This window comes from Theropithecus gelada, chromosome 10 (assembly GCF_003255815.1).
Source record: "Theropithecus gelada isolate Dixy chromosome 10, Tgel_1.0, whole genome shotgun sequence".
In the NCBI taxonomy this organism is placed as follows: Eukaryota; Metazoa; Chordata; class Mammalia; order Primates; family Cercopithecidae; genus Theropithecus; species Theropithecus gelada.
Window position 1 is genome coordinate 40,027,370 of NC_037678.1, and position 69,919 is coordinate 40,097,288.

General features: G+C 59.2%; 1 protein-coding gene across 1 annotated transcript; it reads right to left on the bottom strand.

The window, feature by feature from the left end:
• Positions 1 to 31,402: 31,402 nt before the first annotated feature.
• MIR1-1HG (MIR1-1 host gene) lies at positions 31,403 to 51,970 on the bottom strand (the record flags this gene model as incomplete). Its single annotated transcript, XM_025398126.1, has 5 exons — positions 31,403 to 31,708; positions 37,427 to 37,538; positions 48,762 to 48,962; positions 51,391 to 51,556; positions 51,934 to 51,970. Coding segments are annotated over 5 exons (588 nt in total), but the record flags the coding sequence as incomplete, so codon positions are not given.
• Between the last annotated feature and the right edge of the window lie 17,949 nt (positions 51,971 to 69,919).

The window sequence follows — 69,919 nt, forward strand, 5'->3', positions numbered from 1 at the left end:
AGTGTCGATTACCACAAAGAGGTTACCATAAAAATCGATGAAAAGAAACAAAATGGTATTAAACTCTAGCCAAATATCGCTGCCTGTGGAGTGTTCCCGGCCTCAGACCTGCCTTAGACCGCACCAGGCATTCTTTGGGATTCCTGCATAGGCACCATTGGAAATGTAAATCCAGAGCAAACATTTCAGGTACATTCATGCAAACACAGGCCCTCAGTCCTGTCCTCAAAGGCAAACCCTGGTGCCCAAGCTCCCCAAGAGGCTCCTAGGAGCGCCAGGAAGCCTTCACCCAGGCCACACCTGTGCGAGCTGCTGGAAGGGTCCTGCCGCAGGCCATCAAGGTGGTCTGCAGGACTGGCCCAACTCCAGGCCCCACATGGTGGGGTCCATCTGCGCCAGTTTTCGGGAGCCGACTCTGTCGTTAGTCTTGCCCTAGAGGACTCAGGGGGTCAGCTACAGAGCACAGCAGTGTCTTGGAACAAGGGCAGCCTGATTATGTGCCCTGGAACATACTGAACTCAATAAGTTCTATCCCGGCAGGGCATTTTTTCTTTCTTTTCTTTTTTTTTTTTTCTTTTTTGAGAGGAAATAATTAAAAGAAAAAGAAAGCAAGAACCCCTGGCTCCCCTGTGGCCTTGCAGGGCTGCGCTGCTGCCTGTCAGGGCGGCTTCAGGAGGCTCGGAACAGATGCTGCATGTTTATTGGCCACTTACTGTTCTCTGACATCATCTTTAGAGGCACCCCAAAGAGCTGAAAGGTGACAGCCTGTATTTCTGCCTCCCTCTCTATGGACATTGTCACTTGGAGGAAAACCGATCTGAAGATCAGAAGAGAAGTATAGAGAGAAGAGAGAGATACGTCAGGTCGAGGGACAGGTTGACGGCCAACCCAGAAACAGCGTGGGATCCTGATGCCTCCGCCTGGGGGGTCCAGCCTGGAACACACATCATTCCCGGCTCTGACCAGGAATGGTATCCAAAAAATGACCTCACTTAGCTATTACTACTTGATTAGGAGGATACTTAAAATCCTGATAATATTTTTGTGGTTGCTTCCATTCGTGGTCATATTTCATTTCCATTTTCTATCAATTTGGTATGTGTCTTAGCTGACGCATTTGAAACTGCCTGTCCTTCCTTGACTTACAAAAAAGAAATGGCCATTTCAGCCTCATGATAATGGACAAGTCTCAGAAATAATGAAAACATCGTTTAATTGTTTCATTCTTTCAAAGTCTTAGACTGTGACCATGCAGGGGAGGCTCTAGAGAAAGTTTCTAACAATGATTTAAGTTATGACTACACTGCTTTGCTTGAGAAAGAGGATTTTGCTGAAGCCTGAAGGCGATCAGGCTGCAGGCAAAACGTGGCTTGAAGTTCTCAGCTACAGAGTGGCACGTTTCAATCTGTTAAATGCTAAGTTCAGGTGAGGAGTTAGGATCATGGTGCGACCCAGATGTGGGCTGGCGGCTGGCACACAGCTTAGCGAACAAGAGAAGCACAAGGCCGGAGTGGCCTTAGGAAAAACTCAGCCCAGGGTTGTCCAAATGTCTGCGATGGAGGAGTTACATGGGGGAATTAAGATTGTCAGGTTAGGGAAGGGCACAGGTGGCTGGGAGTCTCTTAGGTAGCAAAATTCCATGGATGATAGAAAGCATATTCTCTCTTGGAAATCGTCAGCCCATGTCCCTCCCTGTCGGGAGCCCCTTTGGAGCAGGGTGTGGCTGGAGGGCCCAGCTTGCTGGCCATGCCTCGGGCATGGCATTGCTTTTCCCGGGCTTCTGCTTCCTGCTCTTCCCGGTGATCTGTGTCCTGCGGGGCACACAGCAAGCCCTCCGTGGGACGAAGATCTTCGTCTTCTATCCATGCTGCTTTTCTCGCCTGCGACGTGACCTGAGGCACTGGCCCCGCTGAGCTGGGCCCTTGGCCAGTGCTGTACAAACACCATCCACCATCTTGTGACAGCAGCCTAGCAATTGAGCAACAGAGGTCTCCCACTGTCCTCCCTCCTGCCGTCCTCCCTCTGCATCTCCCAGAGCAGGACGACTCCAGGGAGACAGACTCAATTCAATCTTTGTCTGTTTCAGAGAATCTGTCACCGTTAAAAGTGGCCACCAGGGAATCTGATTCCATTGCACCAGGTCTCAGGTCTCAGGCGTTCTTCCAAAATGCTGGTGGATGGTGGCCTCTCGCCCTGGGATTATAGATGCCCAAATCAACCATATGTGAATAATACTGCATTTAACCTGCCGACAAAGGGTGGCCTTCTTGATGGTGGTGAAGGAAGTTTTGACCCAGGAGAACAGAGACCGTCATTCACAAGCACTAGGGTCCGGCGAAAGCACAGGCTTCAGCATCTGGACAGGCAGCTACATTATGGTATCATGTTCTCTTTAGAAGCCACCAACTAACTCCTGTGTGTTCAGAGCCTGCTGTTAGAGATTAGGTTTGGGGTAGAAAAAATTGGAATCTGGACTTCCCTGACTGGCCAGACGGCCCTGAGCTCTGACACATGATTTGAGGACACCTGGAGTGCCCTGAGTTCCAGGGGACACATATCAGCCAAGTGGGGAAAAGGCCACTGAATGCCGGTGGCTCCGTGGCAGAGGCACATGGAGCTGCAGGAAGAGACGTGCTGCCCCCAGCACCGAAGAGCACCAGCCCTGTCCACACCCGGGGCCTTGGCTGCCCACAGCCTCTCTAGAAGGGTCATCTGAATTTCACTGGTGATCTACTTGTGAGGTCTTCTACATACACTCTTACAAAGGGTAAACGTCTGCCAGCCCGAGGGCATCTGGAACTGCCTCGGTCTGCCTGGCTCCTGTGCCTGCCCACAGGTCTGGGGGTGGAGCTGTTCACAGGGCTCACTTGGCTGGGACCTCACATTCTGGAAGGGCCTCGCATTAGGTAAGTGATAACCTTAGCTTCCAATACAACCGTACATGCAGTCCCGGACCCGCCGAGGCACGGACCCGTCAGGTCTTCCACTCTCATCCTGGCCCACCCAGCATGACTAGCAAGATTATATTGCATCGAGGGTGTTTACGGTAAAAGCATTAAATGCATTCATTTGCATTGTCGGCAATTGTTTGCAGCCTTCTTTGAGCATTCATTCCCTCATGTTTCATTTGCTGGGACTTTGGCAAATGGAAGTGGGCAGTCCCTGTCCCCACCTCCAGGGCCCTGCCTTGGCACCTTCCCCACCAAGCTGACACCTCTGTGAGCCTCAGAGAAGCTAGGAGCTTTGGAGCTTTGTCCAAGGACATGGGCACCCCACTGTAGCCTCACTCACTTGGGGGTGAAAGGAAGGTGACCTGCCGGGCCCTTTCAAAGTTTGCTGACAATGTGCAGAGCTCCCTGGCTGTGTGTGCAGAGCTCCCTGACCATGTGCAGGGTTCCGTGGCTGTGTGCAGAGCTCCCTGACAGTGTGCAGAGCTCCCTGGCCGTGTGTGCAGAGCTCCCTGGCCATGTGCAGGGTTCCCTGGCCGTGTGCAGATCTCCCTGGCCGTGTGCAGATCTCCCTGGCCGTGTGCAGGGTTCCCTGGCCGTGTGCAGATCTCCCTGGCCGTGTGCAGGGTTCCCTGGCCGTGTGCAGATCTCCCTGGCCGTGTGCAGGGCTCCCTGGCCGTGTGCAGAGCTCCCTGGATGTGTGCAGATCTCCCTGGCCGTGTGCAGGGCTCCCTGGCCGTGTGTAGGGCTCCCTGGCCGTGTGCAGAGCTCACTGGCCGTGTGCAGAGCTCACTGGATGTGTGCAGAGTTCCCTGACCGTGTGCAGAGCTCCCTGGCCGTGTGCAGAGCTCCCTGGCCGTGTGCAGAGCTGATTGGATGTGTGCAGAGCTCCCTGGCTGTGTGCAGAGCTCGCTGGCCGTGTGCAGAGCTCCCTGGATGTGTGCAGAGCTCCCTGGATGTGTGCAGAGCTCCCTGGCCATGTGCAGAGCTCGCTGACCGTGTGCAGAGCTCCCTGACCATGTGCAGAGCTCCCTGGATGTGTGCAGAGCTCCCTGGCTGTGTGCAGAGCTCGCTGGCCATGTGCAGAGCTCCCTGGATGTGTGCAGAGCTCGCTGACCGTGTGCAGAGCTCCCTGGCCGTGTGCAGAGCTCCCTGACCGTGTGCAGAGCTCGCTGACCGTGTGCAGAGCTCCCTGACCGTGTGCAGAGCTCCCTGGCCGTGTGCAGGGCTCCCTGGATGTGTGCAGAGCTCCCTGGCTGTGTGCAGAGCTCGCTGGCCATGTGCAGAGCTCCCTGGATGTGTGCAGAGCTCCCTGGCCATGTGCAGGGCTCCCTGGATGTGTGCAGAGCTCCCTGGCTGTGTGCAGAGCTCGCTGGCCATGTGCAGAGCTCCCTGGATGTGTGCAGAGCTCCCTGGCCGTGTGCAGAGCTCCCTGGATGTGTGCAGAGCTCGCTGGCCATGTGCAGAGCTCCCTGGATGTGTGCAGAGCTCCCTGGCTGTGTGCAGAGATCCGTGGCCATGTGCAGAGCTCATTATTGGGGGAAGTCAGGTGATAGAACCCAGAGACACAAAAATAGGGATGCCCACAGGTCCCTGAGATTCCTTCCTGAGTGGTGTCTGCTGTCCCTGGGGTCCTGTGACCCTGGAATTACCATGACCATGCCCATCTTGTACCGACATGCTCTGCCCTGGAACATGCTGCCCAGGGGCTGGGTGAACTGTCAAAGCTAGTGAGCAATATTTAAGCCTACACAGGGGCAAGGAATCTTCCAGAACTTTCTGTGATTAGGTGCCATGCAGTCTGCATCCTGCAGGCAAGCCGGGCCCTTTCCCATGTAGGGGACTCACAGATTTTCCATTTTCCCCGTCACAGGGTAGAAATGGGATTTTCTGGCTCACTGAGAGGCCTGGATGTTCTACTTAAACCCCAGGAACGTGGAGCTCCAGAGGAGATTAGACAAGCCAGCTCAATTTCCTGACCCAGATGGTTTGTTCCATCTGCAGGAAGGGGGTGGCTCCTGCTTACAGGGCCCAGGGCTGAGTCGGCCGGTGCGCGCTGCACCTCCCTGGGGTGCCTTCCTGGCCTGTCTCATCCCCCAGCCCCTCCTCTGGCTGGCGCTGGAGCCGGGCCTGCTGGGCTCCTTTGTGACGTCACAGAGGCTTGATTCCCCCAGATATGCTTCCCACAAATCCTTCCAGATGCTCTGGCCAAGTGGCTGAGGTTGTCAGAAAACCTGGGCACTACCAGTGTCTGTGGCCACCTCTCCCTGCCCGCACCACCCTCTCCTCCGCCGCCGCCCTCCTGGGCAGACTCCCACTCCGGTCCCTGAAGAGGCAGCCACATCCCCCTTTCCTTCCCAGGCTAATCCTGTTCCCTGCCATTCTATCCAAGCCCCTACCCCAGGTCCCACGTCCTAAAATGCCGTGAACTCAGTCCGTTCGCCCCATTTGCTCTGCTCCACCGAGGCACCCCTGGGAGAGCAGCTTCCTCTGGGAACACGAGTGTCCCCTGCTCCTCAAGTCCTCACCCCACCATCACCTGCTCCTCCTCAGCAGCCTTCAGGGTAGGCCTAGCCCCGACCACACCCTGGCTTCTGTGGCCATCTGTATCCTGCACAGCCCCAGGACATGTCTGCAGCAAGGCATCCAAGTTCTGGGCTCAGAGAATCCCACAGCCCAGCCCCTCCTCAGGTCCAGCCCCATCTGCAGCCTCCCCCGTACTGCCTGGAGGCGCCCTCCTCTTCCCCCACGGGCTGCGGGCTTCAGGCTGCGGGCTTTGGGCTGTGGGCTGCGGGTGGGCTGTGGGCTCTCTCTCCTTCTGCCTCTCTCTTTCTGTCTGCCTCCTCTATTTGTCCCAGGAATTTTATTTATTGTAAAAACCACATTACAACAATATTAAAGGAAATTTTTAAAGGGAAAAATTTGCCGAAGGCCCAAGGACATGAGTCCAGCAGCGACTTTCCTATTTTCCATATTTTCTTCTGGCCTTGCCCAACGATAGCCACATTTATGATGCCAGCTCCAGGGACGGACTCGCCTCTGCTCTGTGCGCTCTGCATTTTCCACAGTGCTGCAGCCTCCCCACCAGCCTCACACTGAGGGCCACGGCCACACCTCTGTGTGGGCACACGCCTTGCAGCCATCTTCCCTGTTTCATCCACACAGGCTGACATGTTCATGCCGTTCCTTGTCCTGGAGAACTGTCTCAGAGGTCCCCAGAGGGAGCTGGCAAAGGTGAAATCAGCAAGGATGGGGTGTGGGGTAAGCTGCCAGGGTCTTTTGGGAGAATAACCTGACATTGCCTGTCACCAGATAGAACTCACGCAACCCTACCTCAGCAAACTGCAGACAGCCTGGAGTCTGCCTGTGGGGAGCTGTCGAGTGAGTGACAGGGTGGGAGTGGTGGGCATTATTGAGGGAGAAACATCTCAGCCTCGCTGCCATCCCAGAGAGCGGGCTGCACAGCAGCTTAGGGCCCTGAAACCGGGGCGCTCTTTCAGGGAGGGGCGCACCAGCAGACTGCCCAGTGGGGAGGGCGGGACACAGGGCAGTGGGACAAGGTGCCACCTTCTGAACGCTCCTCACTTGGTCCACTCAGCACCTATTTCTTGGTCTTAAGAAATTCACTGGGAGACAGCGGTATTTCTTTGGATGGGCCTGTCCTAAGGCAGGGTGCGTTCCTCCCGAGTGGGTGCCAGCTCCCTGGGTGGCCCCTCACACCCAGCAGGAATCACCACAATCACAGCCCAGGGCACACCTGCCCCGAGCCAGGCCCCACCACACCAGGCATCTCCCAGGGTGGTCCGTCAGGGGCTGGGAAGACGGCACCTCCAACCCGCCGGTGCCTTCCACCCTGCTCTCCGTCTCTGTCTCTGTCCTCCGCCCTGCTCTCCGTCTCTGTCTCTGTCCCCCGCCCCTCCTCCACATGACCAGAGGTGTCACCATACAACACACAGCTCAGACCCTTCCTCTCTGCCACCCCCTAGACACGACACTCCCGACCCCCGTCCAGGTTTCCCCTTGGCCAGCATGCCCCTGGGCTCCCCTGCTCAGTCCAGGAGGCTCATGCCCCCAGCACCCCTGCTACCACCAGCAGGAGGACGCCACTGAACCCCGGGACCTGGAGCCCCCAGAGAAGCTGCCCCACCCCACCCAACCCCGTGGCCCTGGGCAGGGCCTCTGGATGGGGCTAGGGTCCCAGGAGAGGGAGGCTCCCGGCAGGCAGGGCAGGCTAGGCCAGGTGACACGGGACGATCTCTGGGAGAGAATAAGGGGGTATGCTGGGAGCTTCAGGGAGACCGTCGTGGTGCCGGGGGCTGGGGGCCTTGGCTGGGCCTGGCTATTCTCAGCCAACTTCCCTTTCTCCTGGGCTGGTTCCGAGTGTCAGACTGGGGCACTTGGCATTTGGTGGTGCCCCAGCCTTGCCTCTGCCCCCCTCCCTTAGAGGACCCCATTCCCCAGGCCTGGAAGCCCCTCCGGCATCTGAGGAGCTGCAAGGATCTTGGTTTATTCTCGCCCTCCTGTACTGATGGCACATCCTCCGGCTGCTGCATGCACAGAGCTGCGAGGGTGGCTCGGTGCTGGGAGGAACGCACGTTCTCTGAAAGAGAGGCCCCTTTCAGCCTCTCTCAGGCCTGAATTTGGGAAGACTGCGGCCAGTAGGGACAGCCGCCCCCCGGCACAGTCCCCGACTCTTGCCTTCTGGGAACTTCAGGTTTCAAATTTTAATTAATTCATTTTTTTTAAATCAACAAATAAAAATGCTCCATAAAGTGTTCAACACGGTTTCCGGCGTACGTATGCTCTGTGAAACGGCCCGATGAAGCAATTAGCACAGTCATCCCTCACATACTTACATTTTTTTGTGGTGAGAACATTTAAAATCCACTCTTTCCAGTTTTTAAGTGTATATTAATAGCTGTAATCACCACGTTGTACATCAGACCTCCAGAACTTTCTCATCTTAGAACTGAAACTTTGTGCTCCGGCCAGAGTCTCTGCTGCCCCCTCCAGCCCCTGGAAAACACCCTTCTGCTCTCTGTTTTGTGAGTTCAACCTGAATTTTAGAGTCCACGTGTGAGAACATGTAGTGTCTGTCTGTGCCTGGCTCATTTCACTTGGCATAATGTCCTCCAGGGTCATCCAGGTTGTTGCCAATGACTGAATCTCATTCTTTTTTTGTTTTTTGAGATGGAGTCTTGCTCTGTTGCCCAGGCACCATCACAGCTCACTGCAACCTCCGGCTCCCGGGTTCAAGCGATTCTCCTGACTCAGCCTCTGAGTAGCTGGGATTACAGGCATGCGCCACCACGCCTGGCTAATTTTTGTATCTTTAGTAGAGACGGGGTTTCACCATGTTGGCTGGCCTCGAACTCCTGTTGGCTGGTCTCGAACTCCTGACCTCAGGTGATCCGCCCACCTTGGCCTCCCAAAGTGCTGGGGTTACAGGCATGAGCCACCGTGCCCTGCCTGAATCTCATTCATTTTTAGGGCTGAGTAGTACTCCACTGTGTATCTACACCACGCGTGTAAAATCCACTCCTCTGCCGTTGGATACTTCCATATCTCGGCTGTTGTGGGCAGTGTGGCAATGAACATGGGGGAGCTGGTGTCTCCCCAGGGTGCAGAGTCCACTTCCCTTGGGTGTATCCCCAGCAGAGAGATTGCTAGATCCTAGAACAGTTGTATTTTTAATTTTTGATGAACTTCCACAGTGTTTTCCATAATGACTGTACTGATTTACATTTCCAGCAGCAGTGCACAAGGGTTCCTTTCTCCGCATCCTCCCCAACGCTGGCTGGCTTCTGTGTTTTCGTAATTGCCCTCCTAACAGGTGTGAGGCAATAGCCCATTTGGTTTTGATTTGCATTTCCCTGATGAGTGCTGATGGGACACTTTTGTCGTATGCCTGTTGCCCATTATCCTGTCTTCTTTGGAGAAATCTCTGTGGAGGTCATTGACCTGTTTTAAAATTGAGTTCCTTGTTTTCTTGCTGGTGAGTCGTGTGAGTCCCACATGTACCTGGATGTCCATTCCTTATCAGATGTGAGACTGGAAACATTTCCTCCCGCCTGGAGGAAATATTTGTTTTCCTCTGCTGCTTTCCCTTGCTGTGCTGAAGCTGTTTAATCTGATGTACTCGTGGGTGTCTGTGTTTGTGCTGCCTTTGTTTTGATGTCATATTTCCAGGGATTTCTTAAAAGTGCACCTGCACTCACTATTGGTGGGAACGCGTGATGGTGCGGCCACTGTGGAAACCAGTAGGGCTGTTTCTCAAAAAATTAAAAATAAAATTCTACTTCTGGGTATATACCTCCCAAAATTGAAAACAGGGACGTGAAGAGATATTCGTCCGTCCCTGTTTGTAGCAGCCATGTTCACAATCACCAAAGGTGGACACAACGCGGTGTCTCCTGACGGACGCATGGTCCATTCACACAAGGGGATATCACTCAATCTGAAAACTGAAGGAAGCTCTGACACCTGCTACAACATGGATAGACCCTGGGGACATACTGCTCGGTGAAGTAAGCCAGTCACAAAGGGACAAGTACCGCATAATTCTACGTATAGGAGGTCCCTAGTCAAGTTCACTGAGCCAGACAATAGGATGGGGGTTGTCAGACGCTGGGGAGAGGAAAAGGGGGAGTTATTGTTTACTGAGTATGGAGTTTTGGGTGTGCAAGCTGGAAAGTGATCTGGAAATGGATGGTGGTGATGAATTCACATTGTGAATGTGCTCGGTGCCGCTGAATATATCCTTCAACATGGCAAAGGCAGTGATGGCTGCAGCGTGTGGAGCGTCTAGAGCAGCCGCTGCCATCATGCCAGCTGCAGCAGGAAGGTGCCAGCAGTGGTGGCAGGAGTGGCTGCAGGAGCAGCAATGGCGGTGATGGGACCCCCGTGCCCCACATCCCCGAGGCAGCTGACTGCACCACTCCCACCCTCACACAGCCGGGCAGGACCCACTCCCAGGCCCAGGGCCTCCACCACGGCCTCAACCTCACTCCCCACTGTGTCTTGGGAGCCCCTGAGCACTTGGCAGAAGGCACAGCGGGACTGTGGGGCCGCACCCGAGTGTGTCGGGTTCATTTGTGCAAAGGTGGTTGAGGCCACCTCACCACCTGCACTTCGCCCACCGCCACTGCAGGGAAGACACGGAGAGGAGGCAGGCAGTCCGCACCCCTAGGAGCCTCCCCACCCCCAAGCCGGCTGCCCCCGGGAGCCACCACAATGGGGCTGAGCCAAGTCACAGGCTGGCAGGAAAGCAGCATGGTTGGACATGGCGGGGTGGGCAGAGAGGGGTCCTGAGGCAGAGCTGGCCCCCAGGATGGTGCCACACTCCACAGAGGCGGCAGGAGCTCCCCAGGCACAACTGCAGCCGCCCAAACCACAGCTGCAACCCGGGCACCCCCATGCTCTGGGAGCGGGGAGCAGGCAAGAGCCCCGCCCTCCCGGCCACAGCTACAGCCGCCCAAGCCATGGCTGTGGATCCAGGCATCTCTGCACTCTCCGGAGCCCAGGAAGGCCCCCCAGTCCCCACAGGCCCGGAAGTGCTTCCCACTGCCTGACTTCCCCCTGTCAGCACCTGCCTGATCAGGGAGGAACGCTGAGGCTGGGCACTTTTCCAACCCGGCCAGTTGTGTGCACATTTGGGGCAGCGCTCACATGCCAGCCCCCTGCCACCTCAGCCCCCTCCAGACTTTGGGCACCAATGAGCATGTGAGAGCAGTCGAGGGGGGCACTGAGGGCAGCTTGGTGCTGACCTGCAGGTGCCCCTTGGCACAAACAGCCTGGGTGCCATGAACGGCAGCAAACAGGCTCCTTGGTGGAAAGGGGTGAGTCCCTGGTGAAGACACACCTTCAAGCCAGGGACGGCCTGAAACCTGGGGGCTGGGCTGCTGGTCCCATGGACCAGAGTGGGAACTTGTGGTAGGGGCCCATCCATGGCCGCCCACGGACCAATCGGCACGCACTTCCTCCCCTGTGAGGCCCATAAAAAGTCCCGGACTCAGCCAGACCAGAAGAGATGATGGCACCACCAGCTGCAGAGAGGAGCTGCCCACGACAGGTCTCCTCTGAGCTGTTCTAACACTCAGCAAAGCTTCTTCTTTTTTTTTTTTTTTTTTTTTTTTGAGACGGAGTCTCACTGTGTCTCCCAGGCTGGAGCGCAGTGGCGCGATCTCGGCTCACTGCAAGCTCCGCCCCCCAGGTTCCCGCCATTCTCCCGCCTCAGCCTCCGGAGTAGCTGGGACTACAGGCGCCCGCTACCGCGCCCGGCTAGGTTTTTGTATTTTTTTAGTAGAGACGGGGTTTCACCATGTTAGCCAGGATAGTCTCGATCTCCTGACCTTGTGATCCACCCGCCTCGGCCTCCCAAAGTGCTGGGATTACAGGCTTGAGCCACCGCGCCCGGCCGCAAAGCTTCTTCTTATCTTGCTTACCCTCCACTTGTCTGCATACCTCATTCTTCCTGGTCGCAGGACAGGAACTTGAGACCCACCAAATGGCAGGGCTGAAAGAGCCGTAACACAGAACGCCCCTGCTCACCACGTTGAGGGTGACAAGAAGGAGAGAAGAGAGAAGGAGAGAAGAGCTGTGGCCTTTCGGGGAGCCCAGACCTAGGAGCTCCCAGAGCTAGGGCTGAGACAGCCTCTTTAGGCCTCTGCAGTTCCTGGTAGCTCCAAGCTTCCGGGCACCACTGCGTTCCCCAGTGTCAGCCATGGAAGCTGCTTATGGTCTGCCTGGACCAGTTGCAGCCTCACAGGGAGCCAGTGCCCATGCTAGTGTGTGGAGCTGCCCACCCTGCCGCAGCTGGCATGGCTGGCTGTGAGCAGTGGTCGGATCCCACGGTCACTCACACACCCTTTGCCGCTCCATGCCTGGCTTGCCCTCAGCAGGCGTGGGATCCAGGCTGGTAGCATGAGCCGAGTGCAGCCTGCCAGGCCGAGTGAGTGGAACAAGCCCAGCAGGCCCCAGCAAAACTCAGGCAAAGTCGCCAGCAGCCACAGAGGCTCCTAGCTGGCAAAGCGACGCCCCAGGATCCAGTAACAGTAGGAACTTTGATGTGATGTATTTTTAAAAAAACATTTTATAGTTTTAAAAAATGTGCCTAAAGACAGGGCCCCTCCACACTGCTGGTGGGAGGCAGAAGGTGCTGTGTGTGGAAGTGTGGCAGCTTCCTCCCAAGTGGAACACGCAGCTGCTGTAGGATCCAGCAAACCTGCTCCAAGAAAAGCAAGACTTTACGTCCACACGAAGCCCGAACACAAATGTGTCCAGAGGGTTTATTCGGAACAGCCCCACACTGGAAACAACCACACGCCCTTTGCCCGGGGATGGGTGGAGAAGCAGGAGCACCCGCACAACACAGCAAGACCCTGGTGCTCTGTCACTCACTTTGCTTACACATTTATGTATTTATTTAGAGATGGAGTCTCACTCTGTCGCCCGGGCTGGAGTACAGCGGTGTGATCTCTCCTCTCTGCAACCTCTGCCTCCCGGGTTCAAGTGATTCTCCTGTCTCAGCCTCCCAAGTATCTGGGACTACAGGCACGCGCCACCACGCCTGGCTAATTTTTGTATTTTTAGTAGAGATGGGATTTCACCGTATTGGTCAGGCTGGTCTGGAACTCCTGACCTTAGGTGATCCACCTGCCTCAGCCTCCCAAAGTGCTGGGATTACAGGCGTGAGTCACTGTGCCTGGCCTTACACCTTAATTTAAATACCCTGTATATACATATATATTACTTTATATAATACCCTGGTTTTATATATATAAATAATACCCTATATATATACACACACACACACATATGTAAGTATATTTGTGTGTGTGTGCATATATATACCTTACTTTAAAAATGATTCATAAAAACCGCCGGCAATGGGCACTTGCTTTGTGTGGCACAGGCTGAGGCAGTGTGTGCAGCTGCTAAGAGCACAGGCTTGGGATTAGCAGACTTGGATGGGATTATTGACTTTGAGAGATACCTGCTGTGTGACCTTGGGCAATCGTATTAATTTCTCTGAGCCTCGGGATTTTCATCTCTAAAATGAAGTTAATAAGAACCTCAAGCTCATAGGGCTGTTGGGAGCACCGATGCCACCACACATAGAAAGGGCTCTGCCCGGCAGACTCCGGGCTGGGTAACCATAGTGATTCATTCACTCCACAAAGTGCATCGAGCCCTGCAGGGGACTGGGTTCTGGCCTCCAGGAATGTGGCTCTCCCAGGGCACTCCGGGAAGATGGATCAGAAAGATAAACACGCAAATAAACAAGCCAACTTTAAGTAGTGACGAGACATACAGGGAAATCTCACAGACCTACCTGGCCAGGGTGGGGTGGGTAGCACAGGCCTCTCCCAGGGGATGGCATGTAGGCAAAGACCCCAGTCATCAGTGGACAACTGGCCAAAGTATGCCCTAGGAGGGGGCAGCAAAAGCACAAGCCCTGGAGGCAGGCACGGAGGCCACTGGAGTGGCCAGAACGGAGCAAGGAAGGGCTGGGGGGCCCTGGGGGAGTTCCTGATCCCGCTGATCCCGCTACTGCGGAGCTACCGCTGATCCCGCTACTGCGGATCTCGCTAGGGGGGTCAAGTAGCCGAGAGGTTGTCTGTGCCTGGATCTTGGCCCTGGCCGGATGGCAGGTTTTACGCTTGGCTGAGTGAGGCAGGGGCCACTTCCTGGGCCTGGCTGACCCAGCTCCTAGTGGCAAATTATTCACGGTTGCATCAGATCAGGGAAATGGAAAAACCCCAAGAGTGCTAATAAACATTGTCATCGTAACCCTCATTGTTTATATCTCTAAACGACCTGAGAGGTGTTAACTCCTGCAGTCGTTTGGATATGTCCCCCCAAACGCTTGTGCTGGAAACTTAGGCCGTGAGGCTGGAGTGAATGGATTAATGCCATTATCTTGGGAGTGGGTTCCTTATAAAAGGACGAGTTCGGCCTCCTCCTGCTTTCTCTCTCCTGCCCTCTCTTCCGACTTCCCCCATGGGGGGATGCAGCAAGAGGGCCCTCACCAGACGCCAGACCTCAATCCTAGATTTTCCAGCCTCCAGAAGTGTGAGTCAATGCACTTCTGTTCTTTATAAATTATACAGTCTGTGGTATTCTGTTATAGCAGCACAAAACAAATGTGGACAATCCCCTCTGAACAGGCCTCATTCCCAGTGATAGAGGCACTATCTGGGGGTGTGCCTGCCTCCTGGGTCTTGGCTTGCCACTGCTAGGGAGTGAGCTTGGAGTATCAAAGCCTGTTTACCCTGAGCCAAGACCCTCTCTTGCTTTGTAGGCAAACTATGATGATGATAGTGTTGATGCTGGCAACGACGGTGATGGTGGTGGTGGTGGTGATGGTGTTGATTGTATTGAGGATGGTGGTGGTAATGATGGTGGTGATGGTGATGGTTGTAATGAGGGTGGTGGTGGTGGTAATGGTGGTGGTGATGGTTGAGGTGATGATGGTTGCGATGAGGATGATGATGATGATGATAGGGTTGGTGATGATGGTTGAGATGATGGTGATTGTGGTGGTGGTGATGGTTGAGATGATAGTGGTGGTAATGATGGTTGTGATGAGGATGATGATAATGATGATGATGATGGGTTGGTGATGATGGTTGAGATGATGATGGTTGTGATGATTGAGATGATGGTGGTGGTGATGATGGTCGTGATGAGGATGACGATGATGATGAGGAGGAGGATGGGGTTGGTGATGATGGTTGAGATGATAATGGTTGTGATGGTGGTGATGGTTGAGATGATGGTGGTGATGATGGTTGTGATGAGGATGATGATGGGGTTGGTGATGGTGATGATGGTCGAGATGAGATGGTTGTGGTAGTGGTGATGGTTGTCATGAGGATGGTGGTGGTGATGATGACCATGGTGACAGTAATAGTTGAAATGATGAGATTGGTGGTGGTAGTGATGATGGTGGTAGTGACGGTGATAAGAGTTATGGTGATGGTGACAATGACAATGATGTATAAAGGTCTTCCTCGTGCCAGTCCTCCTCCCAACACATGGTAAAGAGCTTGAACTTTATCTAAAGAGCAACAGAGAATCGCAGAGATTTTAACTGCATGTGACATAATTTGATGTGTGTTCTTAGGTCTTGTGGCATGGAGAAGGACTGATGGAGACAGGAGACCAGGTAAGAGGTGATGGGCAGGAGGGGTGGCGAGGAGGCCACAGACTTGAGAAAAGTTTTGGAGATAGGGCTCAGGACTCACTCTTAGGCCAGAGGTGGCAAATGAGGGAAAGAGGCCATTCTCGAGGTGAGGAGGACAGGTGGCGCACGGAGAGCCAACTGGGGAAAAGCTGAAGAATTCCTGAGTTAGGCAGGGAAACTCTGAGACACCTGCTGGGTGCCAGAGGCAATAGTGGGTTGGCAGCTGGACATGGAGCTCTGGGTTTGGGGGACAGTTAGACTTAGAGGTGAGAAATCCAGGGTCATCTGTGGAGATGAGGTGGCATTTATCTAGACCAAGGCTGGTGCCCTCTGGGTGAGACTGCTGGTGAAAGTGAGCGTGAGCTGGAAGAGCAGGAGGGGGATGGGATGTTGGCACATTGCTTGTGCCCTGGGGCTTCCAGGAATGCCCAGGGAGCTTGAGGAGAGGCTACTGACCTCTCCCTGGTGCCCCTCTGTGTGGGAGGTCAGTCCAGAGGTCAACACATGCTCAATGTCAGGAGGGAGCCCCGGGTCCTGCCAACCCCACAGGCAGCCTGGGAGGCTGCACCCCGGGTGGTCCAGCGGGTGAGACAAGAGTGCGGGGGCGCCTCCTGCCCTGTGTTGGGACTGAGGTGGGGAAGGCCAGCTGGGTCTGGGAGCAGGCACAGCAGGTGGGACCAGTGGCACCACAGGGCAGGACTGCTCAGGAAGACGCTTGCCAGGTAGCACCTCGAGGGCACCTGTCCCTGCCCTTCCTCTGGTTTTTCTCCTCAGAGCCTCAGCTTCCTAGCTCTGAAGGCAGCGGGACTGAACCGTGACCCAGAACCCCAGTAAGTAAGACACATATGAGCAGAACCACTGTGGTGCACACCCCTGCCGCCCCCTTCCCCAGGCCCACAGACCCGCCCCAGGCACTGCAGGGCCAGTCTGGGATCCCCAAGGACTTGCACGTCCAGTGTGAGGCCTTGGTGGGCCCTGAGGTGTCTGGAACTGGAGGGAAGGTGCTGTGAAGGGAAAGGCACCCAGAGGGGGCTCCAGGGAAAGAATGGGCTGCCCTGTCGTTCACAGTGCCACTCACTCTATCTTCCGTCGGCTTCTCACTCTGAACCAAGCAGCCCCTGTGGGACCCTAGCATAGCTCCACCGTGCCCTTACTCATGCCCCGTTCCAGCTGAGATGCCCACAAGGGGCTGCCGGGTCTGTAGGACATGGGGTCCGCCCAAATCAATGCTCCACCTGCCTCCGGAGGGTGAGACTTCCTGGGGAGCCCGAGGCTGCTCTACTTCATGGAGCCCTGTCTTTCTTGTCTCTTCCGACGTCCCGCGCCACAACCCATATCCGGGCCCAGGTGCCCCTGGCAATGTGGGCACCCGCCCTGCTGAGGCTGGGGGCCACTCCCCTCTCCGCTGCTTGGCATGGCTCTCCCAGGCTGAACACACCCTCAGCAGGGCTGGGCCCAGTGGTCGCCTGGCACGGCAGCTCACTCAGCCTGCAGCACGGTGCCCGCCACCCTCCTGGCCCCCTTGGCTGTGTGCTGTTTTGTCTTGGTTTATGCAGCATTATCTTACAAGCTAAGGAATGCAAGGTTTGGAATTTCGTGGGGCTTGGTGTGATGCGACTGTGATGATGAAGGAACACACTCCTTGGCCGCACGGAGGACAGGGGAGAGCTGCCTCTGGCCTACGCCCACTCGCCCATCCTCGTGCAGTGGCCCTGCTTGACTCAGCGTGCGGAGGCCCAGGCCGCCTGGCTACAGCCTTGTGCTGCTTCCTCCTCCACATCCCAGGGCGTCACTGTGAATGGAAAAACCGGGTTCATCCCTGGGCCTTGGATTCACGTGTTTTTTGCCGTCCTTTGTGGGGAGGAAAGCAAAGGCTGGGGCCTCTGTGTGCCTGAACCCGGAGCCTGTGCCTCGGCGCGCGCTCACCTGCCTGGTCTGGTCACTGCGGGGACTCGGGTGACTCTCGGGCGCACAGGCTGCTGTTGTTCCCCGGACCCCGGTGCTCCTTGCAAAGACTCACTGAGTGGACAGTCCTTGTTCCTCCCTCGGGTGGGACGGGCGTGCCCTTCCTCTCTGACTAGATTAGGGATTTGCTCTGTCCTTTTAAGCACCGAGTTCCGGCACAGTCTGCTCTTTCGGTAAAACTGGCAGAAGTGCGGTCGGATGGTCGTTTCCCTTTTTTGATGATGTCATCTTTGGATAATAAAGAGCTTCCCCTAAAAATATCTAAATACGGAAGTACCTGGAAGCTGCTTAGGAGACAGGCTGGGTTCCTGGTTCTGGGCCTCATCCTGGCTCTGAGGTGTGTCCGTCAACACAGACAGATCAGGCCCCACTGCAGCCAGGGCCCCGGTCCCTCGTCGGTGCACGGGCTCCGCAGGCACCACCTGGAGGCTGCAGGTGTTGCTCCCAGGGCCAGGGTGCACTGCACACTGGGTCCCAGGGGTCTCTACCAGAGGTGGCACACGGCCCTTCCAGCCACTTTCCATGTGCCCAAGCGGCCACGTGTGCCCCACTGCCCCGGGGGAAGTCAAATCCCGCCCCTTGCCCTCAAGGAAGAGCAGGAATATAGGATCAGCGTGGGCAGTTTTTGTCTTGGTTTGGGTCTGGTTTCATTTCAGGGGAAGCCACACTCCCACGCATCTCCACAGTGGCTGGAGTCCTGCGACCTCAGGGCCGAGACGAGACCCGGGCAGGCTCATCACAGCTTCCCAGGTGCTCCTGCCAAGGTCAGCGGGGAGCGGGTGGCCTCCTGCAGCCCCTACCCCTCTGGCCAGGGTCCTGAGTCCTCGGCCTTCCCCGAACGTCCTGTCCCTCATGGCTGCTGGTGGGGCGTGGCCAGACACACCCCCGATCGGCCGGTGGGAGGGGCCCCGACCACGGCTGCCACGGCCCCGCCCCTGAGGCTGAGTGAAGTCATGCTCTGGGCGGTTGTGACTTCTGGTCGGGTAGAAACGTTTCTGGTTGAGCTGTCAGTGGCTGAAGGTCCTTCCTGCCCCTGGAGAGGAAAATTTCAACCCTGGAAAATTACCAGGGCAGGCAGCCAGGGCGGTTTCTACCCCGGGGCGGTGGTTTGAGAGTGAAGTTTCCTGGGCTGGTCTCAGCCTGCAGAAGAAGCGCTGACTCCCGGGAACTCTGACAGGCACGATTCTCCTGGTTCTCTGGGGGCCAGGAAAGCTGTCCAAGGCTTTCCCAACGTGGGCAGGAACCAGTCATTGTCACAGGGAAGCATAGCCTTTGGGACAGGTGCAGGCTGTAAGCTGTGTGTTCAGAAGGCATGTGGACTCCTTCCAGCAAGCACAGCCTCACCCACCTGACTCACGCCTTCATGGCGCCAGCTCCCCTCCCCCAGCCCCTTTAGGGAAACTTTTCAGAGCACCCGGAAGCCAGGCAAATACCAAGGGAAGTTTAAATACCCATTAAATCATTAAAGCAGAAAACGCATCTCCTCCTTTGTCCCACCCTCCTCTTCACGCACACCTCCTGTCTGTGGGTGGAGGGCACCTGACCCCCTCCGGGTTCCTCTGCCACTGCTGGGAGTCCCAGGCCTGTGCCACGCATGCCAGCACACACCTCAGGCTCCACGGGCCCCGGGAAGGCTCCGAAGTGCTCCAAAGGAGACACAATTTGGAAGCCATGCCCAGCTCCTCTCTGAGTGAACCACAGAAAACCTCACTGATGGAACCAAAAGCACCCCGGGCAGCCAGCCTGATGGCTGTGGAGGACGGTGTGTGCATCTGCGGCCTTGGAGGTCCCAGCTCAATCAGGTCAGGCTGCTCTGCCCGCCTGCTGGGGCTGACGGGCCTGCCATAGGCCCTGGAGCCACAGTCACCTCCAAGGCTTGTGAGCATCACACGGCAGGCACCACTGAGGCTGCCTCCCTGGTGACCGAGTGGCGTCCGTGGGAGGTGACTGCACAGAAGGCAGCACCGGCCTGCCTGGCACCCATGTGGCCCCAGTCCGACCAGTTGGGCCAGTGCAAGCGCCAGCACCCAGGCAGCACTGGGCCTCAGCTTGTTCACCTGTAAAGCAGGGGACGCCAGGGCTGTGAGGAGCAGGGAGACTAAGCTATAGAGAGCCCAGAGCAGCGCGAGCAGTGGGCCAGGGCTGGCTCCAGGCCGGACTCCCACCGTGGCTCCTAAGTTAGAAATGTGCAGGAGACCATGTCCTTTCCTGCTGGGAACCTCCCGCGGCTCCTGGGGCCTCAGAGTGAGACCTGCACTCCTTTTGTCGAAGGCCGGGTGAGTTTCGGGGACTGCAGTAATAGCCCCAGTGAAGGGCCGACAGCTCACAGGTCACCTTACAGTTCTGGAGGCAGAGGACTGAACTGGGGCACCAGGAGTCAACAGGAATGAGCTCCTTCTGGAGGATTTAAGGGAAAATCCATGTCCCTGTCTTTCCCACCGGCATTTCCTTGGCTCAAGCCCTTCCTCGCAGCCTCGGACCTCTACTCCCCTCCTCTGCCTCCGACCCTCCTGCCTCCTTCCTAGGTGGCCCTGGTGATTACATTGGGCTCACCTGGATAATCCAGGCTCCCCTCCCATTCCAAGGTTCTGAACTCCTTTGCCAAGTAAGGTGACAGTCACAGACTTGGGGGATTAGGACATGGTTGTCATGGGGGCCACCATCCAACCTGCCTGGAGGGCGTTCCCACTCTGAGGACCTCCTCCCATGCGTGGTCTCCCCCGATGCTGGCCTTTGCCCCCGCGGTGTCTGCTGCCCCCAGCTTTCCCTTCACCTCAGCCCCGCTGTCCTCCCCACTCTCGGGGTCCTGGCTCCAGGTCCTTTCCCCAGAGGCCAGCCTGGCTGCCGGGACTGCTCCCCTGAGCTCCTGGTCACTGCAGTGTCTGCTGGCCTACAATCCATGCTTTCCCCATAGACCGAAGTGGCACCCAGGCAAGACAGCCCCCCTCATCCCCAAGGAGTCCCGGAGTTGGGACATGTGTGCCGTGGACCCCAGACCTGCCCAGAGCCAGACCGGCGCCTCTTCCTGCCTCCAGCCCCTGGGTCACGGCTGCCCTGAGTTGTCCAGGCTGGAGTGAGCTCCACGTCTTGGCCGTGCTCGGGAGCAGGGCACTCAAAGCTTTTGTCGCAGTTTCCTGTCTGTGGATTCATTCTTTCTTCTGGTTTCTGGAGCTTTGACTTCATCATAGCCCTGGGATGCAGTGGAGCCAGATAGGGTCCTTCCCGATGCCACAGATACCGAGAGTAAGACAGCCACAGAGGCACAGCCACACAGGTGTGGTCACAGCCATCATGGTGTGTGTTCGGGAGCATTTGGCTGTCACAGGCCCTGACCTCGGCAGGGCCAGGGGCTTCCTGGGAACACGACTCTGAGCCGAGATCTGAGGGTGAGCAGGCCCTGTCCAGTCGAGGGAGGGCTGGACATGGCGAGCGGCCGGGCAAGGGTACCGTGGCAGGAAGGAGCTGGACACACACAGAGGAATGCCAGAGGACAGTAGAGGGCATTGGGTGGGGGAAGCGGACCGTGTGGGTGATGGCAGACTGGCCGGTGGGGATCGGGGTGCACAGGACCTGCCAGGCCACAACCCCAGGGTAGCGGAAGCGTGGGAGGGGCGGGGGAGGCGTGGGGGAGGCGGGGGAGGGGTGGGAGGGGCGTGGGAGGCGTGGGGGGGCGGGGGAGGGGCGTGGGGGGCGTGGGAGGCATGGGCGGGGCGTGGGCGGGGCGTGGGAGGGGTGGGGAGGCGTGGGAGGGGCGTGGGGGCGTGGGAGGGGCGGGGGAGGGGTGGGGGAGGGGCGGGGGAGCCGTGGGAGGGGTGGGGCACAGGGTCTGCCTCTTGCACTTGAGTGTTCTACCCCCACCCCCAGGCGATGCTGGCTTTGGCATGGGTCCTCCACGCAGCAGGCAGGGCTTGCACAGGGGTGTGGGGCTCNCCCCCCCACCTCCCTGCTCCACAGCAAACCTGCCTGTCACGTTCCCACCCCCACAAGGTGTGGAACCTCGAGGACAGGTGCTGCCTCAGGGACACAGAGCCATGCCGCGCACCACCTCACGGTGCCCACACAGCCTGAGTGAGGCACAGGGTTGCCGGGCAGGGGCTCCGCTGGCACTGGGATGAGCTGACGCTGCCCCAAGGGCCCTCCCCCTGTGGCAGGACTGGCGTGAACCTGGCTCTGTGCGGAAGCCCCCCGTGAGGATGGGCTTGGCAGAAGCAGCCCCCTCCCCATGTTGATGGCATTAGCCTGAGGCTTCATTTCGTGGAAATCTCTGCCAAGGGCTGTGGATAAAAGTGAGGTTAAAAGAGATAGACAGAGACAGGAGAAGCCTCTCCTCTCTAAATGAGCCCAAGTCCTCCACGGTCCCTTCTTTCCCCCGCAAACCTCAGTCATGAGACAAAGGTTGGCAGGGCCCACACCACCGCGGGGTCTTGTCGAGATGCCTGGGAGATGTGCTCAGAGGCAAGAGGCCCAGTTCGTGGAAGCTGCCAAAATGGAATAAAAGCAGCTCCAAAGACTTTTCTTCTCCAACTCAGCTCGAGGCCAAATCACACCACCCAGGGGAGCCCCTGAAGGTTGAGGACATGAGGGTATGCAGTAAGCAGGGGGCTCCGAGGGTGTCCCAGCGTGTGTGCATGGGGGACAGGACCCTGCAGATGTCCCGGAAAGGGACCGAGGCCATGTGCTCGGGGCCTCCCAATAAACACCCAGACAGAGGGAGACAGAGACAGAGGGAGAGGGAGACAGAGACAGAGAGAGACAGAGGGAGAGGGAGACAGAGACAGACAGAGACAGAGAGACAGAGAAAGAGGGAGACAGAGACAGAGAGAGAGGGAGACAGAGATCGAGACAGAGAGACAGAGACAGAGGAAGACAGAGACAGAGGGAGAGGGAGACAGAGATGGACAGAGACAGAGAGACAGGGACAGAGGCACAGGGAGACAGAAACAGGGAAACAGGGAGACAGAGACAGGGAGAGACAGAGACAGGGAGACAGAGACAGAGGGAAGCAGAGACTTCAGGAAGAAGTGATAGGAAGAGGAAGGAAGGGAAGAGAGCACAGCGGGGGGTCAGAGGTCTGAGGGCACTTGGAGGCCCAGGTCCAGCCTCTCCAACTGTCAGGTGGAGGCTGGCTGCCTGGTGGCTGTGTGCTGGTTCTGGAATCTTCTGCCTGAGTTTGAAGCCCAGCTTAGCCATTTCATGGCTATGTGACCTCGGAAGTCACGAAAGTTGCCGGAGCCTCAATATCCTACCCTGTACAATGGGCTAGTAACAGTGACCCGCACGGAAGGATCCCCACGGAGGTGGAGTCTCACACACCAGGCTCCGGGCCACAGGCCGTGATGCTGCCACTCCCCTGGGCCCTCTCCCACTGGGCTGTCGCCGTGCACTCTGAAAGACACCCCTGCAGACCTTCACGTGTGCAGCAAGCCCATGGCCCGCCCCGGCAGGAGGCCACGGGTCAGGCTGTGGAGCAGCGGTCTTGCCTGAGCTGCCCGAACCCCGCCTCGTGGACCTGCCCCACTCTCCTGTCCCCCGGGAGGCCCTCGGTGCTAACAGGCACCAGACACCAGGGGAGGTGCTGGAGAGACTTTTCAGGGCAGGTTGGGTGGAGATTCTTCTGGGTTTCTGAGAAAAAATTAATTCTGCCAAGCTCCCTTGTGAGCTCTGCAGCAGGAGACCGTGCTGACACCCCCTTGGATGACTGCAGCCAGGGGGTGCAGTGCCAGGCTTCCTAGGGGTGCTGAATCCACCTGGCTCGATGCAGCCCTCAGGCTGTGGTGTTGGGGCTGAGAGCAACGCTCAGGAACGCAGCAGTGTCTAGAATTTATTCCAGCACTTTCCAAGGAAAGAAATTAAGCAAAATCCTTAGGGGGCAGTAATAATAGCAGCTACTCTGGGTGCCTGCTTTTGCCAAGTGCTGTGTGCCTGCCTATCCCAGCTTCCCTGCAAGGTGACAGGGCTGCCGCATCCATTCTGCAGATGACAAAACCAAGGCAGAGCCCAGAGCACCAAAAGAACAGCTCAGGGCCTGTTGCTGGGAGAAGAGGACCAGCCTGAGCTGCAGCCCCTTTCTTGGGCTGCCACTGCCAGCGGCCCAGAGCTTTCCTGTGCTCTGTCTCCATGGGGACACCTCTGTACACAGCCTGCAGCTGCCTGTCTGCTCAGGTAGACGCCTGGCTGGGCCGAGCTCTCAGACTCCCTCCTGGACACACGCGGGGTGGAGGCGGGGCCTACATCAGGTGCCATGGGTTGCTCAGGGCCTGCAGGCCTGAGGCATATTCCTTGGCGAGTTGCATGTCACCCGGGTCCCCAGGGACCGGGCACCAGCCCCAGCCCTGCTGCCCCCCAGCTGCCCTTGGGCGAGTTGCTGTCCCTTGCTCCCCGAAAGCAGGACAATGCCACCTCCCGGGAGGACGTGTGTGAGCAGCAGTGATGTAGCCACAGGGTGATCATTAGCATGTTGTTGTTAATTATTAACATATCAATACAATTAATATGATGCTGCATTAATAATTCATGTGTGGGAGCTCTAGTCTGTGGAGGGCATATTAGAAGCCTGGCAGCCCTGTTTTCAGACCAGGGAGTTCCCGAATACACAGAGTCCCTATGTTAACACCCTCATTCCAAATTGCACCCGGGACCATTAGCGAGTCAACAGTTTAATGAACTTGCTGAGGCGCATGACTTAATTGCCCTCATCCTCTAGCTCCAGGCTCTTCAGATGTAACTGATTCTGTCCTCGTGTGGCCAGAGACTCAGTTCCTATGGACTCAGAAACACAGAGGGGAGAGCCTTCCTGACCCCCAGCCGGGGTCTAGGGTCTCCTGGAAGCTTGCCATGCTGGGGTGCACCCACAGGATCGTCCCCATACTTTGATCCAGCCCAGGGCTCACTGAGGGGCCAGGAGTCAGCTGGGGCTGGGAGTGAGCTGCGGCTGCAGGGAGCTGTCCACAAGCAGGGTCCTGGAAGGACCTCATGGCCACTGTATTCTTGCTACTCTGCTTCGTAAAAATGGTGTGTGCACTCTACCTGGTGTGGGCCATGCTTCCTGGGCAGGTTTCCCACAGGTGCAGAAGGTAAATGTTGTGCCCAGGGTCCCACATAAACCAGTACCCAGGCCTGAGACAGACCGGCTGCCTTCCCGGCCTGAACCGTCTTTGGGGGTCCTGTCCAGTCTCTTCCCAAACCGAGAGCTCTTTGCACAGGATGAGAAGGACTTTCTATGTAGGGAACAGCCAGGAAGGAGAGGCAGCTATGGTGCTTGAAGCATCACAGAGGCTGACCCGGGCGCACTCAGGAGGCCTCTGCCACATGTCGGGATCGGCACTCCTCCAGCATCTCAAGGGCAGGCACTCCTCCGGCACCCCCTGCCCCAGACTCCCTGCCCCACAACTACCCACGCCAGGCTGGGGGAAGAGCAGAGGTGGGGACTAGGGGACTGCAGCCAGCCTCTGCCCAGGCCGCATGTGCAGGTGGCGAATGTTGATGTCTTTCAACTGCATGGCTCCACCTGACCCTCCCATGAGGCAGTGACAGCAGGTTTGAGACATTGGCGGCTTCTCCAAGGCCCCACGCCAGGATTTTGCTGAAGGGCTTCAGACCTGAGACCCGCCGCCTGTGGCCTTCAGCTAAGGGTGTGGTGGGGGCTCACAGCGCTGTCCTGGACTCAGTTTTATCTGGTGCGCGCCATGAAAGGGCTGTCCCACATTTAAACTGGGTTCTGTGAAGGGGTGTGATCTGACGTGGCACCCCCGGCCCACCTCTCACGGAGCTCACCTCCCTGCGGCTAATGGAGTGGGTGCGGGGGCGACGGGCTGCAGCGCCCACAGCATGAGCTCATCCAACTGGGCTAATTCACAACAGAGAATGCCTGCTCTCCCAGGCTGACAGCAGTGTCTGACAAATGAGAAAATAAGACGCTTCCTAGGAGCCATTTACTCCCGCTCTTGGTTCCGGGAATGAAAAGAACTCTGAGGCGCTGCTGGGCTTTGCTGCTACTGCTGTGCGTTGTGTCCTCAAGTCACAGCTTTGCTCTCCTGAAAGACCCCACACATCCAGAAAGCACCACCCCGGGCCCCGTCAGGATGTCCCTGCGTGCACAAGAGAGAGAGTGAGAGAAGATGCCAAACCTGAAGCTGCAATTCGGCTCGTTCTCAATGAGGCTTTGGTTGTGGATGTGATGGATTGATGCGTGACAGACGCACTTCGCAAAAAAGAAGCCATGAGCAGAGGTGCCTTATCCACAGAGCGCCACGTGCAGCCTCGCGTCCAAAAGATGCAGACAGTTTCCTCACTGCTGCGTCCACCTGCTGGTGTGAAAGGCACGGAAACGCTCCACCCAGAAATTCCATGTGGGACTGGGTCTCCCCGCCCCACCCCACCAAGTGCTTTTCCGGCGGGGAGAACTGAGGAACGGGGTTCCCATGGCGGGAAAAGCCTTGGATTTGTCAGTGAAACAACATTTTTATGAAATCACATTTGCCATTTGCTTTTCTCTCAGATTTTGAGTTGGAGCTCCCTTTGTCTCTCTCATTGTCCCTGGCCGTCTCCCAAGAAGCTTATTGACGAAGCTTCACTCAGGTACGGAGGCCCTGGAGGGCCCCTCCCCCATGCCCCTGCCCACGAGTCACAGGAGGCACACCCCCCGGCCCCCCACCTGGGTTCAGTCTCCACTGAATGCAGCCTTTCTCCCAGGGGTCTCTCTCGCTGTGTCCACAACGCAATCCTGGAAAATGTACAAACTCGACTGTGCAGAAGTCAAATCCCAGATGCTCACCCAGCTTGATGAGGAAACGTGTATTACAGCTGCTATAAAGATCCGCCCTCTTTGGGAAAGTGTCCCCAAATGTCTCAGCCCGTGGTCCACGGCGCCACGCCTGCCTCACATGCCTGTCCCCCAGGCAGCTCGGGCAGCACCAGCCTCACCTCCGAGGCATTCACAGCACCTGCTTTCTGTCGCCGGTATCAGCACTCCCGTGTTTCTGTTTTCACTTTTAGAAGTAAACTAAGGTTAGAGCACAGGAAAGCAGCTCACCACCCACTACTACTGTATCGAGATGGTGGGGCCGTGGGAGTTGGCCCAGCAGGTGGGAGGGCAGCGCAGGGTGGGCGCTGGATGCATGCAGGGCCTGGCGTCAGCACACTGCAGTGGCAACGGTGCAGAGTGGCCTCGCTCTGCCTGCCCAGCATCCCTCGTCCTTTCATTATCAGGTCACTCGTTTCAATTTGGGGAGCCTGCGTAGTTCTAGGGGATGGCTTCCTCCCACCCCAAGTGGTCAAGTGACCCAAGCCTGGCCAGCGAGTGTCCATCTTGGGACCTTTGCTGGGTTTCTTGAAATGAATCTCTCTCACGCTTGCTCTTTTGGTGTCTTGTTCCCTCTGTCTCTCTCTTTCTCTCTGTCTCTTTCCCTCCTCTCTGTCTCTCTCTTTTTCTCACTCTGTATCTTTCTCTCTGTGTGTCTCTCACACTCTGTGTCTCTGTCTCTCTCTGTATCTTTGTCTCCCCCTCCCTGTCTCTCTCTCTCTCCCTCTCTCCCTCTCTGTCCCACCCAATTAGATATATAAGCCTGAAATCTCAGCGTCCACCTGTGCTCCACCTGCAGACAGCCTGCCAGGAGTAAAGCCAGCCCCAGGGAAGGTGGAGCTGAGCTACGGAGAAAGATTTCTGATGACATGGTTTGGGTTCTGGATCCAGCCCTATTTTCAGACCTCTTGGCCACATAAGCAAGTTGATTCGTCTTCTGAGTTGACTTTCTATCCCCAGCCAACCCAGCATGGCGGGAGTGACAGCAACCAGCCCCATGTGGCTCCTGCAGCCCAGCCTCTGCCCACTGCACCCTGTGGATGCTGAGACTCTTGAATGCCCATCAGCAGGTCAATGGTGTCATCACAGAATGGAGTCCTTCTCTGCAATGAAAAGGAACAAAACCTACAGAAACACACAACAGTGCAGATGAGTCTTAAAATGACGTTGAAAGACACCAGGCACACAGCCCACATGCTGCATGATTCCATTTAGAAAGTTCCAGCTGAAGCAGATCTGATCCATGCTGGCCAGTCCATGATTGCTGGGCCAGAGGAGGGGGATGACTGCCAAGGTGTATGAGGGAAGTTTTTGAACTGATGGAATGTTCCAGATCTTGATTGTGATGGTGGTTACATGAGTGTAAAACTCAACATTTGTTAAATAAAACTCGACAAACTTTACACTTAAAATCTGTGCATTTTTTTTGGTATGTAAATTATACAACCACCAAGCTGACCCTGAGAGAGCATGCAGGACGTGGAGTTCACCTGATGAGACACCCCTGGCCTGAGACAGGATGATCTGAGCTGCAAAGACGATAATAATTGCAGTGGATTGAGACCTACCAAACACATTTCGGTTCATGAATGCATAATGATACATATTTCTTTTAAATTCAAAGGCAGTCACCATTTATGAACTGACCTGATTACAAAAATAAGCGTGTAGACCTGAGTTCACTCTGCTAGAAAGCCTGCTGGTCTGGTCTTCCCAGCTGCCAGCACCCCACCTTCTACAAAACGAGTGGGCGTTTTCTTCATTTCACCTGGTGAGGAGAACTTCAGCCCACAGGAGGTAGTTTGCTTCTTTGAAGCGTTTTCCAGCAGCGTAGATCTGGTGAATCAGACCCTCCACACAGACGATGCCGTATTGACCGGGAGCTCCAGCAGTGGAAGAGCACTCTTCAAGGCGGCCCGCTTCCTTTTGGTGTTGCTGGAGCCATGCCCGGAGACCTGCTCCTCTACCGACTTCGTGTTCAGGCCCCCCACACAGTGCGGTGTCTGCTTCCACCGTCCCCCGCACGTTCACTGAAGCCTTGCTGAGATGAACAGAGGTGCCCTTGAAGACACAGTAAAGGTGAACAAGCTGCAGGCCCACACCGGGGACCCCTCTGCTCCCGATGGCCAGGCCAGTCTGGGCTCCCAGGTACATACAAGTTGCCTCTGTCCTAGTGCCGCAGCGACTCGGATCCCAGCTCTGGGCTCTGTATTCCTTGCGGTCGTGCAAAGCTTTCTCATAACTCAGCTTCCCCCTTGGCTTTCAAAGCATCTTTTTGGTAAAAACTCCTGTCTCAGGCACCTGATCTTCAGTTCTGTGAAATCCTTCACCGCTCCATAAAGGGCTTCTGGTGCAGCAAGAACCTTCTCTTCCCTTCTATGCCGTCCACAGTTCCCCCTGGAAAGGGGCATGCGTGCACAGTGGTATTGACCAAGCCAGCTCTCAGGAGGGCTTTGGGGACCCGGTGCATTTTCCTGAAGGCAGCGACTGTGGGAGAAGATTTGTGCCCTTATCCTGCTTCCTCTGGACAGTGGCACTGGGGATAAGACCGCTTGGAGGAGAAGAGTTTCCATAAAAGTATCCCAACAAATAAGTGAAAAAGAACTTCCAGACTCAGGACGTCACCATCTTGCAACCTCGATGGGTTAATGACTTGAGGCACAGAGCAAGCCTGGCCACCATTCCAGGAGCGCACAGCCCTGACCTGTGTCCTCCTAATGGGGGGACACAACAGAACCTGGGGTCCTGCTGCAGTGATGCAGCCTGAGTGGGAGGAGTCTCTGGGTCCAGCCACCAGCGCACAAGAATCTCAGAGGACAGAGGAACAGGCAGAACTGCACCAAGAGGGTGCCACCAGCAATCCTGATGCAGGACACACCTCAGGCCAAATGACCTGGTCCTTCAGCAGATATATTATAAAAAAAAAAAAAGAGTGACAGGAGGGACCTAAAGACTGAAACAGACTTGAAACATTTTTAAAATCAAGCTGTTATAAAAAGTTAGGCAAAGCCGGCAGGGTGTCATGGCTCACACCTGGAATCCCAGCACTTTGGGAAGCCAAGGTGGGTGGATCACCTGAGGCTGGGAGTTCAAGACCAGCCTGGTCAACATGGTGAACCCTGTCTCTACTAAAAATACACAAATTAGCCAGGTGTGCTGGCCCACGCCTGTAATCCCAGCTACTCGGGAGGCTGAGGCATGAGGATCACTTGAACCTGGGAGGTGGAGGTTCCAGTAAGCTGGGATTACACCACTGCACTCCAGCCTGGGTGATGGACTGACAGTCTATCTCAAAAAAAAAAAAAAAATTAGGCAAAGCTACATCATAGTATTTAGAGGGGAAAAAAACACAAGGAAGTGATTCCTACAAACGAAGGGCACTGGTTCCTTTTGGGCGGGGGCGAGGCCGTAGAGGCATCTGGAGGAGACGGTGCAAGTCCAGGTTTTGGCATGGAGCTGTTCCACAGGGTAACTGATGAAGCCGTGTGTCTGCTTTGAGGGGCACCCTCCATACTTGCATATTATTTTAAAATAAAACGGTTTTTATAAAATCATCCAGAGTGTGGCTCCTGCCCCAGAGCCGGGACGCTCAGCACAGGGGCCTCTGGGGCAGGGGTTACCAGCCAGGCACAGCATTTCCACACCCTGGCTGGGATACGGCCTCCTCTCCTCACTGGCGGGGTGACTTGCGTGTGGCCACCTGTGCCTCAGTCTCCACATCTGCAGAGTGGAGAAAACAGCAGGACCTGCCCGTCTGGCTGCTCGGGGAAGGGCAGACTTCAGGTGAACTTGGAGCCATGGCTGGCTCGCATTGCTGCTGGTTCGTGGAACAAATGGGGCAGGTTTGGGTCTGACCTGTCCCCACACCCCCAGCTCCCAGCACAGTGTGGCTGGGCGCAGACACCCAGCGGGCATCAGTGGTATGGACGTCACTCAACTCGGCCCTGCCAGCATGCTGAGTGCAGCCCGGTCTCCACATTGTTGTAAACAAATGACAATCAAGATGAGCTCAAAAGACAAAGGAAGATGCTCCCTGCACCCCCCAGGAGGGCTCTTCTTCACTTTAGGGAGACCCCAAATTCCCAGTCCCTGCCTTCTCATGGGCCCTGCCTTCTCATAGGCCCCGCCTTCTCATAGGCCCCGCCTTCTCATAAGAAGAGCTGTCTTCCCACAGGCCCCGCCTCCCCACAAGCCCCACCTCCCACCTCCCCACAAGCCCCACCTCCCCACAGGCCCTGCCTTCTCACAGGCCCCGCCTCCCCACAAGCCCCACCTCCCCACAGGCCCCGCCTCCCCACAAGCCCCACCTCCCCACAGGCCTCACCTCCTCACAGGCCCCGCCTCCCCACAGGCCCCACCTCCTCACAGGCCCCGCCTCCCCACAGGCCCCACCTCCCCACAGGCCCCACCTTCTCACAGGCCCCACCTCCCCCACAGACCCCACCTCCCCACAGACCCCATCTCCCGGCAGGCCCCACCCCACCTCCTGTCTACAGGAACTTCCACAGGGTCTCACTGAGGTGCCAGGGCAGAGGGGTGGTGAGAGGCCATGGCTTTGGGGAGGGGAATATAGAGGGAGGGGGAGAGGAAGGGGGAAGTACAGGGTTCACCTGGGAAAGCCCAAACAAGCCCCCATGTGACTGCGTCATTCTGAGCTTCTCGGGGAAGCTCCCTCAACCACCTCCCACCCTTCCCCCTGCCCCACCTCAGGGACCCAACCCTCTCCCTCACTCAGCCTCCCTTGTCTGCCTCAGCTCGCACCCAGCCCCTTCTCCAAACTACCTGCATCCGCTGCCAGAACCCTCTGTTGGCCCCTAATCCTACTGACGGGCGGTCTCACCTGCCGTAAGGCATTAGGCGTCTGCGCGATTGTGTGGTGGGGGGATGGGAACGTGTGTGCATGTGAGTGTGTGCTCATGTGTGCCTATGTGTGTGTGTTGTGCATGTGTGGGTGTGTGCATACGTATGTGTGTGCACAGTGTGTGCCTGTGTGTATACATGTGTGCTCATGTACACATACATGAGTGTCTGCATTGCTTTGTGTATCTGTGAGAAAGTGTGCATACATGTGCATATATGTGTGTATGCAGGTGTGTGCCTGCATGTCTGTGTGTGGGAATGTACAGGTAAGTGCATGTGTAAGCATGTGTGCGGGTGTGCACGTGTGTGCCTGTGTGTGCATTGTGCATGTGTGCATTGGGTACGTGTGCCTGTGTGAGAATGTGCATGTGCCTCTGTGTGTGTTTGCACAAGTGTGGGTGTGCGTGCATGTGAGCCTGTGCCCATGTATGGGGTGTGTATGTGCTTGTGTGTGTTTCCCCGGCTGTAAGCGCTGGGCATTGGACTGAACCAGAGGGGCACTGATGAGAAGGAGAAGCACATGCTGACGCTGCTGACTCTCGGTGGGATGACCGCTGTCATTCTGAAGTCTTTGTCTGACAATGGAGGGATCTCCTCCAGAACGCACTGGGGAGCTGGGGAGGATAAACAAGGTCTGCAACAGAATGCACAATGCATCTTTATTAAGGGTGGGCCTGGATGCCCGTTCAGGGGCCACTGGTGGCACAGGTGCCAGGTGAAGCCCCTTCAGCCACAGCGGAGGAGGTGTTCCCAGCTGCATAGACTGGCACCACCTCCAGCCTGGTTAGGACAGATGCACTGAACTTCCCCAACAGCTGTTGTCCTTCACACACTGGGGCACTGTGGGGCTGGGGCTGGGAGAATGTCTCAGCATTGTCAAAGAGAAGAATTGTCTTTCAAATGAGCATTTTCCTTTTCTTTGTGAGTAATGGACATTTCAGGGCTGACCTATAGGAAAGAAACACCCAGGGTGGGAGCCAGGACCAGACTTCAGTCCTAGAGCACCAGCCCCACCCCCCGCACGCTGGGACGAGTGGACACGACGTGGGGAAGCAGGAGACGGAGTGGCCAGGGTGGGAGAAGGGTCTCTTTTCTAAGGGCTCAAGATCCAGGACTGAAACACACAAACCCAGGTTGTCGGCCCAGGGGTCCTGGGGAAGGCGTGTGGGTGTTCCCACCGGAGGCAGCACAGCAGGAATCTGGAATCCTTGGTGCAACACAGATCATTGCTCCTTGTCTTCAAGAGTTTCCAAAGCTTCCAGATCACAGCTTATTCCTGAAACTTAGGAGGCTGCACTGGCCCTTCTGCCTGGGACCCCACCTCCTGTGCAGGCCCCCTCAGAGGCTTGTCTGCACCCTGCACCCATTCTCTGGCTTCCTCCACAAATACACCTGGAGGAAGTCCCAGGCCAGGCACACGGGAGCAAGAGGCTGGGAGGGACAACCGCAACAAGCAACCCCGCAGCCCAGCGCTCGGAGGCCCGTGTGCCCTGCTGCAGACCAGAGGCTGCCCGGTCAGCAGGACCTGAGGAGGGACAGGGCGCTGGGGTGGGAGACGGTCAGCGCCTGAGCAAGCTACTGAAAAGAGGGAAGCAGGGACCTGCAGAGGGACGGGAGCCACGGCAGGAGCGGCAGGTGTGGTGGGCACGGCGGGGGCAGCAGGTGTGGTGGGCACAGGGGGTGCGGTGGGTGCAGCAGGTGTGGTGGGCGCAGGGGGTGCGGTGGGTGCAGCAGGTGCGGTGTGTGACCCACAGGAGGCTGCTCAGGGCTTCGCCTCCATCCCATGCTCAGGAGGAAGGAAGTCAGGACGTTTTTGGTGGTGCCACGGGACCGCACGCCTGTCAGAGCCAGCAGAATTTGGAGAACGTTGTGCCCAGGGCTCAGCACAGGAGCGTTTGTGGACAGCAGTGAGGTTGCTCACGCTGGTCATGGATGGCGCGTTGGCACTGCATTGACCCCAGGACCTCGGGCAGAAAGGTGGACAGAGCCACTGATGATACAGGAGGGGGCCCCAGGCACTGCTCTGCAGAAACGGCTGTTTATCAGCCCAGTGGCCGCTGCCTTAGTGTGTGTGGTGGGAGGTGGGAAGGGGATAAACTGAGCTACATACGGAATAAAAAGACTGGAAGGAAGTGCCTGGCATCTCACCAGGGGCTGCCGGGGGTGGTAGAATTTAACTTTCTTTCTGCTTGTTTGTGGTCAACACCACTTTCTCCCAGAATGAGGAGATGCACACACAGAGATGACGTCACTTCATCCCATGACATCGGGGAAACTGCACACACCTCTCACCCTCCACCCGAGGCTGCAGGGAGAGGGGAGACTCCACAAGGACCCACTGCAGCCAACAGGGTCCCGAGTGTGATGGCGGCTGCTAGAGTATGGCGGAGAGAGACCCACTGCTGAGAGGCCCAGGGGCTTCCCGGAAGGAGCTGGTCCACTGAGGGGTAGGGAGCAGAGGGAGGGGACCTGAGCAAGGTGTACACAGGGCAGGTGCGGAGCCGGCAGGCATCAAGGGGACCAGGTTGGTGTGGCTTGTTCATAAGACTCACCAAATGCACTCGGTAAAAATTCAGGTTCCCAGGCCCTTGCTCTGGAGGCTCTGACTGGGGTAGGGGTGGGATACGGGGCCTGGAATCTGCATTTCTAATGAGCTCTTGGACTTTTCTTACAGTGATACAGGACCCAGGACCTGCAGATTCTCGGCTGAGGTTGGGATGGGCCAAATCCTGTCACCTTTGCACCTGGCAGGGAGAGGCTTTCCCACAGCACTGGACCCTCAGACCCATCCTCTCGCTCACCGAGCTGGCAATGTCCACTGCTCACTCAGATCCACATTCTCACCCCTCCCAGGGAGATGAAAAGACAGATGGCAGAGCCCCAGGAGACATAAAGCCCCTTCCCCAGCATTGGCCCCCCTTCCGCTGCCCCCTCTCCCCTTGAGCCCCCTAAGGCAAGATGCTGCACGGACCCCCACGCAGCTAACACACAGCAAAGCATGGAGACCAGGTGCAGGGGCTGCAGGCAGCAGCCCTCCAAACTCAGGGTCCCAAACTCAGCCTGGCCAAGTCCAGCCAAGGGCTGCTCATTCCTGAGTGGAAGACACAGCCCTGGGGCAGACAGGGATGTGCTCCCATCCTGCTCCAGGCTCGCCCAGGGCTGGCTGTGTGACTGTGGTGAGCTCCTCGCCCTCTCTGATGCCCAGGCACTCTGTAGCATGCCCAGCCTGGCAGAGATGGCTCCTGTGCACCCCAACCCGGGGTTGCTAGGATCCTGGGATCCGAAACTGCGGTCCTCCAGTGGGCTGTGTCCCTGTCCCTGACCCCACTTCCTTGACCCTGGGGAGTAGCCTTGGCTTGGCTGGGCCCTGTTCCCAGTGGACACCTGCTCCAGAGATGGGCACCTGCTGGGGGCAAGTTCAGCCCAAAGCCACAAGGCTGCAGGGGGTGCAGGATGAGACATGAGATAGCCCCACCCCAAACCTGGAGGCTCCAGGCTCTGCCCTGCCCCAGCTGCCTCCTCCTGGTTTTTCTCTCCTGCTGGGCAGGCTGGGGCTGTTCATACTGGTCCCACCGCTGTGAACACTAGGGCTGCACTGGGGCCTCCACCTGTGCACTGACTAAACATGCAGCAAGCAGCTGGGAAGAGCAGTGGCCGCCCGCACCTGTGTCCCGGTCCTGTGCGCACAGTGCCTGCTGCTCATTTATCCTCTTAATCTAGCTGGAGGTGGCAGCTGCAACCAGGGCCAAATCCCCCTGCCACCTGCTTTCAGACAGCCCCTGAGAGCTCAGGACAGCATTCACCTTTTTTTTTTTTTTTTTTTTTTTTGAGACGGCGTCTCGCTTTGTGGCCCAGGCTGGAGTGCGGTGGTGCGATCTCGGCTCACTGCAAGCTCCACCTCCTGGGTTCACGCCATTCTCCTGCCTCAGCCTCCCCAGCAGCTGGGACTACAGGCGCCTGCCACCACGCCCAGCTAATTTTTTTTTGTATTTTTAGTGGAGACGGGGTTTCACCATGTTAGCCAGGATGGTCTCGATCTCCTGACCTCGTGATCCGCCTGCCTCGGCCTCCCGAAGTACTGGGATTACAGGCTTGAGCCACCGTGCCCAGCCAGCATTCACCTTTTTAATGACTGGGAGGAAAAAATCAAAAGACCCATTTAGTGCCCCCCGAACATGATACGGTATTCAAATCCCAGCGTCTGCCAATGAAGTTTCACTGGGACACCCAGCCGCGGTCATGCGTTGCCCGGGGGTGCTGAGGGTCAGAGCCCATACGGCCCCTCGTGCGCGGCCCGCCAGGCATGGGAGCTGCTTCCAAGTGTGCCCTCGTGTCCACCCACATGCCCTGTCTGTCCACACTGTGCGTGGCCTGGTGCGGGGCTGCACTGTGATTTCACCAGACAAGGCCCCATCCTGGGGATGGCAAGGCAGGTGCGGTGGTTTTTACTGGGGACTCCACAAAGATGCCCCAGGGGGGGTAGGCCAGGTAACAGCCACAGTGTCCTACAGTCATCTGGAGCTGACGTCCTGACCGCGGTGGAGAACCGGGGATGGTCTCAGCCTCATCTCATCCTTTAATTTACTGGAGAGACGGGAGGCCAGGAGCAGGGAGCCCGGGCTCTCAGCTGGCTGGGATGGAGCCTGCGTGCCCCTCCGTTCCTGCCGCCCTCCCCAGTACCCCGAGGCCCTGCCTGGCAGGGCAGCTCCCGTGCAGCTGTGGGCTTTCTGCAGCTGTGCCACTGCCCTCAGCAGGCGTCAGTGACAGAGGGTCAGGCTGGCGGGGCCATGGGTGGCGAGGAAGGGCCAGGCGGGCAACAGGGAGCAGGCATCCCTGTTCACGGCCGGCGTGGTGACCGACAGGAACCCCAGGCTGCACTGGAAGGGACTCCAACGGCTCCAGCCTTCCCTGGCAGGTGCTGGGTCAACAGCAGACACTGTTCTTGGCGTGATGTTTGCACAAAACCCTCCCACAGGCCCAGGGGTGGTTCCCTGAGTCCTCACCCGGGTGATGTATTTGACACAGGACCTCAAGCTGTTGCACCCCGGCCACCTCCCCAGCTTCCTCCCCACCCTTCAGGTAGGAGGGAAGGTTGGGGGCAGGCCGACCAGGTCTTCGGCTGGGTGGATGTCCAAAGTCTCCCCTCCAGGACAGGACCAGGCCTCACTCGATGGACAGATGTCCCTGGCAGGAGACCCCAGTGGAGGACAGTGCCCGGCATCACACAGCTTGGGGTTGGTGGGGTTGGGGTCAGGCCACCCTGAAAGGCACAGCCATACCCAGGCCACCCGGCTGCCCCCTGTAAAGGGCTCAGCAGTGGAAGCCCCTGGAGGCTCCCAGGAGGCGGCTCGTGGATAGGAGCCCCAGCAGGGGCTGACTACTCTGCCCTCCACTCAGAGAGGCTCGAATAAAGGCCAAGGCCACAGCCCTTCAGGAGCAGAGCCCGTGGATCCCACACACTCTGGTTTTCAAACTCCAGCCCCACCCCTGTGCTGAAGACAGGGCTGCTGTCCACTACCCCAGGCTCTCGGCCTCTCCCACTGTCTGGGGACATAGTGACTCTGTGTGAAGACGGGTGGTAACACCGTGCCAGCGTTAGGGTTAAGCTGACCCTGGGAATTAGAGGCACTGAGGCTGGGCAGGGTGTGAGGAGGGAGCCGTGACTTCCTGAGCCAGGGCCAGGGGAGCCACTGTCCTCAGACCCGGTCTTCCGCCCGTCTGTCAGTCCATGGGGTATCTGCCCCTCTGCCCACCACATCCCTTCCCTCTGCTCACCACACCCCTTCCCTCTGCTCATCCCTCCCAGAGTCCTGACCCTCGGTCTCACCTGCCCTGGGACTGGCAGCTGGTAGCCCCTGAGGGGAGGCCCCGCCTCTGCTACTCTGGGTAGAAGTCAGGGGTCACTCCTGACAGGCCCTGGAACCCCAGGCCTAGAGATGCCCAGCAGGAGCCCCCGTGCCTGCCCAGGCCTCAGCTCTGCCGGCGCCCAGCAGCCTGAGCCCCTTCATGCCAGCCCCTGCCCAGAGAAGGGCACGTGGTCAGGGACCCCCCCCCGAGCAGGTCCTGGGGGCCGCCCAGCCTGCAGCCCCCCTTGCAGATCTCTGCTCACTACAGCTGTGCCCGTCGGTAACCCGCCTTCCCTGCACGTAGGCATCACTACCTCCCCCCAGAGGGTAGGGAGATGGGGAGCCCCGGGGGCCCCCAGCAACCTTCACAGGCACCTCCCCAGCCATGGACCATGCCGAGGGGCTCCCGTTTGTGGTCTCCCTGCCAGGCCCAGCACCCCTCAGGCCATCTGGAGAGACGCCACTGGTCCAGGCCTCCCCACTGAGGACACAAACCCCCAGAGGTCACCAGCGCAGCATCCGTGCTCAACTCTGCAGGGCCCTCGGGAGCCTTAGTGTCCAGGCCATTTTAAAGGAGAAATCAAAGAAAGTTCCTTGGGAAGAGGACAGGGCAGGGTCAGCCCAGGCCGCCGGCAGGCCCAACCCACAGGGCCCAGCTCCTCAGCCCACATTTTCAAGCAAAGCTCTGGTGTGAGCAATGAACACTGGTTTCATGGTGCCCTGGCGAGGATGAGCAAGCAGGGGCACCACAGCTGGAGGTCTCGGGCTCTGCACTGACGTGTCCCGGGGGGGCAGGGGCAGCACTCGGGGCTTCGCTTACTTGGAGCTGACCACACGCTGAGCCGGGCTGTCCCTGCACCGCCTGCTGGGTCCTCTCCGTGACTGCGGGACCTGCAGCCGGGCCGCACGGCGCCATCAATGCACAGCTACAGCTGGTTGAAGGGGACCAAATCCATTGGACAGTCGATTTGGTTCCATTTTACCAGCTCTAGCAAAGCATTTGGCTCCCGGATCCGAGGAACAGCGACGTCAGTGAGGAAGGCAGCTCCACCAGGCGGACGTCCTGACGGAGACGGGGCTTCGCGGCCGGCATCAGGCCCTTACCCCCCCGTCCCGGAAGGCCTCCACCCCGAGGAGTTTCCCTCAAGCTCTGCGGGGACTGGTGCGAAGGGCCACACGCCCCGATACACACACACACTCAGATACGCACAAACACACCCACTCACACACAACTCACCACCCTCTCGCTCTGCCCGGGCTCCCCCATCGGGGACCCACAGGGGTCTGGGGAGGGCTGGAGGCGCCAGGCAGCCTCCATGCTCTGGGATTGACCCTCAGTGCCCTCTGCCTCCACCACCCGATTCCTCCGCAGCCCTGGCTTCACCACGTGCCCGCTGCCCCGGCACTAGCCTCAGCTGTGGGATACAGCCCAGACCATCGGGCCCCGCCCCAGGGGCTCACATCTGTGGGCACAGTGACCTTGAGGGTTTGAGGCCCTTATTCCCCTGCAAACTCCTCCCGGACCACACTCATAGCCGGAGCAGAGGCAGGACAGACCTCCCAGTCGGCCATGGGCCTCGGCTGACCATAGGACAGCCCGCCCAGGACACTCTCCTGCCTGGCTTGCCATGGCCTAGGTGGGATGGGATGGACTCTGATACCATGTGATATCTCTGGGTGGGCAGGACGGGAAGATTCCAGGGACGCCCACATTGCATGGTGGTGGGAGGACAGACTGAGGGGGCCTTCATGGCCTGACCCTGGGCCCCATGCCCCAGCCCTGCAGCCTTGCCCGCGTCTTGCTGAGGGGCATGTCCCATGCCCAAGGGAACTGTGAGGACGAAGCATCAGGACGGAGGTCCGAACGTGACAGGACCCTCGCCTGGCTCCCGTATCTCCCACTCTGATCACCCTCAGTGACTTGAGAGCAAGTTCCCTTTTATAAAATGAGTCTCTCTGCAGCCCCGTCCATCAGGAGCCGTGACAGGTGAGGGAAGGTGTCTCTGGCAGTGCTGGGGATGCGGTGCCCGTGTGTGAGCTTCCCTCCGGGAGCACAGGCCGTCCTGGGCAGCACGGGTGGACGCACCTGCTCCTCACCCACCATGATGGCAGAGTGTGGGCTGCGCACCAGGGCCTGTGCCACCTGCCTGCCCTCTGCACACGTGGGGCTGCCCCGCCTGCCTGTCCTCTGGCCTCTCTGTCCCCCTCCTGACGTTGCAGGAACAGAAGCTCAGGCCCCTCAGGCAACAGGGATGGTCACACAGCACCATGCCCACCCTCCAAGGCCCCTCTGGGAGCGACTGAACTGGACGATCCCCCACCCCAGCCTCTGCCAGGCCTGCTCTGACTCGTCCATAGCTGCCTTCCCTGACTGTCCCTGCCATGGTGCCCTCCAGAAAGATCTGTGCCGTGCAGCAAGGCCGCCTCCCCAAAGTCCCCTGTAAATCGGGGTCAGTCTCGCATCCCAAAAAGAGAGGCTTCCGGGCCATCAGCCACACTCTGCAAACCTCTCTCCTCCTTACTCCAGTAGCACAGAGGGTGCAGGGCAGACCCCAAGGCTCCCAGAGCCTGCCCCTCCCTGGCCTTGGAGTGAGGACGGCTCGAAGACCTCGCAGCCGGAACGCACTTATCCATTTACCGCTGTCAATATTCCTAATGGAGCGGAAGATTTGACAAGATCAAGCTGGGGACTCAAGTCCCAGCCACGATTCTTTCCCATCAGGAGCTGGGAGGTCTGGCATTTGCCAATCAACGTAGCAAACAAACTGGTCATCTCACCCGAAAGGCAGCAGAGCACCGGGACAGGCTGTAAAACCCCCACGGGGAGGCCCCACGGCCTTGGATGAGGCGTCAAGCTTGGCGTTGCAGCCGTCACGGTGGTGGGCGTGAGCTGTGAGCAGACACCGAGCGGCCAAGCGCCAGGTGCAGCCCTGAGCACCGACAGCCACCGTCTTCTCCCATACACCCCACTGCGCCTCAAGACCAGTCCTGCACTGCCGGTCAGGAGGATGCGGGGGCTCACAGCAGCGTCCCCTGCCCCAGGGCCCAGCCCCTCCTCTTCATGCTGCCCCGTGAGGTGGCAGCCAGCCTCCAGGTGCACTCACCCCAACATGGCCTGGCTTAGGGAAGTTCCCAGTCGTTCTTTGCCAAGGGAGTGAGCAGCACCTTTGCTTGCGAGTGTGAAGGAAACAGGCGCACAGTTTGTGTTCTTGGGACATGCTGGAGCTGGGTCCATCCCTTGGGCAGGACGTCGGGGACCCCTGCGGACCCGGGCACTCCCCTGTTCTGCTCTGCTCCCTCGGGCAGCAGCTCCCACTCACTGGCAGATTCTCTAGCCCCTTCCCTCTGAGCCCTGGGGTCTCACCAGCGTGGGGCGAGGGCTGACAAGGGAGAGGCCCCCGAGGCCCCTCGACTTCCTTGTAAGTATTGTTTTCTTTTCTCTCTAAAAAGGCCAAGAAACCAGCATCCCACAAGCCCCAAAACCTCCCCAAGGGCCCCACGGCTCAAAGGTCGGGTGCTTCACAGAGCTCACCCCTCCCAGACCCCCGCACCCCACGTTTTCCGACCTTCCCCAAACTGAGCTGTGCTGCCTTCAGCCTCCTAGGCACGGGCTCCCTTCCTGCCAAGACCCACGCAGCCCCTCACCACAGCGACCCCAGGTAGGGGAGGGCCAGCCCTGCCTGGCCTTCTCTGGGGCCAGCTGCCACTGTGGTTTCCTCATCGAATGAGGAGTCCCTGCGTCCCCTGAGTAAAGGCAAGCTCGCCAAAGGAGGGGCAGCTCCTGGCTGGTCCCCTCTGTGTCCCCAGCTGGGTGCCCAGGCCTGGCAGACAGACGGCCCAAGCATTTCTGGTGACTTTACCGTTCGCCGGGACAGTAGGACTGGAGATGGAGCCCAGGGCGTGGATGCTCTGGAGAACACACTTTGGGTCCTTCTGCCTCTCTCTTGACTCTAGTGCTATAGAGAACAGGGCTGCAGCTCCTACCGCTAGTGCATTTTATGAACCAAACAATTAAACAGGTTTTAAAACATCTGCTGATGGAGTTGTCCCACACAGGGAAGTACACTCAGCATTTTTAAGCAGCGACGGGCAATCTCTGCCGAAAACACCAGCAGCCCTGTTAAAATCAATAGAAAATTAGATGCCATGAAGATGCAGTACGTGTCCAATTAGTTATAATTGGAGCAAATAGTGATGTAGATAAAGACCTGGTAGGAAGTGTCACTGAGAACCGACGGCTACAGCAGCCTCACCCCGGGACCCCCGAGGGTTGAGGACACGGGGGAGCAGGAGGGCCAGAGCCACGCCTGCCACCTCATCCTGGAAGCCCCTCCTGCCTTTGGTAGGGCCCCAGCCCCTTTGTTGGACCCTAGAAGAGAGGCAGCCCCACAGTCCTGGAAGGTGGAAGTAGGAGCAAGCTGAAGCGAACCGCCGGGCCCTCCCCTGCAGCCGCAGCCGTCCCCAGGTTGACCTCTGGTGGGGCAGAGGGGGCCCCGGGCACAGAGCACTACACACCTAGCGAGGGGTTCTTGGGGACTTCCATAGCCCCTCTGCACCTCAGGTCTTCCATGTGGGAGTGTGAATGGCCGTGTGTGAGCACCAGCCCTGTGCAACTTGGGTCTTGGTCACGCCACGGCCCGGTCTGAGCTTGGCACGCGGTCCCTGGGCACTTGCCCCTCAAGGGCAGTGGAAAGCAACACTCCGTCCTGCTGCACCCACAAGCCGTCGCCCAGGACCTCGGGGAACAGCGGCCACTTTGGGCAGAAACCACACGGGACCCCCAGGGGAAGGTGTCTCCCGCCCCAGCACAGGGGACACTACAACCAGCGTCCTTGGTGAAGATGCGGCACCAAACGACTTCCACTCAAGGACAACCAACCCCAGGTCACACCCGCAGCACAGACGCTGCCCTCAGAGACTGCAGAGCCCAGCCCTGCCCCCGCCAAAGCCCTACAGAGACTCAGGGACCCAAGGCGACGGCAAGAGCAATCCCTCTCCTTCTTCTCCACAATCCCAGGCACTCACCGGGGGGCAGGACAGGGTGCCCGTCCCCTCCCACCAGGGGAGGGCATTGCCAACTCCCATCTGGGTGCTTTTTATTGTTTCTTACTACGAAGATTTTAAAATGTAAATGTCAATAACCTAATATTTCTCCATGCAAAACCATTACCTATTAGCGCTCAGATTCACCACTAAATTAAATTTTAATTCCAGATTTTGGTTAATTATTAAAATAGATAGCAAAGAATTACAGTTAGCCGGGTGTGTGTGGGCAGCCCCCGTTGGGGTTTCTGCAGGAGCCTTTGGGGTTCTGTGGGGGACACTGGCTCTCACAGGGCAGTCCCCAGAGAGACCCCTAATTAAAAGGCAAGAGGAAACCCTGCACCCCAAAACGGGCTTGTTTCTTATCATCAGCAATGCTGACTCAGCCAAATGCTGAACAAGACCCGCTCAGCCCAAATCCATAACTTTTCTATCTATTCAAAAAAAGAAATATATTATTTCTCAACACTGATAAAAGTTTAATACAGAGTTGCCCGGGTTTTTAATAAACTTGTCAACAAAAGAGCAAGGCAAATTGATGGGGCCCTTCCCAGAGATAAATTTCGCCTCAAATAGACCCACAGAGCAGGGGGCAGGCAGGAGGGAGGCAGGGGCGGGAGCGGACACGTGATTGTTTTGCTGTTCTTTGCAAAAATGGCAAGATAGACTTTTGTGTCTTATGATCTCAAAGATAGGGCCGGGGTAAAAGCTGGTTTAATTTGAAGAAGGCTGTTGGCTGAGAACAGGATCAGAGAGTCCCGAGGTCCAGAGAGAGGGCTTGGCAGCCCGGGGACAAATGAACAGCCACGTGTCCCAGGATAAGGAAAAGCCCCTTGGCGCACAGAGTCTGATTGGAGCCCCCTCCTGTGGGTGGGAGGGCACCTGCCCACTGCTCTCACCCACCTGCAGAAACAGATCCCTAAGCCAGGAGCTCAGGGATGGCCACGGATGAAATGACGATGGCATCCGTGCGGCCACCGCAGGCCTCGGGACACCAAGGGACACCCAGCTCCACGTACAAGTGTGTGTCGGGCTCTCAATTCTGCCGACGTGTTCTCTGCCCTCCCTCTGGCTCAGTGAGGCCACCCAGCGTGCAGAGACATTGTGAAAAGTGTCCCCATCTGTCCTCAGGCGGGGCGCAGCACCCCATGTCTGAGGAACACAGGATGGGCCTTTCCTGCTCGCACTCAAGGGCATCAGCTCTACAGGCCTTGGAGGTGTTTGAAATTTCACCATTAGAGAGTCACTTCTTGAGTTAAGGGCGGGGGGAAAGCAGGCTCCCCAGGGAAGGGGCTTGACAAGCTGGTGCTCGGGGCTGCAAGGCCTCTGGAGTGTGTTGCTACAGCTGATGTGGGAGGAGAGCTGGAACAGGTGAGGAGGTACCCGAGGAAGGGACAGCAGGGACCCCAGCCACAGCCTCGCCTGCTGCAGGCCTGAGCCTGAGGCCAAGGAACCAAGCGGCTCCCTGCACCCACTCCCAGGGCGGGGATGCTTGTCCCTCTTCACTCTTGATGGGCAAAGGCCCCACCACGCCCTGGGGAAGGGACAACAGAATGTAGCTGGGTCCCTCCTGGACTTGATGCCCTCCAAGGGGGCAGGCGAGGAGGGGGAGACAGAGGCAGAGCCCAAGAGCGCAGAGCCTCACCCAGCCTCTGTCCCGCTACAGCTGCTGGCCTCAGGCACTTCAGCGGTGGGCGGGGTCGGGGGCACTCCTAGAGCTCGGGCAGAGTCATCCAAGTTCAGCCTCTCCACGGGACAGCTGAGAACGCGGACTATTTATACTGGCGTGGTGGGCAGGCAGGCAGCTGGGGAGACACATGCAGCCCCGGAGCCATATCTGGGCATGACAGAGGGCATCGGCTTGCCAGGATGACAAGGGCCACACGGTGCAACTGTCCTGGGCGTCCTTCAACCTCAAAACGTCCTCACGGGGCCCCCCGGGACGGGTTCCAGGGACAGCTGCCTTCTACCCCCTCTCCTGCCACTGTTAAAAATATTCTGGGTCATTGTCCCAATCATCCCAGAAATCGCCCTCCATGCACGCCCATGCAAGTGCACACACACATACACGAGCACACACGCGCGCACACACACACGCGCACATACACACACGCGCGCACACCTGCCTCCAGTCCCAGCCAAGGAGTCGACCCTGTGAGGAGTGGGCCCCAGCCTCCCACCGCCAGGGCTTCTGGGTGACCCCCTCCTGGCCAGGGAGCAGCCAGTGACCTCTGCACCCAGCACTCCTGAAACAGAGCTCTCTCTCTCCCCCATGTTCTCTCCCTGGGGTGGACACAGGAGGCCTGAGAGGCCCAGTGTGCCCCCAGCATCTCTGTCCTTCAGATCACACACTTGCACCCCACGGGGGCAGCCCGCCTGGTGCAGGGAGCAGACCTGGCCTGAGGCTTAGTGGTGCCTCTGAAACCCGGGTGAATCGGTGGAGCTCACAGCGCCTTTGCGGTGACCACTGTGTGGGAACCTCAGCCCCGTGTCCCTCTATCTAAGGGACCGGCGGTGGAGCTGTCAGAGGTGGCCCTCTGATCCCTGCCCTTGAGACTCGCAGCCCTGCATGCTGCCTGCGGTGCTCTGCAGCGTCCTGGGCGGCAGCTCTGCAGCAGCTTGCCCTGCTCCTCTGCTGCAGTCACCGCCCCTCCCCATCAGCAGGACGGGCTTCCAGGGTCAGAGCTGGCTGGGGACTCTGAACACTAAAAGCAGAGTCCTCCCCAAAGGCAGAGTCCTCCCTGGGCACCCAGGGGCCTCCGGAGAGGGCCCTCCCAGCCCCAAGCTCTGGCCAGCTGGGCCTTGGACCTCAGGAGGGAGCGGACAGCACGAGGCTCTGGGAGCTGCTAATGCTGTCACAGGTGCCTTCCCTTCCCAAAAGCCATGCCCACCTCTTCCTGGGTGCGATGCCTCCAGTTCACAGGGACAGAGGCTGCTGGTTGGTCAAGGACAGTGGGCAAGGCCAGGGCCCCTTACAAAGCCCTGTGCTCCTGTCCAAGAGCCTCCCTTGCCGGGGCCCAAGCCCAGTCACCCCTAGGTCAGTGTCCTGCCCAGAGGCAACAAAAGCGGGAGCAGGACTGCAGAGAGCGCGGGAGGCCTCTGCAATCGGACGTGCATGGCGGGGCTGAGTCAGCACAAAGCCTCTCAGATTGCCGGGTTACCCTTTATGTGAAGGTGGCAGCAACTCACGCGATCGCACTGCCCCGTCCACCTCCGGCCATCCCAGCCTGGAAACCCTCCAGGCCAGCACTGCTCAGCCACACCCTGGTCCTGAAGATGGCTCGGGCCACTCAGGTTCCCTCAGTTTTACTTTAGAGCATTTTTGGGGTAAAATTTGCAATTCAAGCGATGTTCATTTTGATTGACTCCGGCTGCGGCAGCTAAAATATCTGTCCCGTGGGTCAATTTAATCATGCTTAATAGCAGTTTATTCCTCGATGCAATGTTTCTCATGTGAGCCCGACAGTTTCACAGAGAGTGCCGACGCACCTCTCGCAAATGCTCTCACCAGCCCCTGTGCCTGCTTTGAATGCTTGTGCAATAAAATGCTTTATCGCACTTGATGAATGCACTAGTACCAGAATCACCGGTGACTCCCTCTTTAGAAGGGGGTGCCACCATGTCCTTGGCCACCTGGCTGCAGAAATGCAAGACCACTCATCGCAACACACGCGTGCAGGCAGCAGCGGGGCTGTCCCTTCCCAAAGGCCATCCTTCTCCTTCACACAAGCTCCAGGACCCAGAGCTGGTCCCACTCACGGGTGGAAACAGCACCTGGAGCGTGGCTAGCTTTTGTGAGCCGTAGGATAGAAAAATGTAACTAATTTGGTTCGCTGAATTTATGGGCTCCACAATTTCTGCAGCGACTGTTTCCACCACCAGGAGCCTGGCCCACCCTCTAACCCCCCTGGGGCAGTTTCCAGAGTGTTCTGGGAAACCCGGGAGCCTACACCTGGTGCCACCTGCTCCAGGGATTGAGAGACACGGGCACTGTCCGCCTCCTCATGGCCACCTGGATTCCCACCTGGATTCCCAAGCTGGCAGGCAAGTCCCAAGGGGGTGGGCGTCCGTGTCCAGCCCCCTCAGCCCAGTCCAGGCTCCTTTCCCTCTGAGAGTCCTGGCCCCCATGGTAGCGTACCTAAGTGGTCTCAGGAGAGTCCCTGTGGGCAAGACATAGCCAGTGAGGGTCCGTGCCCCTACCCTGCCCTCTCTCCCCTCCCTCAAATGGACAGGCACAAGGACCCCCACGGACGAAAGTGCCAGCATGTCCATGCTCCATGCCAGTTTGGGGCTCCCTTCCTGGCTGCTGCCCGGGAGCCAAGCTTTGGAGATTCATGCATGGGAGACTCCAGCCCCGGGTCCCAGTGTCTCTAGGAAAGCAGCAGGATCCCTGGGGAGCACCGTCAGGCCACACATGCCGGGGAGCGGGGTTCGGGCTGCCAGGGGCGGTGCCCGTGCGATGCTCATTTTTAATTCAGCGGATCAGAGACTGGGGGTGATTTACAGCCGAGCAGGCTGCAGCTCTCTCCCTGTGAACTCTCTAGTTTTACTGCTCAGTCAAACCTAATTCCAAAACACTAATGCTTTTATTTAAACACCACATCCTGCAATAAAGCTTTAATGCACGACAGCCGCATCTAGGGGAAGAGAACGGTGTGTCTGTGGCCACCGGCAACCTCGGTGGCCACACACCCGGCTACTTCCCTCCTTGTGGCCGGAGCTGGAAGCAGGCAGGGAAGAGATGACGTCAGCGGATGCTGGGCACTGACCCTCTGGGTCCAGAGGCTGAGAGGAGGCTGTGCCCAAGGTCAACACCCGCTCCCTTGTTGCTACACCAGATGGGGCCGAGGCTGGGAGAACGAAGCTTCCAGAAGGAAGACTTGAAGGCCAGGAGCCCTGACTGCCAGGCCCTCCCCTCCAATCACCTGGAGGCTCTCTGAGGGGTGGGAGCCTCCTGAAAGCTCAGAACGGCCTGATCCCTTTACTCAGCACTCCCTGTGCTGGCCCCAGCTGCTCAGGTGATCTGGCTGCCCCCAGACCCAAGGCCTCGAGCTGCTGCAGGAGGGGGCTGCCTGCCTGTCCCTTCCCGCCCCATTCCTGCCGGACGCCAGGGTGCAGGAGATAGGGCGCAGGGGCACCTGCTGTGGCCGGAGCAGTGCCAAGGCAGGAGGACATACACTCCGGAAATTAATCCTGAGGCCTGTGGGGGGGTGGGGGTGCCCAGCCAGGGACCTGGCCTCATCCCAGGTGGCAAACGCCTCCAATCTGAGACTCAGAAACGAAGCCGGGCAAACGCCCCTCACACAGTGGCCCAGCCCCTGCCTACGACCCCGCTACCAAGGAGAGGATGGGAACCCGCTACCCATCCTCTCCTTGAAGGACCAGCACTGGGGAAAAGGGTTTCACGGACGGATCCTGACCTGTCCTCATCCCCTGGGCCCCAGGACATCCTCCCAGTCCTTTCTCGGGTCGGGACTGGGATGGCGGCAGAGCAGGTGGCTCTCAGGCCCCCGACGGGCGGTGCGAGGTGCCCTGGGCCACACACCGCTTTCTGCCAAAGCCTCACCTGCATTCACAGCAAAACATGCCTCAGCTTGGATTCGGCGGAACAGAGAGCTGAACCGGGGCTTTGGCGGGGGTACAGGTGGGGGCGGCATGAGCCGGAGACATTTGGCAAAATCGAATGGCTCCCAGGCCCCTGGGGTGGGCTGTGGGTTCAGAGCTACACAGACTCAGCTCCTCTGACCCTGTCCAGGTGCCCTCAGCAGAGGAGTGGGGCCTAAGGGCAGTGGTGGCCCTGACCCTGCCCGCGTCCCCAGCATCTCCTCGTGCAGGCTGTGCCCTCCTTGGAGGCTACATGCCTCCAAGTTCCTCTGCCTTGCCCTGCGAATGGGAGGGCTGGACGCAGGCACAAGAGATGTCTTCCCTCCACAGCCTCTCCCACGTGCTGCCCAGCCCCTCCCTCCTTCCTGCATCCAGCCACCTGCCCCTTTTCAAACTTGCTCTTGTCTTGTGCCTCTGAGCAGTTTCTGCCCTGGCCACAGGCGGCCCTTTCTGCTGGCCGATGGCCTCTTCCAGGGCGGCCATCAGTGGAGCCCCCAGAGCCGCCGCCATCACTCTGTGCTCTCCAGCCAAGGCCCCGACCCCCCAGCCCTCACCAGCCCCGCGTCGGACCCCATGCCTGCTGGAGGCCGCCTCCCCTCTGCCGCAGTCAGCAAGCTGAATATTTAATGTCTGGTGAGCACTTCCACCTGCTGACATAGGCAAAGTGACAGAACAATGCTGGCGGGGACATGACCGTCCACCAACGCCCAGGCAGCCTGCCGCCCCGGGCTCACCCCCGCCACAGCCGCCTGGCTGGCTGTCGGCCCCAGCGGCCCCCGTGGCGTGGAGTGCCCCTCAGTGCGGCGAGAGAGTTCCCGGCCTGAGATACATACTTCTTTACATTCCATAGCTTAGCAGGTCCATATGGGCATATAAAGAAGTATGTTTCCCAAGCAGGCAGTCAGTATGTAGTTCCAAGACCTCGGGACGCCGCCCGGGTAGAAGCTGACCCCACTGCGATGTAGAGAAGGCAGCTCAGAGGCAGTGGAACTTCTTCCCTGGCATCCACTGCTGGCGCCCTCTCTGTGAGCAGGACAGCCTTCCTGCCACTGCTGCCTGGTGTCCAGCCACCCCCAGGGGCCCAGGGCTTCCTGCTCCCTTCTGACCTCGGCGCCCCTCCATCCCTGAATCCATCTCTCTCTCTCTGTCTGTCTCACACACTCGCACGATCCAGAAAGGCAGAAGTGGACAGTGAGCCCCAGAAAGTCTCGAGCGCCTGTCCCTGGCCCCAGCAGTAGCTCGGTTTTGCATCCATGGAAGAAACAGGCTGCCCCTCCACCCTCACCCCAGAGCAGGGAGGCACCATCCATGTCCCGAACTTTCAAAGCCAGCACTTTCCTGTCCCCCGGGCCCCCTTGTCCCAGCCAGGCCCAGAGAGGGGGCACCCCGCCCAGCACCCCACTCACAGGACCAGCCTCCTCTTTCTCTGGGAGCTGGACAACTCCTTGCTCCCAAGGCCAGACAAGGGACTACAAACCAGAGACCCGAGAGGTGCCCTGGGGCCTTACCTGGGCAGCTGGCGGTTTCCTGGGCAGGTCCCTGGTGAAGGCTGCCTCCCGGGATGCTGTATCCCTGAGAGAGGGCTCAGTACCTCTCTCTGAAGATGTGAGCGAGAAAGACGATGCTTGGAGGATTCCAGGTTCCCAGAGAGTGGCCGGGATCTCCTGAGAGGCCGTCCACTAGGGGTGCAACTCCCTAGGTGCCTCAGCCTGGCCACAGCAGGCACCCAGTGGGCGAGGGAGCGTCTCTCCCCCAGTTCTCTCCCTCCTTCTCTTGCTCTTCTTCACCCTCTCCCCTGCCCCCGCCTCGCAGCGTCACCACCCCAAACCGCCGCGCAGTGCGGCCCACCTGAAGCGGCAGCTGCGCAGAGCCAGCAGCTCACACGGGCACCAGGGGTCAGCAGCTACCGTCAACCTGCCCAGCACCACTGCTGTGGCACCCCCGGGAGGCTGGTCCCACACCTGGCTCTTTGTGGCCGGCCGCCCAGCCTCCACCAGCCCCTACCAGCCCCTGATCAATACCAATTTACAGTCAAATGCGGGGGGCCGCCTTCCTGTTAATGAATTTCCCGGTGCTCACCAGCTCCTAATGAGCCTGTTAAAGAGGGTTTAAGTAAACTTAGCAAGTGGCAAACTAAGCACTTTGGAATACTTAATTGTATCGATATGTTTTTCATTGCGTTTAAAAATGTCTCTGAGTGGGAAGCAGAGGCTCCCTCCTTCCCTGCCAACTTCTATGACCAGCTGTGAAGCCAGAGTCTGAAAAACGTGGGGGAAGAACCTGAAGGAGACCAATGGGACCTCAAGGTTAGGCCCTCACCAGCAGGAAGGAAAGCCATCCCTAACCTGCTGGGAGCAGGGAAAGGAGGAGGAAAAGGAAGAGGAGGAGGAGGAGGAGGAGGAGGAAGAGGCCTGCAGGGTTTCCAGGCCTCACAGTGGCCCAGGGCGAGCCTGGCACATGAGGTGGTGAGAGGTGGAAAGAAGGCTTTGCAGGTGCCTGGTGGGGATGGGGGCCAGGGAGGCGCCAGTGGGGGGTGCAGGCCGGGCACAGACACAGGGGACTTGCTGAGTGGCAGGGCCCAGCTGGGCCCTGGCCCCTGTCCTGGCACTGACCCTGGCGTGGGTTGGGACAGCAGCTCCGGGACATGAAAGGACCTCCCATTGTCCTCGTCAGGAAGAGAGGTCCAGCATGACTGTTGCTCCTCCAGGCAGCCCGTCCCTGCGAGGGGACAGCCCTGAGCGAATTGGTTCTCTTCCACCACCCAGGGCAGGGCAACGTCTCCGCAGAGCCTGCAGTGTGCAGAGGCCACTGAGCATGCTGTGGCTGTGTGGCTGTGGGTCTGCAGCCAGGCATGGCTGGGTTGGAGTTTCACGTGGGGGTGGGGGATGGGGGTTGTGCTTAAGGCTCTGGCATCCCCTCTACAGAGGAAAGAGCAAATGGCAGAAAGAAGCAGAAGCTGATGTCCCATTTCCATGTAGCTGCTGTGATTTATCATTTTCACATAGCCAAGGATACAAAAAGGGCAGCCTGAGTTTCAACTTCGGGGGCACCCGGGTTCCACCGCTCATCTGTGCCCTCCCAAGGCCTCCGCAATAACTGGGCTTGGAGTCCAGGGAAGAGGCCTCCTCAACGTCCCCGGCTCCCTGGCACACGAGCCCTCAGAGCCTGGGACACTCCTGCAGCCTGGCTCAAGCCCTCCCCACCGCTGAGGCATTCATTTGGATGGGGTCTGGGGGTCAAGGGGAAAGTTGGGAGTCCCAAAGGGCGGGAGAGTCACCCCAGACCCAGCCAGAGCCCACACGACTTCTGCCCACTCACAAATGAATTGTAGTCACTTTTCAAAAAGTTTCCCATCTGGATAGAAAAAGAGCACCCAGCCGCCTCCAGGCAGACCCCACCGTGAACCGAGCTGGCTCCTGGTGCCCGGGGCCTCGTCCCGGGGCTCTTCAGAGGTGAATGCCACCCGGCCCCCAGCATCAGCCCCGCGGGAGGCCACGCGGAAGTCAAGCTCCTCAGCAGGGACCCGCACAGACGCAGACCACCAGGGCTGCTCTCCCCAAAGCCCCCCTAGTCTCCGCCCACGTGTGCCCCCCTCCCCCCGCGCCCTGCCCCTGTAAACGCCTCCTGACCCTGACGTGGCTGGGCGAGCTGCAGAAGTGCCGAGTCCGACCAGGGGCAGCCTCGCCCGCCGCTCAGCTCGGGAATCCCCGCCCCCCACCAGCACCTCCGTGGGGGGCACCGCAAGTTCAAGGTAAGTTTAGCCCCATGCCCGGCTGCCGGGGCTTTGTTGCAAAGCGGCAGGTGAATCGCGCCCCCCACCCAGCCCCGAAGCCCCCGTGCCATCCGCTGCCCGTGTGGGGGGTGGCTGCTTTCTTGCAAAATGCCCGCAAGTCAAAGTTCCTGCCTCCCAGCTGGACGCGCCCTCCCGGCCCTGCCGGCTGCTGGCTCTGCAGTTTTCCAAATGTGGATGCTGCCGCGAGCCAAGAGAAGACTCCACAGCACCCCCGCCGGAGCCGCACGGCGCCGGCACCCGCAGCACCCACCTCGCCGGCAGGCACACCCCCACCGCGGTGCCCGGCAAGTTTTCCGGGGCCGTCCCGGCGGCCCAGCGGTGGTGATGGGCTGAGCAGGACTCACCGCGGAGCCCAGGGCACCCCTGGGGCCGGGCTGGTGACAGCGGCAGCGGCGGCCGGCGCAGGGTCGCGGCTCCCTAGGAGATGCTGCAGCGGCGGCAGCACCAGCCACCTCCTCCGGGAGCCAATCCCGAATGCAGGGGTGGGGGCCGGAGCTCGATGCGTCCGCACTTGGGGGTGGGGGGGCAGAGAGAGAAAGAAGACACCAGGCACCCCCTCTCCACACCCCTGCCCTTCCCCCAGCCCTCCTGCAGCAGAGCAGACTTAGCGGGAGGGAGATCTTGAGAGAGAGAAAGAGAGAGAGAGAGAGAGAGAGAGAGGAGGCGCTGGTGCAGAGTTAGGGAGAGGCGGCCGAGCTGCACACCTTGAGTCCTGGCCTCCTCCGCAGGGAGCCCCTGCACCCCAGCGGGGTCAGCACAAGGTAGAGAAGGTAGAGGTCAGGGTGGAACAAAAGGGAAGGTCCGGCGGGTGTGCACGCTCTCGCAGGCACACAGCCGGCTCGCGTAGACACAGGGGCGGGGGAGGGGAGGGGAGGGGAGGGCCTGACCTGAGAGGCCAGAGCGGGCATGGGGGCCCCCCTCGGGTCAGGAGCCGGCCTCACCTTTGCAGTTCTTATATACCCGGCCAAGCATCCCAAACACGCGGCCCTGGCCAAGTGGCCCCCTCGGGCTGCGCTCCCTGACCATATTTAGTCAAGCAGGGGAAAAAATAGCCTGTCAGCTGGGCCGCGGCTGGCCCGGCCACCGGGAACAGGGTGGGAGCACCCACGCCATTGACGGCGGGTCCTGGGCCCAGGCTGCTGTTCTGCCCCTCCCAGCCCCTCCCTGACAGGCCTCCCACCGGCTGTCCCTGCCCGAGATCCCCCCGCTATTTTTAGCCCAGCCAGTACAGAGGCGCCTCCTCAGTAGCCGGGCAGCAGCCTCCATACCATGCCAGCCGGCTCCTAGGGTGCCCTGGGGAGACCCGGGCATCTCCCAGGGTGCAGGGCCGGGGGTTGGGAGGGCAGGAGGCTACAGCCTCCTTCACTGTTTTGAGCCTCCAGTGGGCTGAGCCCACCACCCAGGCCATCCAGGAGGGGGTGGCCCCCTCCACAGTCCCATCAGCTCTGCCCTTTCGCCTAGAATCGGGGCCAGGATCAGGTGGTGATGGAGCCACCTGGGTTTCCGGAGACTCTTAAGCCAACCCAAGTCATGACAAATGCCAGTCACCTTGGACAGAGGCGAGGCCAACCTGCTTGCCGCCCCCAGCCGGGCCCTGCCACCAAGGGTGTGTGATGGGGAGACCCCACTCCCCGGTGCTGGTCGGGCTCAGGAGCTCCCCCTTCCGGGATTTCACGCCTGAATTATGTAACAGACGAGGGCCTGGGACGGGGCCTGACGGGGATCTGTCCTTGCAGGGCCTGGACTCAGAGACCAGAGGCCGGAACTGGCAGACTGTCCTCACAGGCTGTGTGATGCTGGCTGGTCGTCCCATCTCTCCGGGGCCCCACAGGACGAGGGACCAGGACACGGAAGGACAGTGGACCACAGTGGTCGGGGGACCCGCCTGTTGGAGGCAGGTGCAGGCCCGTGTGGTGGGGACAATGAGCTTTGCTATTTGCAAGTCCTGTCCAGAGCATAGATCCTCCTGTTCAGAAGCCACCTCATTAATGTCCCCAATACCTCCCCGACTTAGGAAGGCATCCCCTTGCGGTTCCAGCCAGTCAGGGACACAGGGCCGGGGATCCCATGCCACTTAGAACAGGTTCAGCTGCATCTAATCCCAGGGGACCCTGTGAGGAACCTACATACCCTCCAGGCTGGCCCACAGGAGCTGAGGTGGGTCTCTCCTCCAGGTTTACCACCTGGGCTCATGGCCCCTTCCCCATATCCCAAGGCCAGCTCTGCAGAGTCATGGGGAGAAGCCGGAGCCCCAGCCACACTCACCACACACACCAACACCCACTCTGGTGTCCTCCGGCCAGCGACAGCGAGGGACAGAGCGGCGCTCCCTGCACCTGCCCAGTCCAGAGGCTACTTGGGTGATGACAGGCCCTGCTCCCGGCCCTGCACACCCCACTAAAGACCCCACGTCTCACCATAAAGGAGGCCAGGAGGTTTTAAGCTTCTACCAGGTCCAAGCACTTTTCTGGAAACTAAATAGCCACTCGGCTTCCCACTGGCAGCCGGAGTGCGTGGTGTGAGGGGCGGTGTCCGAACTCCCCCTGCAAGGCCCCTCCCCTGCACCCCACTTCCTCCGGCCTGCCATCTCCAGGCAGAGTTGAGGGGGGCAGGCCAGGCCTGCAGCTGGGGTCGGGGGTATAGACAGCCACAGCGGGGGAGGTGGGGAGCAGTCTGCGGCCTGTGCAGGAGGCTCTGTAAAGGATTCGGGTGCTGCGTGGTGGTGAGAGAGAGGAGGGTGTGCAGTGGATGTGGCCATAAATCACCCTCCTCACAGCAGCCCCACACCCAAGGAGCAGGGCATGGGCACAGGGCCATCTCTTCCCAGGAGAAGGGCTGGTGTGGGTGGCCAGACCCCGACGGTCCCTAGGGTCTGTAGGACAGAGTCAGAAGACAGAGCAGTTCCTTCACTTACCCACAGCACCAGCCTCACAGTAACAGCCGGCACACAGCACTTAGGCTGCCTGGTGTTCCAGAAGCTTCTGCGGTGGCTATGCGGGGACTATGCTGAGCTCAAGGCACCCATAAGAGGAGGGCATTTTGCTGTCCCCACTTTACCAAGAAGGAACTGGGGCTTGGGGTGGGTGCTCACTAGCCCAAGGTCCCACACCCAGCATCGATTGGAGCTGGGTGTGTTCCGGCCAGTCTGGTCCCCACCTTGTCCCAGAACTGCCCCTGCCAGGGCCCAGGGCCATGCTGCCCGAGGCCCACTCCACCATGGTTTGAAAGGGAGACCGCAGTGGGTGGGAGAGACAGGAGGGAGGGGAGAGGGGAGAGAAGGGGGAGACGGGGTAGAGGAGCAGAAGGGGAAGAGAGGGGAGAGAGGCCGAGGCCCCCGAGACTTTCCCCTTGGTGTCCACAGGTGGTTTAAGGCGTGAATGAATGAAGGAGCAAGCAGTAAACCCCGACAACAAGGCCACCACAGCCCTCACCCGACTGAGACGCTCGAGCAAGGACCCAAGCAGGGGACGAGCAGGCTTACCCCCTCTCGCCAGGCTGACCATGAGGCCCCATCCGGTGGAACGCGCCATGACAGCAAATGCCCTGCCCCATCCCACGCGGCTCCCGCTGGCCACGAGTGGCTGCCAAGCTCTCAGAAACGGGGCTGGTGCCCTGCAGACCTGGATGTTTTACTCAGTGCAGCTGTGATTTGTGTCAGCTTCAGAAGGCTCATGTAGCTGGGGCTGTATCAGTCAGCAGGGGGGAGAGAAAATGCACAGCCCAGGGAATGTGGAGACAGGCCCAGCCCTGGGCACGGGGGCCGGAAGGAGCAACTGGGGAGCAGCGAGCAGGGCCTGGGGCGGCCTTGCAGGTCAGAGGTCAGGGAAGGCCTGAGTGGGGGTGAATGAACAGGTCCCCCAGTGATATTGGAGGGGCAGCGGGGAAGGGTCCCGAAAGAGCATCCCGGGGAGTGTGCACAGGGAGACAGAGGCCTGGAGGCGGGAAGGGGGGCCTGGTGTGTCCAGCGGGCAGAGCCGCTGGAAACAGGAGGCCAGCATGGCTGCTGCCGGGGCAGTGGCGGTGGATGGGTGGCCTGGGGCTGAGCTGCGGGCAGGGTCAGACCACGCCAGGCCTTGTACGCCAGCGCCAGGGCTGCAGGTGTCCTGCTGAGGGGCACAGGCCTGGACAGTCTGGCACGTCTGTGGCAGGGCCCCTGTGGCTGCTTTGCTGAGGGTGAGGGTGGAGGGCAGAGGTTGGAGCATCAGGAGGCCCTGCCCAGCCACAGTGCCCTGGGGAGGGCTGCCCAGTCCTGGCTGTGCCTTGAAAGTTTTCCCGAAAGATCCACTGTTGGAGCAGATGTGGTCACAAGAGCAAGGGGGATGTCAGATGGTCTGGGCCCTGGGGAAACAGGGTGCATCCCCTGGGAGGGGGACGGCCTGTCACCAGGGCGCCTTCCGAGACCATTTTGCAGGTGATGAAACTGAGACTCAGGAGGAAAATCCAGTTGCCCAGCATGCAAAGACCCAGAGCCTATCTTCCTGCCCCTACATCCCTGTCCGTCCCAGATCTGAACCTGCCCCAGCCCCAGGACTCTTAAGTGCGTCCAGAGGGGAGCCAGGCTGGAGAGTGGGGAGCACAGAGACTGTGGCCTGGATGGTGCCAGAGCGAACGGGAGAAAGGCTCCCCCACGCAGAGGCTGTGGCACAGCCCAGAGGGTCCTGGGGTTGGCTGGGCGGGGGCAGCTCCCAGCGAGAGGCCCCTGGGATTTGGGTAAGTGGAGGCACATGCAGACTCTGGCCACAGGGCACCGCGCACATGAGGGAGTTCACCACACAATTTGAGCGGAGGGCGGGCGCAGGAGAGCAGCAGTGTCCCAGAAGCCAAGGGTGGTCATGGAGCCCCACGCCACAACGCTCCCTACAGGGCCACACCATCCGGTCTGCGGAGGGGGCTGCATTGCTGGGAGGGACCCACCTGATCCTGGATTCCAGCCTCACCCTGGGTCACCGCTGAGTGTCCCAAGTGGCCACTTATCCCCCAGGGCCGGGCGGCGTCCCAACCCCCTTGGGATGTCTGTGCTCAGAGTGTGGCAGACACACAGCCGTGGGTTCAGGGTCTCTATTGTGGGCAGAGATTCACACAGTCAAGGTGAGGGTCCCAGGAGCACCTGTGACCAGGCCCTGGCTGCCAGGGAGAGGGGGACCCTTAACCGGCGGGGCAGACAACCTGAGATGGACCCTCGTCCAGGGGAGGGCCCCGCCGCCCACAACTCCTTGGCATTCCTGCACCAGCAGGACGGGCTGGAGGAGGCGGCCCCGGGGCGCCTCGCCGGTGTCAGTGCCCAGCATCACTGTGCCCCAGTGGAGGGGGAGGCCCTTCCGAGCCTGGGCCTGGATGTGAATGAGGGCAGGTTTCTCATCTCTCTGACCTCAGCTTCCTCAACTGGGAAGGGGAGCCGCAGCACCTGCTTGGGGTGATGAGGAAGAGGGAGCTCAGGGAGAGCCCTGGGCAGGGCTGCCTCCTCACCTTCCTTCAGCCTTTGGACATGAGCGCAGAGGACCAAGTGAATGAGTGAATGACTCAGTCAATCAACTGATCCATCAATCCATGGATCTCTGGACAGTCGGACAGCTGGGCAGCGGGCAGGATGGGGGACTCTCGCTGAAGCCCCATTCATATGTGTTCAGCTTTGTGAGTGGGGCGAGGCTGAGGGCTTTTTCAGTGGGGGAGGTGCACAGCAGGGCCAGTGCCTTTGGAGGGTCAGGCCCCAGAGGGCGGGGACACCTGCCAGGATGCCCAACCCCAGAGGCGGTGGCAGCCATGGTCCCACTCGGCAGTGGCTGTGATGAGGGCTGTTCCCACTTTGTCCACACGATTCCAGCCGCAGCTGCCCCACACATGAGCTGTCCCTAGTCACCCAGCACGGCCGGACAAAGCCCCCTGCAGCCAAGGTGCTCCGTGGGGCGGGTTTCTCAAAGCTAGTATTTTCCATGGTATCTTACGTCCCAGCAGAGGCCCACCACTGTGCCCGGACCAGCGGCCCACTCGGTGAGTCAAACGTGCACCTGGCACCCCTCTTTTTGGAAATCCACGAACACTGGGCTCCCAGAAGAGACTGAGGCTGAGCAGGCCACTTCCCTGGAGCTGACTCCACAGCTGTGTAGGTACAGGGTGGCCGTGAACACTTAGGGCTTTCTCAGGCTGTGCACTTCTTGTTTACTGCAGGGAGCAGGGTGTTGGCTCCTGACCAAGCCCTGTCACTGCTGCCCAGCCACACATGGGGCCCCTTCACCCACCCCTGACCACCTTATGCAGGGAAGCCACTGTGGAAACAGTCTGGCAGTCCCTCGAAAAATGAAGTCATCAACCCCAGCAATTCCACTCCTGGGCCTATGACAGAGCTTGCACGTCCCCTCCAAAGCTCATGTTTAGATGTGAGCCCCAGTGCTGGAGGTGGAGCCTGGTGTGTTTGGGTCCTGGGGGCGGATCCTTCATGGCTGGGTGCCGTGCACCCACTCACCACAGTGAGTTCTCACGAGATCTTGTTGTTGAAAAGTGTGTTGTACCTCCCCCACAATTCTCTGTCTTTTGTTCCGGCTCTGGCCATGCAACAAGCCTGCTCCTCTTTCACCTTCTGCCATGACTGTAAGCTTCCTGAGGGCTGACCAGAAGCCCAGCAGATGCCAGCACCATGCTTCCTATACAGCCTGCAGAACTGCAAGCCAACTAAACCTCTTCTCATGAATTACTCAGCTTCCGATTTATCTTTATAGCAAGGCAAGACCTGACTATTACAACACATGCTCCCCAAAATAAAAAGAAATATTCAAACAAATAGGCACACAGGAGTCTTCCCAGTGGCACTATTCACAGCAGACAAAAGGTGGCGGTAGCCACAGGCCTGTCAGCTGATGATAGATAAAGAAAGCATGGCCTGTCATCCCAGCATTTTAGGAGGCCGAGGCGGGCAGATCACCTGAGGTCAGGAGTTCAAGACCAGCATGGCCAACATGGTGAAACCCCGTCTCCACTAAAAATATAAAACTTAGCCAGGTGTGGTGATGAGTGTCTGTAGTACCAGCTACTCAGGAGGCTGAGGCAGGAGAATTGCTTGAACCCGGGAGGCAGAGGTTGCAGTGAGCTGAGATCATGCCATTGCACTGCAGCCTGGGTAACAGAGTGAGACTCTGTCTCTAAATAAATGAATAAATAAATGAAGTGCGGCATATCCATGCAGGGGAATAGCATTCAGCCCTAAAAAGGGATGATGTGGGGACACGGGCGGTAACATGAAGTGCCTGAAAACCCTGCTCGGCGGGAGAAGCAGACTCAGAGACCGCCGGTTGCACAATTCCGCTGATAGGAGATGCACAGAGCGGCAGCTCCATGGAGACAGAAAGCAGATTCCGCGGTGCGGGGGTGGGGAGAGGAATAGGAGTGACTCTGCCTAATGGGCTCCGGAGCTCCTCAGGGGGTGACAAAAGTGTCTGGGGAGTAGACAGAGGTGGTGGCTGCACAGTGTGGCAAATGCACTAAATGCCACTGAACCATACTCGTTAAAGTGGTCATTTTATGTCACGTGCATTTCACCTGTTTTTTTTAAAAAAAAAAAAAAAAAAACGTTCAGAGTCCAGCCCCAACCCTCTCTCAGTGACCTCTGCCCTGGGACACAGGGCCACCCAGACCGTGAGCTTGGGCCCCCTCGGGCTGCCCACTGAGGAGGGGCAGCTACTGCTGAGGTCTGACCTTGCCTCTCCTGATGCCCCAGCCACACTTGGGAGAGAGGAAGGGTGGGGGGTGGCTGCCCTTCTGGCCAAAGACACCGTCCCAGGGCCAGTCACAGGTTTGCCAGGGAGGGCCGTAAGAGACCTCAGCGTTAGCACTGCCCAAGCCCGTCTGCTGCTGGCATATTCCCTGTGTGGGGACAGAGTAATGCCCACTACCCCTAAGGATGTCCAAGAATCCGTGGCCATGCCACCTTATGTGGCAGCAGGGACTCTGCAGGAGGGACGGAGCCAGATGCTGTGTGTGGGCCCAGTGTCCTCACAGGGTCCTTAGGAGAGGGGGTGGGAGGGTCAGAGTCAGGGGGAGCCTGGAAGACACAGCACAGCTGGATTTAAGGTGGAGGAGGGGCCACGGGTGAAGGGGCGCAGGAGCCTCCAGGTCCTGGAGGGAGCAGTACCCAAATTCTCCCCAGGGCCTCCAGCAGCCAGCCCTGCCAACACCTGGACTTTAGATTTCTTTCCCTTTCGGAGCTGCAAGACAATAAACTGTGGCTTTTGTTACAGCAACCATGGGAGACTCATGACCTCGCCTGTCCCTCACACATCTTTCCGGGAGACCCTCCCAGCCCAGACGAGCATCGGTGGTGGGGCGGGGGGCAAGCAGAGCTCCCCTGGGAGACTCCCTGTCGCTGGCGTGGAGGAGGGGCCTCCCCACGGCCTCTGGAGGCCCCTGCTCCCTGTGCTCTGCAATTCCTGGCCAGCTCCTGTCCAGCAGGCACCATCACTGTGCCCCCGAGAGCTGTGCAGGGCTGCTCCGGGCCAGGGAAGACTGCTATGGGGAGACATTGGCCAGAATGAAGGGGCAGACGTGGAAGGGGGCTCAGTGCAGCTCTCAGGGGAGTCCGGGCAACTGGAGGATGCCGCTGCCCAGCCTCCAGGGGCTGTGCCCAAGGACCGGCCCCTCTGCTGGCCTGTCTGGCCATTGGGGGCTGGATCCACAAGCAGGCGGGGCTGGATCCACAGTCAGGCAGGGCTGGGCGGGCGGGACCTGTCCAGGGACAGGGAGCACAGGGTGGGGCTGCAGACTGTGGTCCCTAGGCTGGCCCTGACCCCCCTCTGCCAAGGCCTCGCTAAAGCATCTGGAGCTCTGCTCAGCACTGCTCACATGCGGCAACACGGAAGGGCCTGAGTGAGAGAAGCAGACATGGAGACCGCAGGCTGCAGGATTCCACTTACAGGAAATGCACAGAGCGGGCAGCTCCACGGAGATGGAAAGTGCCCAGGGAGTGTCCAGGCTCCTACCGATGGGCAGCTCCTCCCTGCCTGGCCTTTCACTGAGGCACATCAGGGGCCCGAGGGCGCTCCTAAGAGTGATGTCGACAGTGGCTTCTGTGTCCATCAGATGGAGAGTGCGTCCAGCCTGCAGGACTTCTCAGAGCCTTTAAGAGGTCCCCGTGGACTCGTCCAAGCTCCCAGCAGGAGACGTGGCCTGCAGTGCTCTGCCACCGTCCCCTCTGCCTGCCCCACACCCCAGCACGCAGCTCACACAAGCATGAGGTGTCCTGAGGAGCTCCCAGGAGGCTGTGCACACCTGTGTGCCCCACAGAGCAGAGCTGTGTTTGAAGTGCCCGTGGGCACCCAGCGTGTCCCACAACACTGCGAAAGGAACAGGACCTCACCATCCTCCCGCATCGTGCCTGGGAGGCCGCCTCCTGCCCAACCTCAGGGTACACAGGTGCACACGGAGCCAAACAAATGTGCACGCACTACCTGAGCGGCAGTGGGCACAGCCTCTCTGATAGCTCATGAAGAAAGTTCTATTTCATTGTCATGATGTTAGGGGAGAGCAATTTGCTTCCAGCCATGGACATCCCGTTCAGAATGGCGACAGCTTTGCCATCTCGGACTCAGGACACTTCTTGAGGCCCACGTGGCACTGCTTGGAGCCTCCAGCACGGGTCACTCAAAGGCTCTGGGTCAGCCCTGGGCGGCCTCCGGTACACCTACACCATCCATGAGTCCAACCAACCCAGAACCCCCGGGATACGGGGAGGACCCCGAGGGGCAAAGGACGTAAAACAGGGCCCTGGGGGCCCAGGCTGACCTCTGAGTTCTCCGGGCACCCCCGCAGGACTCCGAAGGCTGGCTCCTCCTGCGGTATCCCTCTGCTCTCTGCCCCAGCGCAGTGTGGGCGTGGGTGTTGGGTGGGGGTGATAAGGGTTTCTCTCTGTCTGCCTGCTTCTCCTCTGTGGAGGACTCACACTGACCCATCCTAGAAGCAAATAAATGTCATTTCAAGTCAACAGAAGTGGGCAGCCTGGGCTCCTCTGAGCTGCCCACCCAAGCCCCTTGGAGCTGCAACTTCGCTCATCTTTGCAGGGGGTGAGTGGAAGAGCAAGGTCAGGGTTGAGGAGCAGTGCTGGGGCTGAGAGAGGAGCCCCCTCCATGGACATACCCATGGTGGGGACCCTCCCCAGCCCAGCACTGCTGGACAGTCAGGAATGGTGCCCAGCCCCCAGCCACTCAGGGCCGGTCCTGCAGGGGACAAGGACCACAGGCAGGGAAGGGAGCTGGCGGGTCCCTCACCCCAGGAAGTCCACTGGCTCTTGCAGAGGTATTTTTCTGGGTTGAGACAGATTTCCATTTCCAGGGAGAAAGGAGGACCTGATCCTAGCCACCCACTTCTGTTCCCTGTGTCCTGGGCCACAGCGATGCTGTCAGCAAAGCCCCACGGCTCAGAGGGTACCTCATCCCTGCAGATTTCACCAGCATCTCTCACAGCTGCCTCCAGCTCCAGATCCAAACAACGCCTGGCCCCACTCTGGGCACCTATTCCCTGCCCCTCTCCCCACTCTGGGCACCTATTCCCTATCCCTCTCCCCACCCTGCGTGCCTATACCCTGCCCCTCTCCCCACTCTGGGCACCTATTCCCTATCCCTATCCCAGGGCCTCCACAGAAGGAGGTGGCTGGGGGAGAGCTCAGAGCTTCTGCTCTCCAGGGTGGACAGCAGGGGTCTTGGGCTGTCCTGTCCAAGCCACCCAGATGGATGCCCACACTGGGTCTTGCCTCCTTGTCATCCGCCCTACCCGAAGCTTGTAACTCAGCTCCCAGCAGAGGAGGCCCGATGGCACCAAATTCTCAGCTCCCGGCACAGGAGGCCCAATGGCAGTGGCCAAATTCTCAGATTCTCACTTTGCCCTTAGCCTTGGCCTCCCACCTCCTCCCTAGGGCCCTATTTCTAAGAACCTCCCCCGCCCCTGATGCCCTTGGTCATAGCACTAGGCTGTGATCTGCTAGGGTTAGGGAGTTCCTTCTGAGTCTCCGCCTTGCACCCGGAGCCCAACCCTGAGCCCAAGGATGAAGGGAAAAGCTTTAATCTCCTGTGCACATCCTCTGGGAGCCGAGGAGTGTTGATCCGGCAGGATCTCAGCCACAATTAGCCGGTTCCCTCATCCCTGCCCTATAAATATTCATTCTGGGATTGTTATAAAGGTGCTTTTTATAAAAAACGCCAAACTCATTTGGAAAGGAGCTGAACGCTGCGCAGTGCAGGCTGCCAAGCTGAGTCCTACTGCGGATGGGACGCCAACATGGCTTTTTCTCGTGGGCCTAGGCAGGTGCTCTCTGGGGTTTTGTTTCATTTGAGCCGGGGACTTTTTGGTTCCCTGCGTGTAGCATTTACAAATATGGCAGCAGGCTCGGGGTACCCAAAGCGGGCGTGTCCTCCTCCTCAGGGGTGCCGGCCACGATGGGCCCCTGGAGCTGGCAGCCCCGGGCAGGGTGTGACGATGGTCCATGGGGAATGTGCCTCGGGGCCGCTCACTGAGAAGCAGCCCTTACCCCCAGGGCCCTGTGCTCCCACCAGCTTGGTCCAGAGTCATCCTGGTGCCAGCCTCCACCAGCCCTGTTGAGAATCAGGTGATCGTGACCCCTGGGCGGTCAGTGGATCTGGGACTGAGCTGGAGGTCATCCGGTCCGGCTGCCCTCCTGTCACTGATGCTGGGTGCTTTGGTTAAATGCTTGTGCAGATGGGAGTTCACTACCCCAGAGCAGCTGTAGGAGGATTCAGTGAAGTCCCTACCCTAGAACCTCTAAATAGAGGGTCTGGCGGTGTACCCAGGAATCTGCATGTTCACAAGCTTCAGTGGGGGGTGGTTCCCATTGTTGCTGCTTTTAGGGATTCTGAGACGGTGACCACAAAGCTACTTGACAGATTAAAACATGTGCCACACATGGGGGAGGTTGCAGTTCTGGCCCCCAGACCTGGGCTCAAATGGTCAGTTCTGGAAGAACCGCCTCCCACCCTCCTCCTCCTCCTCCTCCAGCCCTCGCTCCTTGGGCACAGCGGGAACGAGAACTCTCAGGCAGTTTCCTGATGTGAACCCCATTCCTGAGCCCAGGGAGGCTTTGGGCTCCATGGCAGATGCAGCCCCCACCCCACCTGGGAGCCCCAGGAGCCCTTGGCACAGTGCAGCGACCTCACCCAGGAGCCCAGCCAGGTACGGCTGCCTCTCAGCACAGCTCGCCTTGTGTCCCAGTGCTGCAGGCGCCTCCTGGCTCTGCTGAGCCAGGCTCCAGCCAGTTCCGGGACGGGATGTTCAGGAGGCAAGGAAGCTGCCGTTCCTGCTTTATGATCTAACCCCCACGTTCTGCAGCTGGCGGGTACCCACCACGGGCTGGAGGTAGTAGGGAGGCTTGGGTGACCCTTTCTCCCCTCCAGGGTCAGGGCCCTGTGGGCCGAGTGTCCCTTAAAAAGAGGCCTGGCGGCTGGGATGTCGGGGTGCTGCCCTGAGCAGGGAGGCCTCAGGCAGCTGCGTTTGGCTGCAGCTCAAGCCGGCCAGGGTTTCTTCGCTCACAGTTATTTGGCTGCAGCTCCCCCACTTCCCCTACCCCCCAGCACCCCCACGGGCCCCTGCCCTGGCTGAATTGCTAATCATCCCAAGAAACAGAAACTCTCAGGGGCTCCTCTGGTCCCTGGAGGACACGTGGCCTCCTGACAGCACCAACCTCCCTTCCCCGCTTCGCTTTCGCAGGGAACCTCCCTCCCCGAAGGGTGCCCGTTGAACAGATGGAGCCGTCCGCCCTGACAAATGGCTCCCGCTCCTCGTAAAACTCCCGAGGAAGTCAAATTTGAGCTCTTCAAACCTTGGAGGGCTGCCTTGAATTTATGATGGGACCTGATAAATGATTGAATTGGAGTCCTCAGGTAGCTTAACAGGGACAGCCGGCCTCTCACGGCACTTTTCCCGTGGATCCGGGGCCTCAACGACCGGGGACAAGGCTCCCACCAGAAATGCTCCCGCCATGAGCATGGGCTGGGCGAGGCTGCCCAGAGTGGGGCAGGGGTGCGGGCTGGGCCTGGGCAGGGCTCATGGGGCAAAGCGTCTGTCCCCTCAGCCCAGCATCTCAGGCATTTGCTGAGGGGGTGTCCATCTCAGGGGCCTCCCGGCTCTCCCTGAGTCTCCCGACTTCCTTTGGAAGCCAAAGCCTGTGGAGGCAGAATCAGCCAATTCCAGCCCTGGGGTGCATCCCGCTGCCATCTCTCCCCGAGTGAGGGCAGGGCCAGCAGGCAGGACGGCATCACTCCCAGGGAGGGAACTTTGACCTCAAGTTACTCAAAGGGAAGGTGGTGCTGGCTGGGCCTGACCCCATCAGGTCATCACGGGGACCGGTCCTGCTGGTCTCCGAGGAGGATGCCACAGCCTGCTGTGAGTCACCCACCGGCACACGTGGCAGGGTCTCCGGGCGGCCTCCAGGAGCTGCAAGCGCCCCGGCCCCAGCCACAGAGAACAGGGACCTCGGCTCTCCAACCACGAGGAGCTGGGTTCGGCCAAAAACCTGGCAAACCTAGAAGACAGCCTGACCTCCGGGGAGGCTGAAGCCAGGTCAACACCTGAAGTTCAGCCCAGGGAGATGCCCAGCAGAGAGCCCTGCTGCGCCAGGCCGGGATTCCAACGCATGGAAACCGGGAGGGTGTAAGGTGGTGTTTTCAAGCAGCCAACTGTGTGGCGATTGGTTGTGCAGCGCAGAACACTAATATAAAGCTGCCCCTGCCTGTGGAGGGTCGGAACACACAGCCCGGCCTCACTCCCGTAGAGGTGGCCGCTGGTGTTCGTGGACGCCCCTCCGCCCCGCACCGCTCCTCAGGCCGGGCTCCATGGGAAAGGCGCCGTCACGGGCTGGGGACCGCCCCGGTGGTGACTGGGGAGCGTGGCACACGGGCCAGGCTTTCAGGGCTTGGGTTCGCCTGGCGGCCTGCGTCAGAGGAGCCACGGTGGACTACTTGGGAGCTTTCCACCCCAGGCACTTCCTCTTTACCTCCCACTCCAAGGTGGGCATTCCTGGATCCGTGGTCTCCAGGGCTCCTTGAAGCTGGAAATCCCATGCCTCGCGTGGCTTCATGTCCCCATCGAGGCCATGGGCCATGCCTGCCGTGCCTCCTGCTGGGGGCAGACACCACCCTGGGAGCCACAGTTCAGGTGGCTCCACCCAAGAGCTGCCAGGAGAAGCCTCCACTCTAGGACCCTCTCCTTCCTCCTTCCCCTGCTAAAGCCTCATGAAGCCTTCTTCGAGGCCGGTGGGCCCCCCGGCCCCTCCACTCCAAGACCTTCTCCTGGACCACCCTTCCTGCCTCCCCTCCCTGTCCCACCACGACAAGCCAGCTCTTCCACTGAGCCTATCCCACCTTGACCTCCGGACGCAAGGTGGGTAATCGTGCTCGGGCAGTGGCTTCTACGGGGCAGCGTTCCCGGGGCCTGGCAGGGGTGCCGCGGCAGTGCTCAGCCCCAGGAGCACTGCAGCTACAGTGGGTGGGGGGAGGGGTGGTTAACCCTAGGGGTTCTGTGCTACACTCAGCTCAGGACCAACGACAGCCCCCAGGGCCTGCCTGTGTTTGGGCTCGGCCTGCGGGGACACTGCTGCCTGCCAGGCAGCCTCCTCTGGGCTCCTGAGTGACCTTCCCAGGGCTGCCAAGCCGGCGGCCACGATGCGGAGGCACTCGTGTTCACAGTGATGAGCTGTTTTATTGCCCAGTCAGTAAAAGCCTTCTGATTATGTCATTGCAGAGGCAGTTGGAAGCCAAAACACATACATTTCCTTCTGTGCAGCGCTGCCCCTCCGCCTCCACGCACGGCTCCTCCTGGTGACTCCGGGTGCCTGACAGTGATCGAGACCTGGAGACCACGCAGGGGCACCTCCAGGCCCCGGGCTCATTCCTCATGGCCAAGGAACAAGAGGCTGTGGGCAGGGCCTGTGTGGCCCAGCGGGGGCAGGGGCCAAGGACAGCTTTGGGGCGGGGACGCTGCCTGCTGGCGGCATCTCTGACTCCAGCCCCTCTGAGCCCAAGGTGGAGGCCCAGGAGAGGGCCCTGGGCCGGGTCTGCCTGTTGGAGCCTGGGCCTCTCCCCAGGAACCAGGGGTTCCAGAAGCGGCGCCAGCCGTTTTGAAATGAATCCTCGGTGCCCCCTCTGTGGGAATTGTGGCTGAGGTGGGCACACATTCCTTTATTCGGGAGCTACCTGCTGAGGCCACACAAAGTGCCAGGCATGCTGCTGAATGCTAGGACAAAGCATGAGCAGGATACAGGGCTAGAGCCAAGCGGCCCGGACAAGGCATCCAACCTCCCAGGGCCTCCCCAGGAACCTGGGAGGTCACATCTCCCAGGCCTTGGGAAAGGGCTTAGGACAGGCCTTGTGCAGAGTGGCATCCAAGTGCCAACTTGGACACGGCCCTGTTTTCCCCTCCCCAAAAGCCCAGCTCAGAACCAACAGCTACATAGTAATGGGATGCAGGTACATAGTAATGGGAGGCAGGTACATAGTAATGGGAGGCAGGTACAGTGGGGGCCACCCAGGACCAGGAGGGCTTCTTGGAGGAGGAGGCATCCACCCCCATGTCAGGGTTGTCTTTTCCCCTGGAGGGCAGGGAAGGGCACTCTCCAGCCCTCGCTGTAGTCCCCGGATATGGGTGACAGCCCCAGCCCAAAGCCACCCCTCCTCGGAGCCAGCCCAGGACGTACCAGCCCCGGAAACACTTGTCAGTCTCGGGCCTCGGGCTTCTCAGCACAGCTGGGGGTGGAGGTGGCCTCGAGGCCCAGCCAAGACGCTCTGGGAGGCTGACATCAGCGCAGACTCATGCTCCGTGCTCGGCACCTGTTGGGAAGACCCGAGAATAGCCTTTCTCGAGAAGTGGAATTGGGAGGACGCAGGAGGGGCCGTGGGGGCCACAGAGCTGCAGAGTCACCCTCCCTTCTAGGCCTGGGGATGGGGGCTCCCTGACCTGGAGCTGAAGCCCCCATTTGTGTCCAGCCCTGCCGCCACTCTGAGTGGTGGGCCAGGGGCCTCCTCCCTGGGCCTGGGCCTCCCCACCTGGAAAAGGAGGATGTTTGCTCGCACCCTTCTGCAGCCTGGGGCGGTGGGGGTGGCCCAGCAGTGACGGTCCAGGTGACAAGTGGGACAGTGCTGTGAAGGGTCTGAGACTAGTGAGTCAGGAGCCCCCTGACCCCCACCCCCTCAACTGCAATTCTTGGCGGTCAGAGGCTGCAGTGACCATCCCTGCCCCAGAGCCCTTAGTCCTGTGTGGCTGACTCCCCAGGACTAGCACACTCCCTAGCACGTAGTAGGTGCTCAGACTCATCTTCAGGCCCACAGGCAGAATCAGGACAGCCTCGGACACCATCTGTCTCCCGGTCCCCACCCCTCAACCACCCTTCTGGGGGGTCTGGCCCCACAGCTGCCCCGGGCCTCTCTCTGGGCTGGAGACAGATGAGTGCCAGGCTGTGGCCTCAGGGCTGCTACTCGGGGGTCTGCGCCCTGGTGCAGAACAGGGTGTGAGGCGCGAGACTCACTCAGGGCCAGCCTCTGCTGCAGGTGCCGCCTCCTCCCCACCAGCAGCAAGGCCTTGCAGTGATTTCTAATAACCAGTTCGTGATTTCTAGAAGGGAAAAAAATGAGCCTTCCTTCCTGCCCTCCTTCCCTCCTACGTGTCTTCCCCGTGCTCTGCCTCCTCTCACCGTGTCCTCCCCGTGCTCTGCCTCCTCTCGCCTGCTCAGACCCCTGCAGGCCCTCGAGTGGGTCCAGGGTGTCCAGCCTGCCTGTCCTCACCCCCCACCCTGTCCCCAGCGGTGCTTCCCACCGCTGTGATCTCACCCCTCCCCTGCAGGGTGTTGAAGGGCTGCCACCCTCCAGCCCAGTCCCTGACCCGGGACACCTGAGCCTGCACCCGGGGCATCACCTCACCAGCTAGATAAACCTATGGCCTCACTGCCCCCAGACTCCACCATCAGGTCGGGCTCTTTACCTCACTCCTCCAATAGAAATATCAGAAGGCCCCTTCAAAGTACATCTGTGTCCTGACACCCAGCTGGGTGACAGAAATCGGCAGGCACTTAAAATGACAGCAGCGTTGCCTCAAACTTCTAACATCGAGTGGCATTAACTAGCCAGGTAGAGTGTCCCCGCCTGGCTCAAGGAGCCCAGTGTCCACGCATGGCCTCAGGAGGCCAATGAGCCGGTGTCCCTGCAGAGGCGAAGGCTGCTGTGACACTGGCCGTGTGGCCACTGTCTCCACCAGGACAGTCAGGAAATGAGAGCTGTGGCTGGCTGGTTGAAACGTCCATTTCTGCGGCAGTGCAGACCTAGCCCCATCTTAGTCCTGGGAGATTGAGGGGTGAGAGGCAAGGGCCAGGCAATAGATGCTCACCGCCTCTCAGTCCCTCAGCCTCCTTCCCGTCATCTTAGGAGAGTGACGTCCCGGGGAGGACCCCCTGTGCTCCAGCGAGCCGCCCCGGGGGCTGTGGGAAGGGCACCCACCTCTCAGAGCCATCTGCGGCTTACGGCCAGAGGCCTGGCTGGTACCCCAGGGTGCCAGCTTCCTGCGCCTGCCCAAGCCAGGGACTTGTCCCAAGAGCTGCCTCCAGCCTCCAGCTGTCAGTAGGCTCCGTCCAGTCCCAATGCAAGGGTCAGGCGAGAAGATAGATGTGGAATTTCACGCCAATCCTGATGTTCCAGCCCCTGTTATCTGGGGGGATGGGGGCAGGGGTCACCAGCGTGGCTGTTTTGACTTAAGAGTCCCCAGGAGGGCCGGGCGCGGTGGTTCACGCCTGTAATCCCAGCACTTTGGGAGGCTGAGGCGGGCAGATCACAAGGTCAGGAGATTGAGACCATCCTGGCTAACACAGTGAAACCCCGTCTCTACTAAAACACAAAAAATTAGCCGGGCATGGTGATGGGCGCCTGTAGTCTCAGCTACTCGGGAGGCTGAGGAGGGAGAATGGCGTGAACCCAGGAGGCGGAGGTTGCAGTGAGCCGAGATCTCACCACTGCACTCCAGCCTGGGCGACAGAGCAAGACTCCGTCTCAAAAAAAGAAAAAAAAAAGAGTGCCCAGGAGGCAATTTCAAGAACCCACTCTACCTCCTGGGAGAAACCAGACCCCCTACCTCTTCCCCCACAGCCAGGTGGCTACCTGTTCTGGCCAAGATGTGTAGCACACGTTCAGGCCTAGTGTGAGCTCCACAATCCAGCCTGGGGCTCCCACCCCTGCGGGTGTCACCCTTCTTGTCCCTTCCTATCCAGGTTCCGTCTCTTGTGGCTGCCCCTGCCGGCCCCCTGCCCCTACCCACAGATACTGCACCCTCCTCCCCTGCCCCTGGAAGCTTTATCCGATCCCTAGCAGGGACACGTCCTCGATCCCAGCCTGACAACCTGGCAGCTCCCACCTGCCTCCTTCTTCCCCCATGACTGAACTGTTCCCCGGCCCTGGCCACAGCCCTCTCCCTTTCCTAGATGGGACCCTTGCCTCAACCTCCCCTGCATCTTCAAACATGGGACCCGGTGAGAGACCAGGGATCACTTGGCTGGGCTGAGCAGGGCAGGGGCAGCAGTTCATTCAGGCCCCGGCACCTGCTCTCAGCACCCCTGCCCCTTGGTGAGGGGCCCACCCCACTGTAGGGTCATCACCCAGCCCGGCAAGGAAGGAGCAGAGTGGCCTTTGGGGCCTTTGACCGCCCTCAGTCTTTACCAGTGGGAACTCCCTCCTCTGACCTAAGAGGAGACCTCAGGGAGGCAGAAACCAAGGGAGAAAGACCCTCCTTGGGGTGGGGGAGTAAGGCCTTCTGTTTCCCACAGGCCTCTTTGGGACTGGCCTCTCTCACAAGCAAGGCCCCTGCGTCTGTCTGGCATCCTGGAGAAATGAGGCAAGACCCAGGCCG